Source organism: Oncorhynchus clarkii, chromosome 22, assembly GCF_045791955.1.
Source record: "Oncorhynchus clarkii lewisi isolate Uvic-CL-2024 chromosome 22, UVic_Ocla_1.0, whole genome shotgun sequence".
NCBI classification, from domain to species: domain Eukaryota; kingdom Metazoa; phylum Chordata; class Actinopteri; order Salmoniformes; family Salmonidae; genus Oncorhynchus; species Oncorhynchus clarkii.
The window spans coordinates 3,719,699-3,791,002 of NC_092168.1; the positions used below are offsets into that span (position 1 = coordinate 3,719,699).

A 71,304-nucleotide genomic window follows, 5' to 3' on the forward strand; every position below is an offset into this window, starting at 1 on the left:
GTCACCAAATAACTGATTTAAAACACTGTTTTGCAATGACTGTTAGTAGTCTCAACAACCCTTTGTAGGGTTGTTGAGGACAGTGAATTTTTGTCCTCCTCTGGGTACATTGACTTCAATACAAAACCTAGGAGGCTTACTCAGTAATTATGTATGAAGAAAGACAATGGTTGAACAGTTTAGAACAAATACATTTCTAGAATTTAGCCTTCTCAACAACCTGACTCAAACGGAGAGGAATGTATTTGTTACTAGCTGGCTAAGGCTTTCCAACACTCCAACTTTTCCAACACTCAAGGTGAGCTTTTGTTTTTATTAAATCATTGCCACCGGGGCCCGCTGGTGTAACTGCTAAACTGCTTGCTGTACACTAGTGCGTGATTGTACACATGGATTGGATTGTGGTTTTTGTAGGCTGTGTGTAGAGGTTATGGTATGAAGGTTTGGCTTGGAGAGGTTTTTTGCCTTGTCACAGGACAGCTGTTTTGCACTGAAGTCCACAAGCAAAGGGAACATGTGAGAGGAAGAGATGTGGTGATGTTGATGGTATGGCTGCTATGAAAGTGAACTGTGCTGCCCAATAATAATAACACAGAAAATTTGGCAGGCTCAGGCCCCCTATTCTTTGGGCTTGATTATATGGTTGTTGTTTTTTAGATACAGTGTACTTTGTTTCCCCACACAAAAGGCAAGATAATAGAATCCAAGGATTTGAAAAATGCTTTACTTAAAAATATAGCCAGATTTGGAAAGAGATAAAGGAATCTGGGGAGTGTAACCATTTTAATAGCGTTAACACGGTCTATCATAGATAGAGGCAACACTCTCCAGATCTCAATGTTGCGCTTCAACTTCTCTATCATGTCGAGGTAGTTACATTTCTAAATCAATGTAAGGTCCTTGGGGATGACAACACCTAAATATTTAATTTTGTCTCCAGTGATTTAAAAGGTATGTGTTTAATGAACTCTGGGTTTAAGTCACCTTTAAAGAGGCATGAATTCACTTTTATCCCAGTTTATTGTGTACCCAGAGAGTTCTCCAAATGATTCGATGAGCTCCAACAGCGGTGGAAGTGACTCTTCCGGGCGTGAGAGGAACATGTCATCCGCATCAACCTTGTTTAGCCGAGCAATGGCAGGAACTGAAGCCGTCGGGCACCCATATAGCATTTCAACCCAAGAGACAAAAATCTCGCCCAGACCAAACATTCATTCCTGTCAGAGTGTAGTTCCATTCCACTTGGTCTAATGCTTTTTGAGAGTCAAGTGCAAGAATTGCAACTTTAGAAACTTTGTCATTTTTGGAATACATGATATTCATCAGTCGCCTAACGTTGGAAAATGAGAATCTGCTTGCGATAAAACCAGTTTGGCCATTATAATCAAAAGGCATGTATTTAGTCTCTTCGCAAGTATTTTAGTAAACACCTTGAGATCGCATATTAGCTGAGTATAAAGACCCCGGGAGTCTGCGAGTTTCAATAGAGTGTTTAAACATCCTCAACATAAGAGGAGGAACCTTTTCTGAATAAGCTTTGTAAAACACAATACCAAAGCTGTCAGGGCCAGCCGCTTTACTGCAGAGACATCCTCTTCTAAAGTTATCTCTGCATTTAGCCAGCCCCTTTTGAGCAGCTCCGCATAATTTAGGTAGGGAAGGGGAATGGAGGAAATCAGAAAGTTACGTGGTATCTGCAGTGGTCTTTGAAGTGTAGAGGTCTTGATGAAACTTTGTGAAACATGCATTCATTTCTTTTGGGTTCATAGTAACAGCTCCTGTACAATATTTCATTATATGAATAGCTCTATTGGCCTGTATACCTCTCAGCTGACACGCCAGTAGTTTATCCGGTTTGTCATACAACTCTAAGTGTTTTTGTTTAATCTTTAATAGCATTGTGTTTACTTGGTTTGAGAGAAGAGTAATGTATTCATATTTTAGTTTTATTATGTAATTCAACTTGGAAGACAAGGGCACTTCCATATGGTCTCTCTCAAGCACCGGGAGCTGGGCCTCGATTTCTAATAATCTTCTCTGCCTACATTTTTTCATGGTAGCCTCATATGATATTATATGCCCACGCATAACAGCCTTAAATGCCTCCAACGAAGTGGTGTTGGATACATCAGCAGTATCATTCTGGGACATATAGTCCGTAATTAAATGGACTGTTTGTTGGTGAAATTGTTCATCAGTGAGTAATGTTGGATTAAATCGCCAGCTGAATTGAAGCTTTTTTTCTGCCGAATTCCATTTGTAATAAAACGGGACTGGGATCGGAAATTATTATATTATGGTACTTGAGGTGACGTTAGATGTCAATTTACAGTCTGTTAAAAAGTAGTCAGTTCTTGTGTATAATTTATGCACGTGAGAAGAAAGAATAATCCTTATCCGTATGGTGCTGTAATCTTCAAATATCGACAAGGTTCATTGTTCAAATTAAATTATTCAAGACAGTAGTGGAAGTGGTAGGGCGAGGAAGGAAGCCTATCCATGTAAAGGATGCCAAAATGCAGTTAAAATCTCTGCCTGTAATTAAATGTGTGGTTGATAAATGTTGTAAGAGACTGAAGACATTCTGAAAGAAAATTTGTCGAAACTCGGTGCATAAAGATAAAAAAAATTTACATGTCGTGATAGAATATGGCCTATTACTATAATAAAGCGGCCATTTGGGTCGCTTATAGTTGAACTATGTTTGAATGGGACAGTTTTAATATAGCTACACCTCTAGCCTTGGATTAAAAAGTTGATTGATACATCTGTGATACCCAAATACATTTGAATCTCCATTGCTCATTGTACTTTGAGTTTCTTGTGGAAACATTATATCTCCAGATAAAGATTTCAAATGGGATCATTTTTTTCTTCTTTTGAAATTCGTTCTCAAACCTCGTACATTCCACGAAAGATGGGTAAGTAGTAGAGTTACCAGTAACCATAATAAATAATTATTTGGTCCTCAAATACATTAACATTGTAGCAGTAGGTTTGGTGCAACAAGTAAAGAGCAAAGGACAAATGAAAAACACAAAAAAAAATTCTCCACCTCTATCCCCGTCCACTTCCCCAAACGAAGTGGAATATACATTTCCCCATAAACACTGTGGAGATGCTGGACACGACAGGGAGACATCAGCTTGCTAACCAATTTATAATGAAACTAAATTAAATTAGTGTACCTTCAGGTGGTCCGACTGGGCCCCCTCACCTTTATGTCTATAACAATTGCTCTTGGAAAATAACTGAATTGAGCTAAACAATGTAGTCAATATACATGTCCCTACCTGAACAGGGAAACTTGTCAGGTGCAGTCTTACCCACCTGTTGGACGATGACAGCACTGTCATATCTAAAAATGGCATCCGTACTACCTATCATGGTGAACAGCTACTCGGGACGGCCCTATCGGTCCTAGGCGTTGGTGGCTTTAGTAGTAATCCTGTCAATGAAAGACTTGGCATCCTGTGGTTTTTCGAACACCTTCTCTACCGTACCATAGGTAAGAATCAGCCGAGCAGGGAAGAGGAGGCCGTGTCTGATTCCCGCATCTCTGAGTTTCTTCCTAGCCCCATCAAAGGCCTGGCGCTGCTTGGTTACCTCAGCCATGTAGTCTTTGTATATGTTAACTCGAGCTCCGTTAAAGGATGGGGAATTGCTGGCAGAATCTTTTCCTTTGTGGTGCGGTGCGCTCTGTCCACTTTTAGGCCTTGGGGGAAATTGTCAATCCCTAACAGTTTTGGTATGAGTTCTGCCACAAACTGTGTTGGTCTGCCCTTCTCAATTTTTTCTTCCAAGACTGTGATTTTGATATTCAAACGCCTTGAACGTCCCTCCAGGTCAATTCGCTTGTTTAACAGCTTTGTTTTCTGTTAGTAGCTCTTCATACGGTCTCTTGATGGTGGTGATGCGTGTCTCATGGTAACCTGCCTTTCCTTCCAGATCAATAATGCGAGTTGTATGGTCAGCCAAGGGGTTTGCACTGATTGTAAGGATGAGTCGAGATTAAATCGAGCGTGTCCTCTTCCATTTTCTCGATAACTGCTAATATAATAGTTGGTGAGGGTTCCGTGTCAGGGTTAGCAATGCTTGTCATTATGGCCAGGCTAACGCAAGCTTCGCCATCCTTGTCTTGTGCTGTGGTAAGGAATTTGCCGTCTTTCTTTCCGGTTGTTTTTGGATTAATTAGTTTCCACTTGGCCGTGTTTCTCAGAGTTGCTCATTGTAGCAGTTTGGTCAAGGCAAAAGTAGAATTTAAATCAAATGTAAGCAAGGGTGAGGAGGAGGTTGTCGGACAAGCGTCTACTCCATGTGGTGCACACTAGCGCCCCCTACCAGCATCTTTGTTAATATGGCTTGTTAAAAAATTTTTTACTCTGAATACCGTATATTCAAAGACAAGTGGACGGAACAGTGTTTATTCCTTCTCCCTGCAACTAGCACAAAACCAATGTGCCAGATATGCAGTGAGTCCGTAGCTCTCGTAAAAAGTGCCAATGTTAATCACCATTATGACACCAGGCATTATCAAGGGGGGGGGGGGGACGACGACAGGTCAAGGGCAGGTAGAGGTCAGTAATCCAGAGCAGAGTCCGAATGGTACAGGCAGGTTCAGGCAGGCATAGGTCAGTAATCCAGGGTGGTGTGACAAGGTACAGAACTGTAGGCAGGCTCAGGGCAGACAGAATGGTCAAAACCAGGAAAACAGGAACTAAAGCAAGACAGGTGCATGGGAAACCCTGCTAGTAGGCTTGACGAAACAAAACAAATTGGCAACAGACAAAATGAGAACACAGATATAAATGCACCAGTGATAATGGGGAAGATGGGCGACACCTGGAAGGGGTGGAGACCAGCACAAAGACAGGTGAAACAGATCAGGGTGTGACAGGCATAGTAAATTCGATCAGACATATCCCCTGAAGAAGGAGGTGAGAACACATATTAACCAACTCAAATCCCAATATGAGAGGTCCGCCAAAGTCCTTGTCAATTCCCTGACAGCCCAACAACGCTCAATGGAGTGTTCACTGAGGATAGCTTGGGTTTTGGGAAAACACAAAAAACTATTTTCAGATGCTGAGATGGTAAAATAATGCATGTGTGAAGTTGCTGACACCTTGCTAACTGAAATATTAGCTGTAGATTTAACTTCACAACTTGATGAGGCCATTCGGGAATGCACCATGCAATTCATTTGCTGCGAATGAATCAATAGATAACACTGGTAATGGCCAGCTTCTGAAGTTTGTCAGATGTTATAATGAAACAAAGAAAGAATTCTGTGAGGAGCTGTTGGGCATAACACATCTATAGGCATGGGGAGGGGATATCCATGAGGGATAGGGATGTTGACAAAAAGGGGAATAGATCTGAAGTCAGAGGTCTCCATCACCACATATGGAGCTTCAGACATGATAGGAAGAGGGAGGGGACTGGTTGCACGTTTGAAAGAGGACCACCCTGATCCTGTGTGCCAGTCTCGGAAAATAGTATTCTGAGGTCATGACAACGATGATGACACTGATTCACTTTTTGAGAGCAACATTATCCCTAAAACACCACCTGCTACGAGGCATTCTTACAGGGGCCAATACCAGTTTTGATGACTTACTATTAAGGATGTACTGATATAGACTTTTTGGCCGATACCGATATTTTCCATACCAAAGAACCCGATACCGATAAGCGCTATTTAAAGTTTTAGCGGCCTTTTAATCATTCTAGTACAGTTAAATAGTTGAAACACACACACACACACACACACACACTGACCAAAAATGTAATTTGTTGGCATTGACGTATGTCCCCATTACCAGTAAAACATAATCAAAACCTATTTCTTTCACTTACTTGTTGTGCCGTTTCGTTGTTAATTTGTTCAGTCGTTTCATTCTCAATCAGGATTTCATCATACATGTCAAGCAGTGAAGTTTCAGCTCCGTCTGTCCGTGGCCTCTTCTGTCATGGGTCCTCTTTGGCGGTGCGCACTGACAATGTGTCCATTTCCATCCTTAGGTAACCCTGTTCCTTGTCTGCGTCGAAGTAGCGGTCCTTGTACCTAGCATCGAGCATGGTGGTGACGCAGTAAAGAGGCTCAGAGAGAATGCCACCGAACCGCTTGTTCACAGCCTCTAGTACAGTACTTTTGCAAGTGTTAACCCCACGGTATGTGTCGGCAGTTTTGTTGAGCAGGCGTTTCAATGCCATGACAGAGGGTATCACGTCTGCTGCAGACGCAGTTGATGAGCTTATTTCTCCAGTCAGTTGTTCGAATAGAGCTTGGAGTGTGTTCATGTTTACGAGTTTCAAACGTTCTCAAATGCCATTGAAATGGCAGCAGCGGTATGAGAACCAGCACATTCTTGAGCATGCAATACGACTTTCCTCAGTACGGAATCCTCGTCGACCCACTGTGCTGTCAGACTCAGCATGCTCATGGTGCTGACATCGCTGTCCAAATGTCAGTAGTGAAGCTAATAGCAGTGACGCCATGTTTCTTGGCAAGTAGCTCATGGATGTGCGTTTCAACAACGGTAGGGCAACATCTGAAAAATAACGCTTACTTGGTGTACCGGGGCTCGAGGTGCTCAACCAGTCGACGAAAGCCAATATCATCCATGACAGAGAACAGTTGATTGTCAAAGGCAATCAAATCCATTATCTTGGCGTTAATGGATTTCGCCTTTGAGTTGTCTCGCTGAAATGTTCTTACTCTTTCAACTGACTGCTTGACTTGAAATTGTTTAGTTGTTGAAAGTCAGCGCTTAGAATTTTTTTCTGCTTGTGTTCTAAGAAGTCGCTGAACATCTGGGGGATAATGCACTTTCAAATGACCAATTAGGTGGTATTGAAAGATTTCACTTTCTCCCCTAATAGCAGCACAAACGTTGAGTATGGCCTTTGTTATCTTTTGAAACTTCAAAATTGATCCACACAGCATATATTGTGGGCTAGGATGCTGTGTTGCACGCATAGCACAGTATTTTTTGTGGCATCATTACGTCATCTACCTATGTTATACAGGTATGCATAGGTAAGCTTTGACAGCGGTTTTGCACATCGGCATTAAAATAGACATCTGGCTGATGCTGATGTTGGCATTTTTAGCTAATATTGTACGATTCCGATATGCTTACCGATATATCGGGCATCCCTACTAACTATTGCACAACAATGTGAGATGGCTCAGCAAAGGCGCAGGGTTTTGGAACTCCTTTGGGCCATTCAGGAGGAAATCAAATCTTTCTTATCGAAGCAAAAGAGTTAAGGCAACTCAGTTTTCTGAGTTTTTGAAAGACGAGAAGATGGAAACAGGTGTATTTTTGACAGACATTACATCACACCTTAATCAACTGAATGTTAAGCTGCAGGGACGGGACAACACAGTGTGTGATATGATAACAGCAGTCTGGGCTTTCCAGAAGAAATTTGAGCTTTTCAAGAATAATCTCCAGGGAGAACTTGTCCACTTCCCCAATCTTCTGGTGTAAACACAGGGAAACAAAGATCTTTCCCAACCATGGTAATTTCCTCCAGAAGTTGATGGATAACTTCAAGGCTTGCTTTGATGACTTCAATGTTGGAAGAGAACTGCTGATTCTCCTCCAGACCCCCTTCTTGGTCACAAATGTGACAAAGTTGTCAGAAGAACCAAAACAGATCTTCAGATGGGTAGATGTTGCATCACTGCAAATGTAGTTGATTGTGTTGCAAGAAACTGTGGCTTTGAAGGAGCATGCTGGTGTTTGTGACCCTGTCAATTTCTGGGGAAAGATGGTACCTTCAGCTGATGTCCCTGTTCTCAAGAAACTGGCACTATACATCCTGACCATGTTTGGCTCCACATACACCTGTGAATCAGCCTTCTCCACAATTAACTTTATTAAAAACAAATACCGCACCAGGCTCACCAATAAACACCTGCACCAGTGTTTCAGAGTGGCTCTCACACCATGTGTGCCAAAGTTCAAAGCATAGACAGAAAGTGACATTTCTCTCATTAATGCAAGGCTGTGACGGCCCCTCCCTGGGTTTTGCTGTGCTTACTTCCTGCAGGAGATTGGTGGGCGGTGCTGGGAGGGTCGTCAGTGCTCATAGGGCACACCTGTGAAAGCTCAGCTTTGGGATAAAGCCACTGTTTCCCCATTCAGTAAGAGATTCCACTCTCCATGCATACCTTTGGTTGTTTCATTTTGGCTTTGGCAGTTGATACCTAATTTACTGACCTTCATGCCCCATCTGATTATTGTTGTGAGTGTTTACTTTATTTATGGAATACATTAATTTAGTTATTCCTTTACTGTGTGTGGTTTCCCATTGTTTGTTACAATCTTGAGCCAGGTTGTAACAAAGGCCCAGTGACTTATACATGAATATTGCATGACCCACAGTGACGTTCTGTGCATGAATATTTTTGTTCAACTGTCCTTTGTTCTTAAAAAAATAAAATAATTCAAGGCCCATGTACAATCGTTCACAGTGCACATGTTGCATAGACAATTATGCAACCATTTTTGTTCTTCAGCAATGTTGATGCAATTTGAAATATGTAATTAATTAAAAATTTTGGTCTCATTTAATGTACATTTTTATATAACGTTTCCTAAGTCATAGATGACTATGTTTGTTATTGCGCTGTACCACAGCGCTGATGAAGGACAATGTCTATCCGGACCTTTGCCACCTAGGAAATTTGTGTCGCTGGACCTTTGCAAATAGTGGTTGAGTACTCTTGGGCTAGATATTGTTCTAAATGTAATATCTGTGCCTTTACACATGTGTGCATGTTCAACTATTCTACCCTAATGTTGATGTTACAATAGTACAGTTCAACTGTAGTTCAAACTGTACAATAGAGTATAATTAATTATTTTGTCTTATAGACAATACTATGTGATGCCTGGGCTTCTTTCGGAAGTGGATTCTATGCTGAACAAAAATATAAACGCAACATGCAACAATTTGAATGGTTTTACTTAGTTACAGTTCAAATAAGTAAATCAGTCAATTTAAATAAACTCATTAGGACCTAATCTAGGGGTGTCACATGACTGGGCAGGGGCACAGCCACTTGGGCGCCAGGCCCAGCCAATCAGAATTTGTTTTTCCCCACAATAGCTTTATTACAGACAGAAATACTCATCAGTTTCATCAGCTGTCCAGGTCCCAGACGATCCCGCAGGTAAAGAAGCCAGATGTGGAGGTCCTGCGATGGTGTAGTTACGTGTGGTTTGTGGTTGTGAGGCCAGTTGGACATACTGCCAAAGTGTCTCAAATGACCTAGGAAGCGACGTATCTTAAAGAAATGAACATTCAATTCTCTGGCAACAGCTCTGGTGGACATTCCTGCAATCAGCATGCCAATTGAACGCTCCCTCAAAACTTGAGACATCTGTGGCATTGTCTTGTGCGACAAAACTCCACATTTTAGAGTGTACCTGTGTAATGATCATACTGTTTAATCAGCTTATTGATATGCCATACTTGTCAGGTGGATGGATTATCTTGGCAAATGAGAAATGCTCATTAACAGGGATGTAAACAAATTTGTGCACAAAATTGGAGGAAAATAAACTTTTTGTGTGTATGGAAAATTCCTGAGTTTTTTCATTTCAGTTCATGAAACATGGGACCAATACTTTACATGTTGCGTTTTATATTTTTGTTCAGTATAGATTGAGGGAAACAGAATTCATTTGCCTGTGTGTTATTATAGCTCAGCCACAAAGTCGTAGGCCACTCAAGCTCACATAACGGAACCACTGTCTGTCCTCGATTGCAACACTCATTACCGAGGTCCAAACTGCCTCTTGAAGCAATGTCAGCACAAGAACCGTTCATCTGGAGCTTGATGAAATGGGTTTCCATGGCCGAGCAGCTGCGCACAATCCTAAGATCACCATGCGCAATACCAAGCGTCGGCTCACCGCCATTGGACTCTGGAGCAGTGGAAACAAGTTCCCTAGAGTGATGAATCATGCTTCATCATCTGGCATTCCGACGGACAAATCTGGGTTTGGCGGATGCCAGGAGAACGCTACTTGCCCCAATCATAGTGCCTTCTTGCAGTAGCACTGCACCTAGTCCAGTTTGGTGGAGGAGGAACAATGGTCTGGAGCTGCTTTTCATGGTTTGGGCTAGGCCCCATAGTTCCAGTAAAGCGGAATCTTAACACTACAGCATACATTCTAAACGATTCTGTGCTTCCAACTTCATGGCAACAGTTTGGGGAAGGCCCTTTCCTGTTTAAGCATGCACAAAGCAAGGTCTATACAGAAATGGTTTGTCAAGATCAGTGTGAAATAACTTGAAATGCCTGCACAGAGCCCTGACCTCAACCCCATCGAACACCTTTAGGATGAATTGGAACACTGACTTGCAATCCAGGCCTAATCTCCCAACATCAGTTCCCGACCTCACTAATGCTCTTGTGGCTGAATGGAAGCAAGTCCTCTCAGCAATGTTCCAACATCTAGTAGAAAGCCTTCCCAGAAGAGTGGAGGCTGTTATAGCAGCAAAGGGGGGGACCAATTCCATATTAATGCCCATGATTTTGGAATGAAAAGTACGTGGAGCAGGTGTCCACATACTTTTGGTCATATGTTTGATGCTACGGAGCCCTGTACAGCTTATATTTAATATATTCTGTGAATTCATTGTCTTGTTTTGCACGCTTTGTACAAAATAATCAAATGCAGTACTACAGGATTTCTTAACGTAGCTCTTTAGTACGTAGCTACAACTTGCATGTTCACGCATCTCCAACCATGATCAACTGACCATGACCTAACCATCTGGGTGGTCTTAACCAATCATAGCACAGTATGATACGGCGGTAAAATGCATCCAATTATTATTCAGTATGTTTACACGTATGAATATTACATCCCCCTTCTTTTAAAATATATATTTTTTTTATACATATTCTAAGCGTTTCTTTTGAATACATGCTCTGTAGTTTGAACTCAAGGTAAGTAACCATTTATATTGCTTACTACACCAACTGAATCAACAGACTCTGAACAATGATCCAACATACTGTTACTTTTCGAACAAGGTATTCTCAGCAACTCCGCTTTCACCGTAGAAATTACATCTTAACATTTCAAACAAATACAATACCAAAGCATTTCAAGTGAACTTTCAATAACAAGTTTACAGTCTGGAACTCTTTTAGGGCAGCGATCCGCCTACACCCTTTGACATTTCACAAGTCTAGGACAGCTCTGGGCTTGACCTCTCTTCCTGACCTTGTGCGATATGATGCTGAGCATGCTTCTGTGTCAGTCAACAGCTGTTGTGGTGTTGCAGGTAAGTATGTTGTATGTTGTGCTGTGTGTGTGTTTAGTCCATCACGTTCTCTTTCAGGGGAACAGTTCATCTCATCAGTGTGTTGTTCTTCTGTGTTCAGTAGGTGACGACTGCGGCGGTACACCGCTCCTTCTGCGGTGCGAACGTGATATGAACGGCTGGCTGGATGACGACTGCTGGCTTTCAGAGGCCATACTCCTGGATTCTAACTGACTCTCCGTCGATCAGTGGTGGCAGTGGTCTAGCTGACCTAGTATCGCTTCTGTTGTTGTTGTCTCTGTGCACGTTTTTCATGCATTTCATGCATTTCCTGACGACCTCAGGTTGCAGCTGCTGGTTGGTTCTGGGAAGGATTGAGCGAAGTCTACGGCTCATCAACAGCTGGGCTGGTGATTTGAAGTTGTCAACTGGAGTTTTGCGGTATTCAAGGAGACTGAGGTAGGGGTCTCTCTTGTCTGCTTTTGCTTTGTCCATGAGTCATTTAACAATCTGCACAGATTTTTCAGCAAGGCCATTACTTTGAGGGTAATGTGGGCTTGTGGTGACATGTGTAAACTCCCATGCTTTTGTGAAGGATTCAAACTCATTTGATTTGTAACAGGGCCCATTGTCAGATATTAAAGTCTATACAATGCCATGCTTTCAGCTTGTGTATCACAGCTGCAGATGTGGTGCTGTGAAGCTTGTCAAGTTCGAAGTATCTGCTGTAGTAGTCCACTGTTACTGTAGTCCTCGTTGTGCCAGGTGAACAGATCGGTTGCCACGACCGGCCAGGGTCCGTCTAGGATACAGTGAGTTAACATTGTCTCTTTGGTGTTTGAGGGGCGCCGTTCAAGACAGATGGCGCATTTACCAACAATGTCCTCTATTTGTTTGCACATTCCGGGCCAAAACAAAATGTCTCTGTTTGCACTTTTCCATGCCCATGTGTCCAGCATGGATCTTTGTCAAAATCTCTTCTCTGAGACTGGTAGGAATAATGATTTTCTCTCCTTTGAAAATTATTCTGTTGATCTGTGATAGTTCATCACGATGGTTCTAGAATTCTGAGACGCTCTGAGGGCATTTTCTCCTCTCCTCAGGCCATCCATTCTGTATGACTTTCCTCAGCTGTGCGAGTTGTGAGTCTTTTTCTGTTTCTGCTTGGATCTCCTTCAGTTTTGTGTCACTAACTGGTAAGTTGCTGTACACAGTGTACACTTGCATGTCCATGCCTTCACTGAGGCTGCTGTCCTTATAGGTAAGAGACTTCCTGGAGAGTGTGTCTGCGACAGGGAAGTCTTTGCCTGGACGGTGAGTGAATGTGAAGTCGTATTTTTGTAGTTGAAGGATAATTCTCTGTAGCCTTGGCGAGGCTGCGGCTAGTGGTTTCCTCATGACTCAAGGGGCTCGTGGTCGGATTCCACAATGACTTGTCGTCCATATATGTACTGATGGAAACGTTTACATCCGAACAGAATGGCGTAGAGCTCATTTTCAATTTGAGCGTAGTTGATTTCACAGTCTGTGAGAGAATTGGAAGCGTAGCTGATGGGTTTTCCTTCTTGCAGTAGCACTGCACCTAGTCCGTACTTCGACGCATCCACTTGGAGTCTGAGCTCTTTGTAGGGGTCGTAGTAGGCAAGGATTGGTCCTGGTTCACTTGTGATCAAGTCTTTCACGTTCTTGAAAGCAATGTCGTGTTGCTTGTCCCAGAGAAACTCACTGGACTGCTTTAGCAGTTGACGCAGGGGTGCATTAGCATTGGAGAGGCTGGGTGCAAACTTGGCTAAGTTGTTGACCATGCCAAGCACTGTTTCTAGCTCTGCACGGTTCTTTGGTGGCTCCATTTATTTTATGGCTGAGATCTTCTGTGGATCTGGCTTGAATCCAGTCGCTGTGAAAATATGTCTGAAGTAGCTGACCGCTGTAGCGGCGACTGTGCTCTTCTCGGGGTTGAGCCGGACTCCTCTCTCGCGGGACCTTTGCAACATTGTGCAGAGGTTTCGGTCATGCTCCTCTTTGGTTTGACCATAGACACGGATGACGTCCACAATTGCCACAACTCCGTCGAGGCCTTCGTACACTTCGTCGATCTTTCGCTGAAACTTGTCTTGGGCTGAGATAATCCCAAAAGGCAGGCGACGGAACCTGTAGCGTCCAAACGGTGTGTTGAATGTTGTGAGCTTAGATGACTCTTCTGTGAGGTTGAGAACCCAGTAGCCTGATCTAGCGTCCATGACACTGAAGTAGTGTGCTCCCGCTAGCTTGTGTGTGATGCCATCTAGCGTCGGTAAAGGATAATGGGGGCGTTTGATAGCCTTGTTCAAGTCTCTTGGGTCGAGGCATTCTTGGAGCTTGCCTGTGCGTGGTTTCTACACCACCACTAATGCGTTTAGTCAGTCGGTTCTGTAACCTTGGTGACTATGTCAGATTGCTCCATGCTCTCCAACTATTTCTTCAGACGGGCACGGAGAGCAAAGGAAATCTTTCTCAGTGGGTAGACCACAGGGGTTGCGTCTGGGTCAAGGTGAACGGTACATTCTCCTGGGAATAATCCTATTCCTGTAAAAACATTAGCAAACTTCTCTAGTACATTTTCGGTCTCTACTGGTGCTGTCACTAATAAAACTAGCTTGATGAGGTCTATGTCTAAACATGCTTTAAACTCTCTAGGGTATGTGGCCAACATCCAGTGAGATTGCAGAGCGCCAAATTCAAATACAGAAATACTCATTATAAAAATTCAGAAAAGATACAACTATTTTACATAGGTTTAAAGATTAACTTCTGCTGAATCCAACCACGATGTCAGATTTCAAAAATGCTTTACGGCGAAAGCATACCTTACAATTATTTGAGAACATAGCCCAGCAGACAAATCTTTACAAACAGTAACCAGCCAAGTAGAAGTTACACAAGTTCAGAAAGAGATCAAATGAATCACTTACCTTTGATGATCTTCATATGTTTGCACTCTGTAGACATTCATTTAATTCATAAATGTTCCTTTTGTTCGATAAAGTCTCTCTTTTTATCTGAAACCTCTGTTTTGTTTGCTCGTTTTCTTCAGTAATCCACAGGCTCAAACGCACTCACAACAGACAGACAAAAAAAACAAATTGTATCCGTAAAGTTCATAGAAACATGTCAAACGATGTTTATATTCAATCCTCAGATTGTTTTTAGCCAAATTAATCCATAATATTTCAACCAGACAATAACGTCATCAAAATAAAAGGTAAACAAGAAAGGCACTCTCTCGGTCACGTGCATGAAAAAGCTCTGACACGGCAGGGTCCACTCATTCCGACTGCTCTTACTCCCTTATTTTTCAGAATACAAGCTTGAAACAATTTCTAAAGACTTGACATCTAGTGGAAGGCATAGGAACTGCAATTTGAGTCCTAAGTCAATGGATACTGTAACGGCATTGAATATAACTACAACAACAAAATAAATCCTACTTCCTGAATGGATTTTTCTCAGGTTTTCGCCTGCCAAATCAGTTCTGTTATATTCACAGACATTATTTTAACAGTTTTGGAAACTTTAGAGTGTTTTCTATCCAAATCTGTTAATTATGCATATCCTATCGTCTGGGCCTGAGTAGAAGGCAGTTTAATTTGGACACGCTTTTGATCCAAAATTCCAAATGCTGCCCCCTACCCTAGAGAAGTTAACCTGTTGCGTCAACCAAACCCGGATCCGGGATTCTATTTACAGACCTAAGCTCATTACCATAACGCAACGTTAACTATTCATGAAAATCGCAAATGAAATGAAATAAATATGCCATCTCTCAAGCTTAGCCTTTTGTAAACAACACTGTCATCTCAGATTTTCAAAATATGCTTCTCAACCATAGGAAAACAATAATTTGTGTAAAAGTGGCTAGCTAGCGTAGCATTTAGCGTTAGCATTAGCGTTAGCATCCAGCACGCAAGATTTCAACAAAAACATAAAAGCCTTCAAATAAAATCATTTACCTTTGAAGAACTTCGGATGTTTTCAATGAGGAGACTCTCAGTTAGATAGCAGATGCTCAGTTTTTCCAAAAAATATTCTTTGTGTATTAGAAATAGCTCCGTTTTGTACATCACATTTGGCTACCAAAAACAAAAACGAAAATTCAGTCCTCAAAACGCGAACTTTTTTCCAAATTAACTCCATAATATCGACTGAAAACATGGCAAACGTTGTTTAGAATCAATCCTCAAGGTGTTTTTCACATATCTCTTCAATGATATATCGTTCGTGGAAGCATGGTTTCTCCCCTCAATCAAATGGAAAAGTACAAGCAGCTGCCGTTTGCGCACCGAATTCCACGCAGGACACCAGGCGGACACTTGGAAAATGTAGTCTCTTATGGTCAATCTTCCAATGATATGCCTACAAATACGTCACAATGCTGCTAACACCTTGGGGGAACGACAGAAAGTGTAGGCTCATTCCTTGCGCAATCACAGCCATATAAGGAGACAATGGAAAACAGAGCTTCAGAGATTCTGCTCATTTCCTGCTTGACGCATCATCTTGGTTTCTCCTGTAGAATGAGTTCTGGGGCACTTACAGACAATATCTTTGCAGATTCTGAAACTTCAGAGTGTTTTCTTTCAAAAACTGTCAAGAATATGCATAGTCGAGCATCTTTTCGTGACAAAATATCGCGCTTAAAACGGGAACGTTTTTTATCCAAAAATGAAATAGCGCCCCTAGAGATCCAACAGGTTAAGACCTAGCACTGCAGGTGCTCTAGTGTCAACAATGTAAAAGTCCAACATGTCACTTTCCTTGTATTTGCATTTGAAAGTGCATGTGTCTTTTACTGGGAGCTGTTCACCACCATAACCAGTCAGTCTGTGCGTGGTGGGCTGTAGCTCGCACTCAGATGTCAAGCTGCGGTACTTAGTCAGAGGAATAATGTTTACTTGTGCACCAGTGTCTAGTTTGAACTTTAGCTCTGTGAATTGTGTTCCTATCTCAATGTCAGCAAAGGCTTACTCTGTCTCTGGTATTTGACTTTTCTGTGTCACTGAATCAATAAACAGTTCATCAGCATTTGACTCTTTGATTGACATTTCATCTTCACTCACTGTGTGTACTGTTTTTCCACAGTAAGCTCTGCACACTTTTGTGAAGTGATTCCATGTACCACATTTAGTACACTGTTTACCTTTAGCTGGGCAATTCCCTGTTCGCCATGCACTTTGTATCCACAATATCCACATGTTTTGGGGCGTTTTGAGTCTGTGTCGCTCTGTTTTGGAGTTATGTCTCTCTCCGTTCTAAAACTCGCTCTCTGTGCACCGGAGGTGTGCTTTGATGTCTGCCTGACTGCTGCACTGCTTGTTCATGTTATGCTGCGGGAAATGCTTTTCATCTGAGCCTGTGCTCGCTCGTGAGATCTGGCTATGTCCATAGCTTTGTCCAGCGTTACCTCAGACCCAACATTCAAAAGTTTCTCTCTCACTCGCGGTGAGTGTATTCCAAATACAATACGGTCCCTGACCATCTCATCCTTGTTTGCATAATCACAGTCTTTCACAAGCAGACTCAGCTCTGTCACAAACTGTTCAAAAGACTTGCAAGCTCCCTGTACTTTGTCATGGAATTTGTACCTAGCGAATATCATATTGGTCTTCGGCACAACATATGCTTCAAAATGTGAGGATTCTGTGTTATGCACTATAGCCCGTTACCATATATGTGATTGAATATTATCTGCTGTTGGCTTGTGTGGATGTATGTGTTATGCAACATAGGTGACTTGAGACATTGTCAACAGTTTCAGGGCCATGGGCCTTTCTCTGATGTAAAAATACAGAATAACATAAAAACAGACACATACAGAACGTAGTGTAGGGAACAAACGGTATTTTGTTAGATAACAGGAGCCAGGTGTGAGAGAACAGTATTGAGTGTGTGAGTGCATAGATATTCTACACAACTACAACGACTGACCGCTGAAGCGCCTGGAGGCTGGGACCAGCTCATTTACCATCAATCAACGATAGGCTGGGTGAGTTTAAACCACGCCCAGTCTCTACTCTGTGACAGGCCGGCTCAGAAGCAGGAACTACTTCTGTCAGAGTATATTATAATAACTTTGTCAGGAACAAGTCAGTTCTCTGTTTGCCCTGCGAGGTGTGACAGAGAGTCCGTATATACGAAAATTGCATTTACCATTTATTCCTTAGCTAATAAAAAAAACATTGTATACAATCGGTGACTCAGTGTCATACTTGTTCTGATACCAGATTCGAATTGAAGCAACCCTAACAAAAACGATCGTAGTATGTTTTCAGTACCTTTGATTCAGCCTCGGTAAGTGTCCATGTGTTGTAAAGATCTCCCTTTTTCACCGATCCAGAGGAGCAGGTAGCTGCATTTTTCCTCTTCTCCTGTGTCCTTCAGAGGGCCCGTGAACATTAGCTCCACATGCTGTTTGTACTTACGCCATGCATCGGGTAAGTTTGTAGACTCCCAGTTCATTCGAGGTGAAGGAATTCCAGAAAAATGCATCTTTTAAGACCTTTTACTCTGACACCATGTCTTGTTTTGCACACTTTGTACAAAATAATCAAATGCAGTACTACAGGTTATTTGTTAACGTAGCTCTTTATTAGCTAGCTACAACTTGCATGTTCACCTATCGCCAACCAGGATCAACTGACCATGACCTAACCATCTGGGTGGTCTTAACCAATCATAGCACAGTATGATACGGCGGTAAAATGCATCCAATTATAATTCAGTATGTTTACACATATTAATATTACATTCATAAAGTTGGACAACTTTCGAAGAGTACCATGGCATAAGTAATTGATTGACATTGTGAATCAAAAAAATATCCAGCTAGCTATATGATTTAGATGTCTTTCAGAGTTCAATACAGGACTGTACCGTTAGCTAGCTAGCTACCTTGCCTAGTCCAACTAGGCTAGCTAATGTTACGTTACCTGCAATGAAAAATCTTAGTGTCTCATCACTTCTCAGCTGTTGTCGAAATGGATGCCCCAGTTCAGCCTGAAAATCCCTCTGATTATTTTTTTGTCGGCTTAAGCATCATTCTTGATAGCTGCTACCCACTGACAGCATCGGAGTAAATATCTGGTAGGAAAAACGGTGAAAGAAAATCTCATGATAACAAACTTTTGTGAAAAACAAACTTACATTTTTTTATTTGCCTAAATTTTTAGAACTGTATGAGAACTGTGTGTTGGTCGTTCAAAGCTAACTACCTAGCGGGGCAGTATCAGCATTCGCTATGAATGCCGGACTGTGTGGGTCACTATGAGCAGCCAAATACACAGCAAGTCGAAATAAAAGCCAACTTGACAGAGCTTGAAGAATAAAAAAAAATCCAGGTGTGCAAAACGCTAAGAGACTCAGCTGTAATCGCTGCCAAAAGGGATTCTAACATGTGTTGATTCAGGGGTGTGAATACTTATGTATATGAGATATTTCTGTATTTAATTTTCAATAAATTAGCAAGAATTTCTAAAAACATTTTTTCACTTCTTCATGATAGCTATTGTGTGTAGTAAATGGGTGAGAAAATAAATATATGTAATCTATTTTGTATTTAGACTGTTACACAACATTGGAATAAGTCAAGGGGTATGAATACTTTCTGAAGGCACTGTTAACCTCTTTTGGTTAGGTTAATTTCTGGATTTATTACAGTCATTTAGCATTCTTATTTTCGGACTGAACGTTTTTTTGCAGAGTTCAAACTGCTACACTTGTGAGAAACAAGTTTTGGTTTATTTCATAACCATTATTTATGAGTTTGTCATTTGTTTGGAGTGCTCCATGTGAGCAATCAGCATGTGTTTCATTGTCCTGATAATGTCGAGGGAGTGTGCATGCACGCTTTAAAAGTAGGCCTATCCGGCTTTAGGAAAGTGCCTATTTGAGGATGTCTGATTTCCAGTTGTGACCCGTCATATCAGTTTGCAAACAATATAAAAAAATATATATACTGTGGCTTGCGAAAGTATTCACCCCCTTGGCATTTTTCCTATTTTGTTGCCTTACAACCTGGAATTAAACTAGATTTTTGGGAGGGTTGTATCATGTGATTTTCACAACATGGCTACCACTTTGAAGATGCAAAATATTTTTTCTTGTGAAGCAAACAAGAAATAAGACAAAAAAACAACAACTTGAGCGTGCATAACTATTCACCCCCCCCAAAGTCAATACTTTGTAGAGCCACCTTTTGCAGCAATTACAGCTGTAAGTCTCTGGGGTATATCTCTATAAGCTTGGCATATCTAGTCACTGGGATTTTTGCCCATTCTTTAAGGTAAAACTGCTCCAGCTCCTTCAAGTTGTATGGCTAAACAGGTCAGGGACAGTTGTGGAGAAATACAGACCAGGGTTGGGTTACAAAAATATCAGAAACTTTGAACATCCCACAGAGCACCATTAAATCCATTATTTAAAAAAAAATGGAACGAATATGGCACCACAACAAACCTGCCAAGAGAGTTCCGCCCACCAAAACTCACCGACCAGGCAAGGAGGGCATTAATCAGAGGCAACAATGAGACCAAAGTTAACCCTGAAGAAGCTGTAAAGCTCCACAGTGGAGATTTGAGTATCTGTCCATAGGACCACTTTAAGCTGTACACTCCAGAGCTGGGCTTTACGAGTGGCCAGAAAAGTGTCCAGAAAAAAACCCCATTGCTTAAAGAATAAAATAAGCAAACATGTTTGGTGTTCGCCAAAAGGCATGTGGGAGACTCCCCAAACATGTGGAAGAAGGTACTCGGGTCAGACGAGGCTAAAATGTAGCTTTTTGGCCATCAATGAAAACGCTGTCTGGCGCAAACCTAACACACCTCATCACCCCGAGAACCCAATCCCCACAGTGAAGCATGGTGGTGGCAGCATCATGCTGTGGAGATTTTTTTAATTGGCCCAGCTTCGTCTGGGTTTGGCCGGTGTAGGCTGTCATTGTAGATAAGAATTTGTTTTTAACTGACTTGCCTAGTTAAATAAATATCTACATCTTTATCTTCACAATCTTAGCTAGCAGTCATCATTGTGAATCAAGTCCACTGGCACATCATTTTTAATCCTTGTCATATCTCAACCCCATAGAAAATCTTTGGAGGGAGTTGAAAGTCCGTGTTGCCCAGCAACAGCCCCATAACATCACTGCTCTAGAGGAGATCTGCATGGAGCAATGGGCCCAAATACCAGCAACAGTGTGTGAAAACCTTCTGAAGACTTACAGAAAACATTTGACCTCTGTCATTGCCAACAAAGGGTATATAACAAAGTATTGAGATAAACTTTTGTTATTGACCAAATACTTATTTTCCACCATAATTTGCAAATAAATTCATTAAAAATCCTACAATGTGATTTTCTGGATTTTTTTTATCATTTTGTCTGTCATAGTTGAAGTGTACCTATGATGAAAATTACAGGCCTCTCATCTTTTGAAGTGGGAGAACTTGCACAATTGGTGGCTGACTAAATACTTTTTTGCCCCACTGTACGTGCTAAAATTACCACTGGGCCTATCGATTTTACTTAGGTGATGATGGAAGTTATAGGCCTACTGTTGCATTGGCCTATAGGTTGAGTTCCAGGCGCTCATTTCTTTAACTGCCAATGGATCACAGTGTATGGCGGAGGCTGGTGCTCTTGCATAAGTAGAATTTTAGCATTTTATCAATTTTTATCATTTGAATTCAGATTTTTATGATTAACGACGTAGCAGTGATTGAGAAACAAAAATGTTATTGTAGAAATGAAACTGTTCCATGAAAATACTCATTTAAAAAGAATTATAATTGACACATATGTAGATGGGTAGAAATAAGAAATTGAGCTCCAACAGATTTCCATAACAAAATGTTAAATGTTGCGTCCAACCTTATAACAACGAGACAAAAAATACTATACAGTGCCTTCGGGAAAGTATTCAGACCCCAGCCTTATTCTGGAATTGATTATAAAGATGTTTTTCCTCAACCGTCTACACACAATACGCCGTAATGCAAAATAAAAACAAGTTTTTACAAATGTTTGTTAAAATTTTATTTTAAATGGCATCACATTTACATAAGTATTCAGACCCTTTACTCTGTAGTTTGTTGAAGCACCTTTGGTAGCGATTACAGCATTGAGTGTTCTTGGGTATGACGCTACAAGCTTGGCACACCTGTATTTGGGGAGTTTCTCCCATTCTTCTCTGTAGATCCTCTCAAGCTCTGTCAGATTGGATGGGGAGTGTTGATGCACAGCTATTTTCAGGTCTCTCCAGTGATGTTCAATCGGGCTTAGGTCCGGTCTCTGGCTGGGTCATTCAAGGACATTGAGACTTGACCCGAAGCCACTCCTGCGTTGTCTTGGCTGTGTGCTTAGGGTTATTGTCCTGTTGGAAGATTAACCTTCACCCTTGTCTGAGGTCCTGAGTGCTCTGGAGGAGGATTTCATCAAGGATCTCTCTGTACTTCGCTCCTCTCTGTACTTCGCTTTGCCTCGATTTGGACTAGTCTCCCAGTCCTTGCCGCTGAGAAACATCCCCACAGCATGATGCTGCCACCACCATGCTTCATCGTAGGGATGGTGCCAGATTTCCTCCATACGTGACGCTTGGCAGTCAGCCCAAAGAGTTCAATCTTGGTTTCATCAGGCCATAGAATCTTGTTTTTCATGGTCTGAGAGTCTTTAGGTGCCTTTTGGCAAACTGCAAGTGAGCTGTCATGTGCCTTTTACTGAGGAGTGTCTTCCGTCTGGCCACTCTACTATAAAGGCCTGATTGGTGGAGTGTTGCAGAGATGGTTGTCTTTCTGGAAGTTTCTCATCTCCACAAAGGAACTCTAGAGCTCAGAGTGACCATCGGGTTCTTGGTCACCTCCCTGACCAATGCCCTTCTCCCTCGATTGCTCAGTTTGGCCGGGCGGCCAGCTCTAGGAAGAGTCTTGGTGGTTCCAAGCTTCTTCCATTTAAGAAGGATGGCGGTCACTGTGTTTTTGGGGACCTTCAACGCTGCAGACATTGTTTGGTACCCTTCCCCAGATCTGTGCCTCGTTACAATCCTGTTTCGGAGCTCTACAGACAATTCCTTCAACCTTATGGCTTGTTTTTTTTTCTCTGTCAACTGTGGGACCTTACATAGACTGGTGTGTGATTTTCCAAATCATGACCAACAATTTGAATTTACCACCGGTGGACTCCAATCAAGTTGTCAAAGATCTCAAGGATGATCAATGGAAACGGGATGCATCTAAGCTAAAAAAAAATATATTTATAAATATACATTTGCAAACATTTCTCAACTTGTTTTCGATTTGTCATTATGGGGTATTGTGTGTAGATTGCTGTTAATTTGTATTTTTAAAATCCATTTTAGAATAAGGCTGCAATGTAACAAAATGTGGAAAAAGCCAAGGGGTCTGAATACTTTCCGAAGGCACTGTACATAGCGACCTCAATTACCTTGTACCCCTGCACATCAACTTGGTACTGGTGCTGTATGTAGCCATGTTTTTTTACTTGTTATTGTTATTCGTTATTCACTGTAGCCATGTTATTTTTACTCATTTTTATCTGTTATTCACTGTATTTATTCCATGTGTCACTATTTCAATGTTTCATTTTATCTTTAACTCTGCATTTTTGGAAAGGGTACAGCTGTTGTTTACAAAGTATGTTACCAATATAATTTGATCAGCGATATTGAAAAAATATTAAAAGGTGTGTAATAATTTAACATTTCACAGGGTTGTTCCCACATGACCATATCTCCATGATACATTCATTTTGTTATATATATATTTTTTATGGAAGACATGCTTCTAACACCTATGTGTAAGCATAACTGGGGCGGAAGTGTAGTTTGTCAACTGGAGGCACACACAGCCTATGAATCTGTGTTGAATGGCTAGTGTGTCGTTTTTATTTCAAAGATTAATTCTCGCTGACATGAAAGATAAGGGACATATCAGCATATGTTTCAAAAACAGTTTCGCAAGCAATGATTATTTACTTTTCTAAACGTGTAAACACACCGTTTGAAGTGTGTGCTAAACGCTGAAATGTTCTCTGCTGTAATAAAATAAAATATTGTGGGTTTTTTTTTCTCTGAAATGACCGGAACCCTGATAAAAGGGTCGAGTTCCTTGCGGAGTATTTTAAGTGACACTCCCGCTGCAAGAAGACCGCGGACTTTTTTTTTGTTTCCTTGCGTAGCTAGTTTACGCGTTACTACTAGCGATCTTATTTTCACACGATACAGTTTTATTTGTCGCTGAATGAAAATGTTACGCTTTGATGTATAGAGGGAGCATTAGGACAATCACAATGAATCTCGACAGTCTTCGACAACGTGTACGACACTACATTGATCAGGTAAGAAACGTAGACTAGATAGGCTAAATTGGTAGTTGGCTAGCTTGCCGCTGTCTGACGTAATTTATTGTACCGGCTAGCTAGCTAAGTGAATTGTTCATAATGACAAGTCTACAGTTTCCAGATGTGTAACACACTTGCGTTAGGTAGCTCCTTAGATATCAACATGCTAACCTTAGGTAGCAGGGAAGCTAACTAGGTACTAAGTCAGTGACCTGAGCTAGTTAACGTTGTTGGCTACTACTGTAATGTTATGTACTTGGACTACGGTTGCTAGTTACCCCATTCATAGCTCTTAAACTCTAGGCGGCATTTTGCCTTCTCCCTACAGTCCTTTAACTTCGCCCACGACTGCCTTATCTGAACTACAATCCCGACGCTATGTGTTAACGTTTAGACACGTCAACCATCGCCTGCGATCTGGATTTCAAAACATATGGCCCTTAATTCATTAGTGAGGGAGAAGCATTCAATTAAGTTACACTTGCAGCAGTTTTGCACAGATCCATACAGCTATGGCTAGCCTCCATCCAACGAAACTACACTTACTGAGTTACGCTTACACTAGATGGATCATTAGCGCAGGAGGTCGCTTCTTGTTTTCCGTAAACAAGTACTGTAACACGGAGATAAGGCCATTTGGGAAAACTAGCCCTATTAAGGTGTGTAGGACTTTGTGACATCTGTTGCTGTAAAAAGGGCTTTAAATATGTGATTTATTGTATCAATTTAACTTTTATTATTTCTCGCTGATATGAAAGATGAGATCTTTATGCTTACGAAACCATTCAACTTGCCATTCATCAGCTTTTCAAGCTTAAAGTCAAAATGCGATTGGTACTTACCAAGAATGGAGTTTTGCTGATCGACTTTAGTCATTACTTGCGTCATGGCTGGTATGTACTTCCAAAAAAGGCTTAAATGAAATGTTATATGCAACTGAAAAAAGGCATTGGTATTGTTTTTCACCAGGTGTGCATGCATCAAATCCACCTCTTCTGAACCACCTACAAAATCTGTAATTAATGCCATGCACAGGTCAGCTGATCCAACAGCAGGGAAGATTTATTTTATCCAGAGAGGAAGAGGTGAAACGAGAGGTTTCACTTTGGTCAAAATCTGTCAAAAATAAGCACACTGTTTCTATGGGCTTATTTTGGACCCAAGCTTGTCGCCTACCTTCGCATCTGGGACAATGACTCCCATTGTTGGGGCAGAGATTTGAGCATCTCGTCGTTTTTATCACCTACAACAGTGGATGAATGTCATATCAATCTGTTTCACCTGTACTACACAGAATGCAATATTATTTCATACAAGTGGATTAAGTAGACAATATATGACACTGTATGTTTACAGTGATTGTATATTTAAGCAATAAGGCACGAGGAGGCGTGGTATATGACCAATATACCATGGCTAAGGGCTGTTAGGCACAACGCATAATATCCTTATTGCTATTATAAACTGGTTACCAACGTAATTAGAGCAGTAAAATAAATGTTTTATACCATATGTACTGTCAGCCAATCAGCATTCAGTGCTCAAACCACCCAGTTTATAATTATATTTTCTATATTTTAATTTCACTCCTAATATTGCAGGAGGTGCTGAAGAGGTGGCTTTGGTGCATGCGTAGTAAGTCAAAAACAATACTTAGATTATTTCCAGACAATGCATTTTTTTGGTTGCATGTAACTTTTTATTTCAAATTTTTTTTTCAAGTACATATCGGTGTGACGGCAGTAATGACGATAGTTGCTTGAAAAGCTGGTGAATGGCAAGTTGAATGGCTGCTTCCTGGGCTTAAAGGAGAATCGCCATATTCAACGTCTCCTGTAAACCCATATTCTGGTTAAATTCTTGGGCTACTTGGAGGGTGGCTAGATAACTGTTAACTTGTATCAGTGAGTATTGACAGCTCCTGACAGTATCAGTTTCATACTTCTAGTTAATAAATTCAGAATGTTTGCTTTCATGCTGCCTTTCCTGTCTGTTTTGTTTGCAGCAACAGTATCAAAGCGCTTTATTTTGGGCAGATAAGATTGCATCCCTGTCTCATGGTGAGTAATCTTCTTGATTTGATGAGATCGTCTGGCTAGTTACTATAGAAGGTAAGTTAGTAGTCTATTTAACTGAAGTTGTACCTTTCACAGAAGACCCCCAGGATATCTACTGGCTAGCACATTGCCTTTACCTCACCTCCCAGTACCACAGAGCCTCCCATGCCCTCCGCTCACGCAAACTAGATCAGGTAAGACCACCTGGTTGGCTCCCTGGGTACCTGCATATTTCTGTATGTCAGCAACTCACTGTGGTGCACTCAGGCTTGCATGCAACCTGACTAATGACATGTTAATGATATGTCGGCCCAAATAATGAGTCCGGACAGTCTACACATCGCATTCTTCTCTGTAGCTTTCAAAACTATGTGCTATCCAGATTGTGCCCTTGTTCTTTAAACAAATAAAATAATATTGTACCTGGTTAGCTCTCGAGAATCCAAGGGGGTATACAGCCATCCCTAGGGTTCTCAGTTGAACGTGTGGACTACAATCCCCACACTCCATTTTAACGGTTAGATACTTTAATAATTATCACTTGCGATATGATTTTGAAAACCTTTTGGAACTTAGATTTGTACTAAAAAATGTACTTACTATTTGCAGTTTTTTGTGTTTTGAATAATGCATGCTATCAGCCAGTGTACGGAAGTTCCTTCTGCTGCACTCAAATGTCGTACTTCGGCTGGAAGCATGAATTGTTATTCAAAACACAGCCGCGTGCAACTTAAACTGTGTACAGTAATTGTCTTTTTTGTATTTAAAAATATTTCTCGCTTATATGAAAGTAAAGTTTTAAATGTTTCCGAAACCGCATTGCAAGCGACGCGTATGAAGGTTTACACCAGGGGTATTCAACTGGGCATCCGGAGGTATTGCAGGTGTTCGGCGAAAATATTAAGTAACTTTAATGTTTTGATGAATATTGCAAGCAACAACAGAATACAAGAAATTTGAATGACATAACTTCTAGGGGTCTGACAAATGGAGAGAGTTTTTTAAATGTTTAAACTGCCAATAGTTTTCTGTTAAAAAAAAACAACATTTTATACAATTCCACATCAAATCCTCTTGTGCGGTATGGCCTCTAGGGGGCAGTGAAGTTCTACCGCAGTCATACTGGATTCTGCTTTGGGCAGGTGACATTTTTCGTGTTTTTATTATTAGACATTTGTTTTGTCAGGCAGTACCATACAGCACTGAATGAGAGCAAATTTGACATGTAAAGTTGTCTGTTGTCCAGCTATAAGCTATAAGTGATTTTACATTCATCATAAATATTCAAGTTGATATTTCCGCCTTTTGTATCTCTGTTAACAGGTCTATATTGTCAGTGCTTTCAATATTGGGTTACTTGAGTTCACTCCCCTTCCAGTGGTCCCTGCGCCTAAATGTCAATGTAACCTGTCTAAATGACCACCCGTAGCACTTCCGTCTTTACCCATGAAATGCTTTGGGGCGGCAGGTAGCCTAGTGGTTAGAGTGTTAGGCGTTGGGCCAGTAACCGAAAGGTTGCAAGATCGAATCCCCGAACTGACAAGATAAAAATCTGTCGTTCTGCTCCTGAACAAGGCAGTTAACCCACTGTTCCTAGACTGTCATTGCAAATAAGGATTTGTTCTTAACTGACTTGCCTAGTTAAATAAAGGTTAAAAAAATAAGCTGGTCATGGCTCACATCATCCCAGAAACCCTGGACCCAATTTGCATACAACCCCAACAGATCCACAGATGACACAATCTCTATTGCACTCCACACTGCCGTTTCCCACCTGTACAAAAGGAACACTTACGTCTGGATGCTGTTCATTGACTACAGCTCATTGCTCATCACTAAGCTAAGGACATGGCCTAAACTCTGCAACTGGATCCTGAACTTCCTAACGGCCAGCTTCCAGGTGGTAAGAGTAGGTAACAACACATCTGCCACACTGACCCTCAACAAGGCGGCCCCCCGGGGGTGCGTGCTCAGTCCCCTCCTGTACTCCCTGTTCACGCATGACTGCATGGCCGCGCACTACTCCAACACCATCATTAAGTTTGCAGACGATATGACGGTGGTTGGCCTGATCACCAACGATGCCTATAGGGAGGAGGTCAGAGGCATGGTAATGTGGTGCCAGGATATCAACCTCTCCCTCAATGTGAGCAATAAAAAATAATCTTGTTGTGGACTAGAGGAACTAAGGGCCAAACGTGCCCCAATTCACAGTGACTAGGCTGTGATCGGGCCATGATCCAAACACACCAACACAGTCGTGAAGAGGGCACAACAACACCTATTTCCCTTCAGGAGGCAGAAAAGATTTGTCATGGGCTCTCAGATCCTCAATGTTGTACAGATTGAGAGCAATCTTGACTGGCTGCATCATTGCTTGGTATGGAAACTGCTCGGCATCCGACCGCAAGGCGCTGCAGAGGGTATTGCTTAAGGCCCTGTACATTACTGGGGCCCAACTCCTTACCACCATCCAGGACCTCTATGCCAGGCGGTGTCAGAGGAAGGCCCCAAAAATGATCATGCTCCATTCACCCAAGCCATAGACTGTTCTCTCTGCTGCCGCGTGGCAAGCGGTACCAGAGCGCCATGTCTGTGACCAAAAGAAACCTGAACAGCTTCGACCCCCCCAAGCCATAAGACTGGTTAATCAAATGGCTACCTGGACAATTTACATTGCCCCCCCCCCCCCTACATGCGGTCACACACGCATATTGACACCACTCGCAGTGCTGCTGCTACTCTGTTATTATTATTATACAGTGCATTCTGGAAAGTATTCAGACCACGTGACCTTTTCCCCATCTTGTTACGTTACAGCTAATGATGCACTGATATGGCATTTTTGTCTGATTCCGATATTTCCCTTTCCCCCAAACAAACATCGAAAAACGATATTTAAAATATTTGCTGCCTTAAGCATTTAGTAAAGTTAAGTAGCTAACACACACACATGGACACAGCGGTCTAAGGCACTGCATCTGTGCAAGTGGCTTCACTACAGTCCCTGGTTCAAATCCAGGCTGTATCACATCCGGCTGTGATTGGTAGTCCCATAGTGCGACGCACAATTGGCCCAGGTAGGCTGTCATTGTAAATAAAAATGTGTTAACTGACTTGCCTAGTTAAATAAAGGTTACACACACCACACTGACCAAAAATATTTTGTTTGCATTTACATGTCCCCATTACTCGTCAAACATAAACAAAACCTATTTCTTTCACTTACTAGCTGTGCTGTTTCGTTGTTCATTCGTTTTATTCTCAACCAGGATTTCATCATACATGTCAAGCAGTGAAGTTTCAGCTCTCTGTCCGTGGCCTCGCTTCCTTGGTGCGCACTGTCACTGTGTCTGTTTCCATCTTGTCCAGCTGTGTCTAACATGTCACGTAAATCCTGTTTCTTATCTGCATCAAAGTAGCGGTCCTTGTACATAGCTTCGAGCATGGTGGCGACACAGTAAAGAGAGAATGCCACCGAATCGCTTGTTCACAGCCTTTGTCAGCAGTTTTGTTGAGCAGGCGTTTCAATGCCAGGACAGAGGGTATCACGTCTGCTGCAGACGCAGTTGATGAGCTTATTTCTCCAGTCAGTTGTTCAAATAGAGCTTGGAGTGTTCATGTTTACGAGTTTCAAATGTTCTCAAATGCCATTGAAATGGCAGCAGCGGTATGACAACCAGCATATTCATGAGCGTGCAATACGACTTTCCTCAATGCGAAATCCTTGACGACCCACTGTGCTGTCAGACTCAGCATGCTCATGGGGCTGATATCGCTGGTCCAAATGTCAGTCGTGAAGCTTTTTAGCAGTGACGCTATTACTGTGTAACTCCGGTAGGGCAACATCTGAAAAATAGCTCACTTGGTAGTGTGTACCGGTGCTCGACTAGTCGGCGAAGCCAACATCACCCAGGACAGAGAATGGTTGATTGTCAAGGGCAATGAATTCCATTATCTTGGCGTTTATTGGATTTTGCCTTTAAGAAAATTTCAGCGAGACAACGGTCTTTGAAATGACTACTCGACTTGTTGACTGCTCGATCCACACAGCAGACATTGTGGGCTAGTTTAGGAATGCTGTGTTGCATGTGTAGCGCAAAATTGTACGTGGCGTCATTACACCATGTACCTACGTTATATAGGTATGCACGTCAGCTTTGACATCGGTTTTGCACATCGCCGTTAAAATAGACATAGGGCCATGTTGGCATTTTTAGCTAATATAGTCGGATTCCGATATACTTACTGATATTGTGCATCCCTAGTTACAGCCTTATTCTAACATGGATTAAATGGTCCCCCCCACCTCAATCCATACACAAATCCCCATAAATAACAAAAAAAGGGTTTAGAATTTTTTAAAAATGTATTTAAAAATAAAAAACAGAACATTTTACATTAGTATTCAGACCCTTTACTCAGTACTTTGTTAAAGCACCTTTGGCAGCGATTACAGCCTTGAGTCTTCTTGGATATGACGCTACAAGCGTGGCACACCTGTATTTGGGGAGTTTCTCCCAATCTTCTCTGCAGATCCTCTCAAGCTCTTTCAGGTTGGATGGGGACCGTCGCTGCACAGCTATTTTCAGGTCTTTCCAAAGATGTTCCATCGGGTTCAAGTCCGGGCTCTGGCTGGGACACTCAAGGACATTAAGACTTGTTCAGAAGCCACTCCTGCGTTGTCTTCGCTATGTGCTTTGGGCTGTTGTCCTGTTGGAAGGTAAAACCTTCGCCCAAGTCTGAGGTCCTGAGCGCTCTGTAGCAGGCTTTCATCAAGGATCTCTCTCTACTTTAACGGCGCAAATGTTTTTCCTTGATCCTGACTAGTCTCCCAGTCTCTGTCGCGTAAAAACATCCGCCCAGCATGATGCTGCCACCATGCTTCACCGTAGAGATGGTGCCAGGTTTCTTCCAGATGTGACGCTTGGCATTCAGGCCAAAGAGTTCAATCTTGGTTTCATCAGACCAGAGAAACCTGTTTCTCATGATCTGAGCGCCCTTTGCCAAAAGGCACCCAATCGCCAAGTGGGCTGTCGTGCCTTTCACTGAGGAGTGGCTTCCGTCTGGCCACTCTACCATAAAGGCCTGATTGAGAGAGATGAGATGGCTGTCCTTCTGGAAGGTTCTCCCATCTTCAGAGGAACTCTAGAGCTCTGTCAAAGTGACCATCGGGTTCTTGGTCACCTCCCTGAACAAAGCTTTTCCCCCGATTGCTCACTTTAGCCGGGTGGCCAGCTCTAGGAAGAGTCTTGGTTGTTCCAAACTTCTTCCATTTAAGAATGATGTGTTCCTACCTTCGATGCTGCAGAAATGTTTTGGTGCCCTTCCCCAGGTCTGTGCCTCGACACAATCGTGTCTCAGAGTTCTACGGACAATTCCTTCGACCTCATGGCTTGCTTTTTGCTCTGAGATGCACTGTCAACTGTGGGGACTTATATAGACGTGTGTGTGTGTGCCTTACCAAATCATGTCCAATCTATTGAATATACCACAGGTGGACTCCAAGTTGTAAATCTCCAGGATAGGGCTGGGCGATATGGCCAAAATCTCATATCCCGATAACGATACATATCACGATATACACTTTCTGTAAATTCAATGAATAAATTGTTTATATAAAAGGACCACACGTAAAGGGGCGTCAGGGTAGCCTAGTGGTTAGAGTGTTGGACTAGTAACTGAAAGGTTGTCAGCTCAGGGATTTAAACTTGCAAGGTACAAATCTGTCGTTCTGCCCCTGAACAGGCAGTTAACCCACTGTTCCTAGGCCGTCATTGTAAATAAGAATTTGTTCTTATTAACTGACTTGCCTAGTAAAATAAAATAAAAAAAGGCCTATTTCTTATTACATTTTTGAATTACACTCAACAAATAAAAGATATTGGGTCGAGTGTTATTACCAACTCCACTTAACCCCCGTTTCTCAACCTTGTAAATTGGGGACATGTCTTTGCAGATCTAAGTTGTAATGACAGCTGTTATCTTCATGATTCTTTGCCATATGGTGGGCCGCGGGCAAAAGCCTCTTGCAACGTCTGAGTTGGGTTTGTTTTGAGCACTCGACCCTACTTTTTTGGGTTTCATCCGTAGACTCTCTCCGTACTTTTTCACATGATTCTTGCGTAGGTGGTAAGAGGTTATTGGTGTTTGAGCCTTTTGACGGGACCGGCCTGCGGCGTATTTTGCGGAGATTGATTTTCTAGTCCGTGTCAGACTTTTCATACTCAAACCACGTCCATGCTTTCGAAGTAACCCCTCTTTTAGGTACGGTCTTCGTGCTCTGTGTCGCATTCACACTGAATGTTTTTTTTTGTGGCAAATTTCCTTCCACGCAAAGCGAAGTCCAATTTGACAAATAATATTTGAGCATTTGATAGCCTTCAATAGTGGCTGTACTAGAGAATTTAAAACTTTTTTTTTTGTAGGAACACAGTATATTGGACTGATTTATTATTTTTTTTAAGAAATGTTGCTTAATTAATTTGATTAATATTATGGTGTTTAAGGCAATATTTATTTATATTCCAAGAAAAACCTAAAACCCCCTGGGTTTCCATTAGGATGGAATGGCAAATATGGCACTGTACAATGTGACGGTCAGGAGTAGGCTACACAGTACTATGTTATTTAGCTAAAGAATCACTGTCATACGCGGGAGACCAAGGTTAAATTCCTCGACGGATAGGAAGGAGTAGGCTGTCCTTGTAAATAAGACTTTGTTCTTAACTCACTTGCCTAGTTAAAGGTTACTCGTCAGCAGGAGAACTGCAAGGCAATCCCAGTGTGCGCCTCTTGGGAGCCATGATATACACAGTGCCTTGTGAAAGTATTCGGCCCCCTTGAACTTTGCGACCTTTTGCCACATTTCAGGCTTCAAACATAAAGATATAAAACTGTATTTTTTTTGTGAAGAATCAACAACAAGTGGGACACAATCATGAAGTGGAACGACATTTATTGGATATTTCAAACTTTTTTTTAACAAATCAAAAACTGAAAAATTGGGCGTGCAAAATTATTCAGCCCCTTTACTTTCAGTGCAGCAAACTCTCTCCAGAAGTTCAGTGAGGATCTCTGAATGATCCAATGTTGACCTAAATGACTAATGATGATAAATACAATCCACCTGTGTGTAATCAAGTCTCTGTATAAATGCACCTGCACTGTGATAGTCTCAGAGGTCCGTTAAAAGCGCAGAGAGCATCATGAAGAACAAGGAACACACCAGGCAGGTCCGAGATACTGTTGCGAAGAAGTTTAAAGCCGGATTTGGATACAAAAAGATTTCCCAAGCTTTAAACATCCCAAGGAGCACTGTGCAAGCGATAATATTGAAATGGAAGGAGTATCAGACCACTGCAAATCTACCAAGACCTGGCCGTCCCTCTAAACTTTCAGCTCATACAAGGAGAAGACTGATCAGAGATGCAGCCAAGAGGTCCATGATCACTCTGGATGAACTGCAGAGATCTACAGCTGAGGTGGGAGACTCTGTCCATAGGACAACAATCAGTCGTATATTGCACAAATCTGGCCTTTATGGAAGAGTGGCAAGAAAGCCATTTCTTAAAGATATCCATAAAAAGTGTTGTTTAAAGTTTGCCACAAGCCACCTGGGAGACACACCAAACATGTGGAAGAAGGTGCTCTGGTCAGATGAAACCAAAATTGAACTTTTTGGCAACAATGCAAAACGTTATGTTTGGCGTAAAAGCAACACAGCTGAACAAACCATCCCCACTGTCAAACATGGTGGTGGCAGCATCATGGTTTGGGCCTGCTTTTCTTTAGCAGGGACAGGGAAGATGGTTAAAATTGATGGGAAGATGGATGGAGCCAAATACAGGACCATTCTGGAAGAAAACCTGATGGAGTCTGCAAAAGACCTGAGACTGGGACGGAGATTTGTCTTCCAACAAGACAATGATCCAAAACAAAGCAAAATCTACAATGGAATGGTTCAAAAATAAACATATCCAGGTGTTAGAATGGCCAAGTCAAAGTCCAGACCTGAATCCAATCGAGAATCTGTGGAAAGAACTGAAAACTGCTGTTCACAAATGCTCTCCATCCAACCTCACTGAGCTCGAGCTGTTTTGCAAGGAGGAATGGGAAAAAATGTCAGTCTCTCGATGTGCAAAACTGATAGAGACATACCCCAAGCGACTTACAGCTGTAATCGCAGCAAAAGGTGGCGCTACAAAGTATTAACTTAAGGGGGCTGAATAATTTTGCACGCCCAATTTTTCAGTTTTTGATTTGTTAAATATCCAATAAATGTCGTTCCACTTCATGATTGTGTCCCACTTGTTGTTGATTCTTCACAAAAAAATACAGTTTTATATCTTTATGTTTGAAGCCTGAAATGTGGCAAAAGGTCACAAAGTTCAAGGGGGCCGAATACTTTCGCAAGGCACTGTGTGTGTGTGTGTGTGTGTGTGTGTGTGTGTGTATATATATATATATATATATATATATATATATATATATATATATATATATATATATATATATATATTTTTTTTTGTCCTGCTAATAACAGGGTTAATAATATCTGTGAGTATCCAAGTGTTTCTTTATATAATTCTAAATTAATAATAATAATTGCTTTGTTTAAAAACCTACTATTTTGGAGATCTCGTTTTCAAATAACGTAAAATGAGCGAGGGGGGGGGGCATTCTTGAACATGGGGTGAGACATTGTTACTAATTTGTAAATAAAGCTAGTTTATTATTTTAGAATTAGTTATGTTTTTAAAGGGAGAAAAACCAACAGTCATCTCATGGGTCTCCCAGTCGAGGCCAGCACAGGTATTGATTGAACCAGCATTTGTAGCAACACGGCTTGCACAGCTATGCAGTGTTTTGTACAGCGCCTAAGCGGCGCAACGATCTAATGTGACCAGTTGGGAGTGTACTTCAATAAGAGCAAAACAAAATAATAACCTTTAGTCTAACAACCAGTTTTAGTAAGTTATACTGAAGTCCATGTGAAATTATCAGTTTCTATTTCGGTTTATGTCGCCCATTCATTGTCAGTTAGAGACACAGTAGGACCCAAAAGCATAATCAGTGCTCTAACTCCCCCATGCGCTGTTCTGAAGCAATGAAGTGGTGACGCAGGGTATCGTACTAAACCACAAATGACCTCTAAGTACCGCTGCATAATCGCAAAACTTTTAGTGGAGCAACCACTATGGGAAAAATTGTGTGTTTTTGTAGTCAAATCTAGAGGAATAAGTGTTTCCAATGACCACCTCTGTGTGCATCGTGTGATTTTTGACCAATTGTGAGTAGTCATTGCCTACTAAATCTCGAATAATTGGTTAACGTCATTGGAAACCATTGTATTTCAAAACAGAAATATGCCGTTTTTGTGAAGCGGAAACGTCAAGGAGCGACAACTGCTCAGCTGGCCATGTGGTAGGCCACACAATCTCACAAAGAGACTGCCCAGTGCTGAAGCCCGTAAAAATCGCCTGTCCTCACTACCGAGTTCCAAACGGCCTCTGGAAGCAATGTCAGCACAATAGCTGTTCGTCAGGAACTTGATGAAATGGATTTCCATGGCTGAGCAGCCGCATAACAAGCCCAAGATCACCATGCGCAATGCCAAGTGTCGGCTGGAGTGGTGTAAAGCTCGCTGCCATTAGACACTGGAGCAGTGGAAACACGTTCTCTTGAGTGCTGATCATGCTTCACCATCTGGCAATCCGATGGATGAATCTGGGCTTAGCAGATGCCAGGAAAACGCAGTGCCCGACCTCATTAATGCTCGTGGCTGAATGGAAGCATATCCCTGCAGGAATGCTCCAATATCTAGTGGAAAGCCTTCTCAGACGAGTGGAGGCTGTTATAGCAGAAAAGGGGGACCAAATCCATATTAATGCCCATGATTTTGGATTGAGATGTTGGATGAGCAGGTGTCCACATACCTTTTTGGTCATGTAGTGCATGTTGATGTTGGGGCGGTGCAGGAGATTATGATTATGAAGTTTAACATTTTTGAACTGTCCCTTTTAACGTTTAGACTTTCGGCATTTCCCTCATAAATGCCAGATATTTGTAAATGGACACTCACGTGCTTGTGTTACTGTCTGAATGGGCAAATGCTGGTGCCATTGTTGAGGTGAAAAGTTGTCTGTCAGCTTGTGCTTTGGTTTTCATTTTCCCAATATGTATCTTTCATTTCACAGTTGTATGGCGCGTGTCAATATCTCGCTGCTAGATGCCACGTGAGTATAAACATTAAGCAGCTACTTGTGATGAAATCTACCTGTTCAAACTCTCCATCCTCCTATTAGTCCATGGGCCTTCTGGAAAATGTGTTCACTTTTATAGTCATTTATATATATTGATTGATTGTATGGGAAATTATGCAAAATAATCTTTTGAAGGCTGTTAAAGAACATTTGAGACGAGGTGGAATGTTCATATGCTCATTGAAAATGACGATTTAACAACAGTTGAACATTTTATTGGTTGCAGCTCATCTTAAAAACCATGGGGTTTGGGAAATGTTCTAATGACTTACCTAGACTGACTCATCTTATGAAACAGCCCATGTTAGATGTAGCAGAAATACATATTTGTTTAAGGAAAATTGGTCATGGCCTAGTGGGAAATAATACCAAGAGATCCAAATCTGGTATCATGTTGGTTTTTGTCACCTGCAATGCTAACATGAAATGTGTGCCATGTCATTTGTTGAGTTCACACAGATTTAGGTAAACATATTCTCTAAAAAAGAATATTTGTGATAATTTATCTAACCTTTAACTAACTTCTGTCCTTGACCATCATGATTTAAAACTTATGCTCTCTAACCTGCAACCTTAAGTTATTTAGTGATGTGTTACCTAATTTGGCAGCCATTAGTTCAGCAGCTGGTTGACAAATGTTATAGAAATGATGCCATAGGCTAAGGTTTTTCTAATCACCAATCTGACATATTGGTGCGGCTGGCTTCCTGGTTAAGCGAGCAGTGTCAAGAAACAGTGGTACCTCTTTGCTGGATGTAATGCATTCTAATGGGATCTCATAGTGCAATGTATGGGACAGGTTTCACATCAACATTTTATTGTATCATATTGCATATCATTTTAATGATTATGTATCAGTGAATGTTTCTAGAACATTTTCTAAGTGTTTCAGGGGCGGCAGGTAGCCTAGTGTTTAGAGCATTGTAACCGAAAGGTTGCTGGATCGAATCTTCAAGCTGACAAGGTAGAAATCTGTCATTCTGTCCCTGAACAAGGCACTGTTCCCCGTTAGGCCGTCATAGTTAAGAACAAATTGTTATTTACAAACTTGCCTAGTTAAATAAAAATAAACAATTTAATGTAATTAAAATGGCTACAAAATGTATTAACACTTTTCTGGTAATTATTTAGCAAAATACATATAACTTGCATGGGCCATCATTTTGGGTTGTCCTCATTGTAACACATTTTAAGCAATTATTGGTCTTATTACACCAATTATTTATTCAGTTATGGCCATGCAAAATCAATGCCGTTTCTTCCCATTGAAAGGAATGGCGGCCATCTTTGAAATAGGCTGCTAGGATTGATTGACAAAATCTATGATGACTATGTATACAGTGGAAGTCGGAAGTTTACATACACCTTAGCCAAATGCGTTTCAATTCAGTTTTTCACAATTCCTGACATTTAATCCTAGTAAAAAGTCTTAGGTCAGTTAGGATCACCACTATTTTAAGAATGTGAAATGTCAGAATAATAGTTGAGTGATTTCATTTCAGCTTTTATTTCTTTCATCACATACCCAGTGGGTCAGAAGTTTACATACTAATTGAGTGTATTTGGTTGCATTGCCTTTAAATTGTTTAACTTGGGTCAAGTGTTTCGGGTAGCCTTCCACAAGCTTCCCACAATAAGTTGGGTGAAATTTGTCCCATTCCTCATGACAGAGCTGGTGTTACTGAGTCAGGTTTGTAGGCCTCCTTGTTCGCACACACTTTTTTAGTTCTGCCCACAAATTTTCTATAGGATTGAGGTCAGGGCTTTACCACTCCAATACCTTTACTTTGTTGTCCTTAAGCCATTTTGCCACAACTTTGGAAGTATGCTTGGGGTCATTGTCCATTTGGAAGACACATTTGCGACCACGCTTGAACCTCTCTGGGATTTGTGGGATGCTAGCGTCAACAGCCAGTGACATTGCAGGGCGCCGAATTCAAACAACAAATCTCATAATTAAAATTCCTCAAACATACAAGTATTATATACCATTTTAAAGAAACTTCTTGTTAATCCCACCACAGTTTCCGATTTCAAAAAGGCTTTACGGCAAAAGCACACCATGCGATTATGTTAGGAGAGCGCCTAGCCACAAACCATAGACATTTTCCAGCCAAGGAGAGGGCTCCAGAAATAGCGATTAAATTAATCACTAACCTTTTGATCTTCACCTGGTCTCCCAAGATGCCATGTTACACAATAAATGTTTGTTTTGTTCAGTAAAGTCTCTATGTTCAAAAACCTCTGTTTTAAATTGCCGCGTTATGTTCAGTAATGCATTGTCTCAAATAACCGGTGAAATTGCAGAGAGCCAAATCAAATGACAGAAGTACTCATCATAAACATTGATGAAAGATACAAGTGTTATATATAGGTTTAAAGATAAACTTCTTGTTAATCCAGCTGCTGTCAGATTTCAAAAAGGCTTTACGGCAAAAGCAAACCATGCTATTATCTGACGAATAGCACCCCATTAAACGAACACAGACCATCATATTTCATCCCGCCAGACGCGACACAAAAGTCAGAAATAACAATATAATTCATGCCTGACCTTTGAAGATCTTCTTTTGTTGGCACTCCAATATGTCCCATAAACATCACAAATGGTCCTTTTGTTCGATTAATTCAGTCATTATATCTCAAATGTCCATTTATTTGGTGCGTTTGATCCAGAAAAACACCAGTTCCAACTCATGCAACATGACTACAAAATATCTAAGTTACCTGTAATCTTTGTCCAAACATATCAAACAACTTTGCTAATACAACTTTAGGTATTTTTAACGTAAATAATAGATACAATTTAAGACAGGATAAACGGCGTTCAATAGCGGATAATAACAAAGTAGAGCGAGCTTTCGGGTCACGCGCCCCAACCACAACAGTACACTTCACTCGACCCTTGTTCTGAACAGGGCTACTTCTTAATTTCTCAAAGGAAAAACATCAACCAATTTCTAAAGACTGTTGATATCCAGTGGAAGCGATAGGAACTGCAAGCAACTGCCTTAGAATTCTAGATTCCCATTGAAATCCCATTTGAGAAGAGTGACCTCAAAAAAATAAAAAATAAATCCTGGTTGGTTTGTCCTCGGGATTTCGCCTGCCAAATAAATTATTTTATACTCACATCATTCAAACAGTTTTAGAAACTTCAGTGTTTTCTATCCAAATCTACTACTAATGTGTTTTGACGTTGTATTAGTTAATGTGACTGTTGATCATCGAATGATTAAAGGTTTCTAATTGCTTGATTAACTGAATCAAGCAAGTATTACCTCATTAACCTGTGGCACCATGGGAAAATTAGTTTTATTGAGTTTCTATTTCCCAAATTAACTCAAAAGAATATCAGTATCGATTTTTACAACAGCCGCTAATTAATCAGTTACCGCTACAGTCTCGTTCTGAACGTCGCATAATCTGGGAATCTGCACGGACCCGGGTCTCACCAATGAGTTCGTACCACACCAATCTTAGTTGAGTATTTATTTACTAGAAAGCTAAAATGATGATAAAAGATATACATACACAAAAACACATTCTAGGCTATTGATTAGAACTTAGTATAACTGGCCAACCCACTATGGTGCGTGTTACCCAAAAATGGGGATTTAAAGGAGAGAGAAAAAGAGAGTACACGAGAGAAATATACATTTGGGTGAATTTGTCAGCTATGCTTATTCTAACCCTAGCCTTGCCCCAAACTGCTGCTCTTATGGGTCAGAATATAATAATGTAATTATGTGGGGGAGGTCTTCGTGGATTCTCCGTGTGGACCATTCAGGCTGCTCAATGACTTACTTCTCCCGCGCAAGTCTTTGGTTGTCCTCACGATGTCAGTGTCCTTTTGGCTTAGGAGTCTGTTCCCTCACCCTTGCTCTGGAAGGGCTCTTCTGAGGACAGACAGCTCTGTAGCTCAGAGCTCACAGCGTAGGAATGAAACAGTGTAGATACCAAGATTCGATGGGGAGTGGAGGCTAGGTGGTTCGACTTGAATTCACCCGCTTAGACATAGCTACTCATCCGTAGCTTGGATAGAAAAAGCTTTAGTTGAAGACAAACTTGTTGCGTTTTGGGTTCGTTTACTTTTTAGACCTCGGCTGCAGCTTGGTCTGATCTGTAAATTCTTCACTCACAGGTTTTATACCCTCGGGTCAGAAGTGGGCATAACCGCCTTTAGGGCAATTCTCTGGGCGTACCAAGTTAATGAGGGCAAGGTCTAGATTTGACTCAAATCCAATTTTAGACAACTAACTTCACATTTCATCTTTACCAAAACATACTCTTTGATTTGGACATTTTCCATACAACGTACAATGTATATAAACATATACTAGGTAAACTGTTGACGTTACAATGTTTTTGTAATAAAGTCATCTATTAACCTTTTTTAATAACAAAACAAATGACATACATTTTCATATTTCATCTATCGTCATGACCACCGTGGCTGATGGAAACCATTGTCCCAAAGTCCCTTTATTTCATGTTTAATGTTCTGAGGCTGGTTCTCCATAGTAACAGAACAAAAGCAATTTGTCTGTGGCCTAAGATTGACCATGGGCGTGAGGGGTCATAAAACCCCCACATCTTCAGACCCCTAGATCTCTCCTCCTCTGTTGGAGTTGAGAGATAATCTGTAGGGTTGTGCTCTCCTGTAACCTGATCAGGACAGTCATGATATATGCATATCCTAGCTTCTGGGCCTGAGTAGCAGGTAGTGTACTTTGGCCACGCTTTTCTTCCGTACGTGAAAATACCACCCCCTAGCCTAGAGGTTAACTTTCCTACCTCATGATGCCGTCTAGTTTGTGAAGTGCACCAGTCCCTCCTGCAGCAAATTACCCCCACAACATGATGGTGCCACCCCCGTGATTTACGATTGGGATGGTGTTCTTCAGCTTGCAAGCCTCCCCTTTTCCCTCCAAACATAACGATGGTCATTATGGCCAAACAGTTCAAAAACCTCGACTGATTTTTATGAGTCAGTCGATTATCATAACACGACATGGTAAAATTTGCAATCGGAAATCACATCGAATTGCAGGAAATTAACTTTAAAATTATGACCTTCTTTTCACCCCATGTCAAAATATGTAGAATTGAGGGGAATGAGCTTAAAAATAACTATGTTATTGCCTCCAACAAGTAGTGTGACTGGTTTGGGGTTGCACGAGGTGGGGGTTTGTTACGAAGACAATCATTTAAAATATCCATCCGGACCTTTGCCATCTAGGAAATGTGTGACCGAACCATCTCAAATAGTAGTTGAGTACCCCTGATCCAGGGTACCTTGTGGTAATAGAGCACATCCCAATATTGTCCAATCTGGTTCGATATAGCCCAAAATGCATATGTGTATTACCTTTGATGCCCCAAAGGTGAGCCAGTAGAGATGTCATTACCATTACAATTGTTTCATATCTTAATGTGATGTTTTATAAATTGAACATATCAAATTGCCTTCGTTTTTGAAGACTGTTCCCTGATAATACAAAATTACGTTTCATACCCTGATCCTGTTGGCTCAACTAATTGCATGGGGGTCATAAACGTAATCACATCAAATTGTAGGTGTAGACCTGAAATGCTTAGATACAAGTCCTTCACCAACAATGCAGACATTTTTGTAAAGTGTTTGCTAATAAACAAAATAATGAACTAAGGTAAGAAAAAAAGTAACATAATAAAATAACTTTGACACCATTTACAGGGTGTACCGAGTCAATGTGCTACGAGGGTACAGGTTAGTCGAGGTAATCTGTACATGTAGGTAGGGGTCAAGTGACTTTGCATAGACAATAAAAAGCAGGTAGCAGCAGCGTGTAAAAAATAAATAAAAGCCATTTGATTAACTGTTTAGCAGTCATATGGCTTTGGGGTAGAAGCTGTTAGAGGCTTTTGGACCTCGACTTTGTACTCCGGTACCGATTGCCGTGTGGTAGCAGAGAGAACGATCTATAACTAGGGTGGCTGGAGTCTTCAACAATTTTTAGGGCCTTCCTCTGATACTGCCTGTTATGGAGTTCCTGGATGGCAGGAAGCTTGGCCCCAGTGATGCACTGGGCCATACACACTACTCTCTGTAGCGCCTTGCGGTCAGATTCCGAGCAGTTGCCATACCAATCGGTGATGCAACCAGTGCTCTCGATGGTGCAGCTGTAGAACTATAATTGGTTAAGAGCCTGTAAACCGGCAGCCAATGCCCTCTGGTGCCAATATTCCTTGCGAACATATCATTCATATAATAATGCAGTGATGGCCATGTATCGGAGGTAGCTAAATGTGGCTATCATACAAAATATAATCCACAGACATGACCGTTAATGAAAATCATCATTAGACTTTGCCTCCCCAAAGTGACCCTCTGGGCCAAGGACTATGTGACCGATGTCGTGTCTATTAGACACTTTTTATTTCCCTTTTTTATTTTTTTAATGGTACAAAAGCTGTATAAACACTTGTATTTTAGCTATACCTTAATATGTTCTTTTGAACATGTTTTCTCTCACTATTTGTTTACTTTCCACTCTGTTTTACTTACACTTACAGACTAGACAGGTACAAGTTCATCGTATTTGTGCTGTTATTCCCCAATATGGTAATTTAGCAGCTTCTTCCTAGCCAAATGGTCTTACAGAACTGCCAGCATATTAATTATGTGGCCTATGCAGGAATCAAACCTACAACCCTGAGTTTACCAGCACCTTGCTCCTAACTGACCTGACCCATTGAAAGCACTAACCTATTGTTTGTTTTGTGCAGTACGCTGCCAAAGAGTTCCAGCAGGCCTTAGACATCCTGGACATGGAGGAGCCAGCCAGCAAGAAGCTGCTGGACCAGAGTGTCAAAGAGGACCACGGGATACAACAGTCGCCCAAGGACTGGGAGATGAGCCCTGCCTCTGTGAGCTCTGACACAATAGGGTCCATTTTGTTTTTGTGGCCCTGTAATTCCATGTTTGTGTTCAAGCCTCTTAGTGTGATTAAAAACATAAATAAATCCCCAGTTCCTTCACATTTATGGTGTTGTGGTTACAGGTTAACTATAGTATTTGCATACTGTATTGTGGGTGACCAATATGGCAACACCGTATTCAAAGACCCCATGGCTGCATTTTCATGAATTGTTCCTTTTGAACGCGATACATTTTCATTTTTGTAGTAATCATCGTCATATTATTAAAGGGGTCTGTCGTTCACCCAGTAGCCACATTCATACAAAATTAATGTGTGGGTCTTTATGTCAGTGGCCCCTGGAGGCTTCCCCGACTGATGCTGCTTCAGTGGTCCTGATCCCTGTGGTCTCACATCTTTCTTTAGCTCCCTCTCTCTTCCTCATTTCCCACTCACCCCCTCTCAGATCGACAGTTCTATTTGTCTGTTGCGGGGGAAGATCTATGATGCTATGGACAACCGGCCTCTGGCCACGTCCAGCTACAAAGAGGCCTTGAAACTGGACGTGTACTGCTTTGAAGCCTTCGACCTTCTAACGTCCCATCACATGCTGACCGCTCAGGAAGGTGAAACTTATGGGTTTTGCACGTGTGTAGCAGGACTAATATAGATTATTTTGTGCCATTTGTTTTTAATAACGATACTGTACTTACTGATGTTTCTGTAGGGTAAATGTAGTTGTACCATGTATGCTATGTAGGCAGATGAGTGTGTATAGTGCATTCGGAAAGTATTCAGACCCCTCGACTTTTTACACATTTTGTTACTTTACAGCCTTATTCTAAAATAATTTGTTTTTTCCCCTCATCAATCTACACACAATACACCAAAAACTATTTTTTTTTTAAATTTTAGGAAATGTATTAAATAAATGAAATATAGTGATGCACTAATATGACATTTTTGGCCGATATCTGATGTTTTCCTTGCCAAAAAATAAATGATACCGATAACCAACCTTTCGGTTACTGGCCCAACGCTCTAACCACTAGGCTACCTGCCGCCCCAAAATCTGCAGAGAAGAATGGGAGAAACTCCCCAAGTACAGGTGTGCCAAGATTCTAGCGTCATACACAAGAAGACGCAAGGCTGTAGTCGCTGTTTAAAGTGCTTTAACAAAGTACTGAATAAAGGGTCTGAATACTTCTGTGATATTTCAGTTTTTTTCTAAAAACCTCTTTTTGCTCTGTCATTATTGGGTGTTGTGTGTAGATTGAGGGAAAAAACTGATTTTTGTCAATTTTAGAATAAGGCTGTAACGTAACAAAATGTCAAAGGGTCTGAATACTTTCCAAATGCACTGTATATATTTTTTACCCAAGCCCCCATTTGAAGACCGGTCATTTTTGTGTGTAATAGAAAAGGACTTCCTGGACTCACTTCCTCTGAGCCAACAGTGCACTGAGGAGGAAGACGAATTACTTCACTTCCTGTTTGAGAATAAATTGAAGAAGGTACGTCCACTTATCCTCCATGTCAGGACATCAATTCTGTTCAGATTCCGATGTTACTTTTCCGTTTTTACACAGTCGATGTTGATCACAATGTTGTTTCTGTACTTGAATACCCAGGTCATCATAGGGCTGTGGTAAAATTATGCGTGACCATTGAGTCACGGTCATCTCCTCTTACGCACTCCAGACAAGCTTTGGTAGTACCCAACTTGCTACTTAACATCAGGCCCCGATTGTCCCTCTAACCACTCTGACATCAATGCAAAAGCAATCGGAAATCACATCCAACACATCAAAACAGAATCTTGCTTTTAAAACTCACTTAAACTGTGATGATCAATTTGAAGAAAGAAGTTCAACGGCAGGGTGAAACTGAGTGCAAAACATGGTTGTGGATTCTGTTTCAAAGCCTAACGCAAAAAAAAATGAAAACGCCTTCTAAGGTGATGATCAATTCAAAACACCCATACACATATTAGAGATTATGCATAGGGTTATGAGGCCAAGCCAGAAAACAAACCTGAATTAAAATTATGATTAAGCATTTCTACAATACATATTACACATGGCAAAAAAAATCATAATCAAACAGATTTTGGGACATAATTGGTCTTGCCTATACTCCAATTAAACACATTCGAGTAATCGCATTTGAGCGTGAATTTTTATTATTATTATTATTATTATTATCATCATTTCATTTTAATATTGACTATGTTATGTTCAAATTTATGTCCATGTCTAGGAGAGAATGTATAGCCTTTGACGACGCTGTTGGTTCATTGCTTTTGCAGGGCGGCTCAGTTAGCCTATTATTATACTGAATTTCTATTTGATTTTGAAGTAAAAGGAATTTAAAAACAAATATTTTCAAAAATAATTGGATGACACATTACCTTTTTACAGTATATATCTCCACCGTGTGTTTCCATCTCTCCTTGCGCTCCTTTATGGAGTGCACAGAGGGGTTGTCAGCAATTTAAATATTTTGTAGTGAAGAAATTTTACTGTCGACGTTCCCGAACAGATTTCACTTTCCAAATGAATCACTGGGTAGCTGCAGGAACTGGGTTGGAGAGCCCATGGCATACAGTTTGGGCGGAATATCACCTGTCACGCAGCGAACGCATGCTCCTCAAAACAGTGGTTGAGGCGTGGAGTGGAATAAGTGTGTTCACATTTTACTTCGCAGCTGTTCGTGTTATGCACATGCACCACTATAAAACCGAAGTAGCGCCATCATTGAAAAACGGACTGGCGGGAAAGGCACACGCCTCCGTTCACTATTCAGTTGCAAACAGATTACTTTTTTATTTTTTATCCTGCCCATTTGATAATGGGATGTTCTAATTTGACATATTAGTGAAGACAAGATTAAATTAAGTATAGTCTGATGAGTGAAAATATGGTAGAACAGCTGTGCAGCCTGCGGCAAGCATTTTTTGCAATATGTTAAATCATCAATAGTCGCATCATGCAGCCCATGTCTTGATTTTCTAAGACATTATCATTCACAACTGAAGTTGCCAAATAACTAAATATAGGACCTGTTTCAAAGGGTCACTTTTATGCTCAACGTAGCCACGTATGTGCACTCTCTCCAGAATGGGAAAATATCAATTTCATTCATGTTAAGTTGAGTATCATTGTTCTTACTATAAAATCATATAATATTAAATAATGGCACGGGACTTCTAAGAATATCTTGTCTGCCAAATGAACAAGCCAGATAACATACAGTAGGCAGACTCGTTTTCTGTTCTACTGAAATACATTTTCTTTGTATCATGTTTCTTTAGACCTGACTAAAATAAATCATGGATTTATTGTGATGTTGTATATTAAATTGATAAATCAGACTTTTTAAATAGTCAATATCCCAAAGGCACGCATCAGCCACTTGGTATCTGGAGGCCTGGAGGCGTGGAGGCTGGAGGCTGGAGGCCTAGAGGCCTGGAGGCCTGGAGGCCTTGAGGCTTAACTTGCTTATGTTAACGGTCATTTACCGTGAGACGAACAGTCTTTTGTGTGACAACCGGCAGAAAGAATCTCACAACCGCCACAGTAGGTCATCGCCAATCATTTTGGATTTTGCCCTATAGTTCAGAATTACAATTAATCCTATTGTCGTATTGGTCATCTACAGCTGCCCTTGTCAGTCAACCAGTAACCATGACAGCATAACCCTAAAATGTTCTCCCCCCCCCTTTTTGTCCCTCCATCCATTCCTCTTTCCTTCCCTCAGTATAACAAACCCAGTGATATGGTGGTCCCAGAGATGGTCAACGGTCTCCAGGACAACTTGGATGTGGTGGTCTCCATCGCAGAGAGGCATTATTACAACTGCGACTTCAAAATGTGCTACAAACTCACATCCATGTAAGTTTGATAACTAATCGCTGGTCCACCTTAACCTTTTAACTAGAAATACATAGACTGGCTCCTCTTGAGATTTATTGGCAGTCTGCTGGTGTTAACCTGCAAAACTAACCTTTTTTGTTTGTTTATAACCTCAGTCTAAGCACCCCCCCCCCCCCAACATATGGAATGGTTTTAAGATGGTCATACCAAGGATCATTTCTCTATTTGATTTTGAATTTTAAGAACCCTTCAGGTATAAAAACAAATATATTATTTGATGAAATATTGAATTTGGCCTAACTACTATAGCCCATAGAAGCATTGAAAAATCACAAGGTTTTGAAATGTCTGTCCTATATTTAGGAGATATGACATTTTTGGGGTACACGTATTTAATGAATTGTTGGCACAAAACTACTTCAGTTCGTTGGTATGGGTTACTTTAAGATGAGTCTGCAGGTGTTAAAACGGCCAAACCTTTTTTTTTGTTCATAAGATCTTATGATATACACTTGAGTGTACAAAACATGAGGAACACCTTCCTAATATTAAGCTGCACCCCCTTTTGCCTTAGAACGGCCTCAATTCATCGGCCATGGACTCTACAAGGTGTTGAAAGTGTTCCACTGTGATGCTGGCCCATGTTGACTCCATTGCTTCCCACAGTTGTCAAATTGGCTGGATGTCCTTTGGGTGGTGGACACATCTTGATACACACGGAAACTGTTTAGTGTGAAAAACCCAGCAGCGTTGCAGTTCTTGACACAAACGGTGCCCCTGCAACTAATACCCCCTTCAAAGGCACTTAAATCTTTTGTCTTGCCCATTCACCCTCTGAAATGCACACACACAATCCATGTCTCAATTTTCTTAAGGCTTAAAATTCCTTCTTTAACTTGTCTCCTCCCCTTCATCTACACTGATTTGAAGTGGATTTAACAAGTGACCTAAATAAGAGATCATAGCTTTCACCTGGTCAGTCTGTCATGGAAAGAACAGGAGTTCTTAATGTTTTGTACACTCAGTGCATGTCTGTTGGAATATTATTCTCTCAGCTCAGTTCTGTGAATAGGGTATAAGTTGCATACTTATAATTTGGCCCCGTCTACATATCACCTGAATGTTTTGTTTCTTCAAGGGTGATGGTGAAAGACCCATTCCATGCCAACTGTTTACCTGTTCATATAGGAACACTGGTGGAGCTCAGCAAAGCAAATGGTAATACGGTTGATGCTCTCCTTTTTTAAGTGTGTTTTATTAATACATACTCATGAAAGACAAATGTAAATCTAAAATTGTTTGGAGAGAGAAAATATGTACCGTGATTCTCTGCTCTTTATTCCCCTACAGAACTGTTTTACCTTTCACACAAGCTTGTGGACTTGTATCCCAACAACCCAGTAAGTATAACCCCCGCTTTGTTTCCCACTACTTTCCTCTGCTATGAGTATACCCGCCACAGGAGGCTGCTGAGGGGAATACTGCTCATAATAATGGCTGGAGAAAATGGAATGGCATCAAACACCTACAAACCACGTGTTTGATACCGTTCCACTCATCCTGCTACCAGCCATTACCCTCCTCCCCAATGAAGGTGCCACCAACCTCCTGTGATACCCCTCTATACTTGCATCTTGACATTGCATATGTCCAAGCTCTGATTGGTACAGTATGTTTTTTTTTTTAAATGGATTTAATATTTGACCACTAACCAAATGGTAAGCATTGTTTTCATCCAGGTCTCTTGGTTTGCTGTGGGATGCTACTATCTAATGGTCGGTCACAAAAATGAACACGCTCGTAGATATCTCAGGTACCAGATACCATGTTCTTATTACCAGGCCTATTCAGCAGTCAGATGTTGATATCCAAATATTTTGATTCATTCACTTGCTGATGAATCAAATCTACACATTGCAAAGTACTATATACAGTACCAGACTAAAGTTTGGAGACACCTACTCATTCTAGGGTTTTACTTTATTTTTACTATTTTCTACATTATACATTAATAGTGAGGACATTAAAATATGAAATTACACATATGGAATTATGTAGTAACCAAAAAAGTGTTAAACAAATCATATATTTTATATTTGAGATTATTCAAAGTAGCCACCCTTTGCCTTGACAGCTTTGCACACGCTTGGCATTCTCTCAACCAGCTTCACCTGGAATGCTTTTCCAACAGTCTTGAAGGAGTTACCACATATGCTGAGCACTTGTTGGCTGCTTTTCCTTCACTCTGCAGTCCAACTTATCTCAAACCATCTTAATTGGGTTGAGGTTGGGTGATTGTGGAGGCCAGGTCATCTGATGTAGCACTCCATCATTATCCTTCTTGGTCAAATAGCCCTTACACAGCCTGGAGGTTTGTTGGGTCATTGTCCTGTTGAAAAATAAATGATAGTCCCACTGAGCGCAAACCAGATAGGATGGCGTATGCTGGTTAAGTGTGCTTTGAATTCTAAATAAATCAGTGTCACCAGCAAAGCACCATCTCACCACCTCCATGCTACACGGTAAGAACCTCACATGCAGGGATCATCCGTTCACCTACTCTGCGTCCCACAAAGACATAGCTGTTTCAACCAAAAATCTCAAATTTGGACTCATCAGACCAAAGGACAGATTTCCACTGGTCTAATGTCCATTGCTCATGTTTCTTGGCCCAAGCAAGTCTTTTCCTCTTATTGGTGTCCTTTAGTAGGGGATTCTTTGCAGCAATTTGACCATGAAGGCCTGATTTCATGCAGTCTCCTCTGAACAGTTGATGTTGTTTGTTACTTGAACTCTGTGAAGCATTTATTTGGGCTGCAATTTCTGAGGCTGGTATCGAATTAACTTATCCTCTGCAGCAGAGGTAACTCTGGGTCTTCTTTCCTGTGTCGGTCCTCATGAGAGCCAGTTCCATAATAGAGCTTGGTTTTTGCGACTTCACTTGAAGAAACTTTCAGTTCTTGAAACGTTCCGTATTGACTGACCTTCATGTCGTAAAGTAATGCTGGACTGTCATTTCTCTTTTGCTTATTTGAGCTTTTCTTGCCATCAAATAGACTTGGTATTTTACCAAATAGGACTATCTTCTGTATACCACCCCTACCTTGTCACAGCACAACTGATTGGCTCAAACTTATTAAGAAGGAAAGAACCTCCACAAATTCACTTAACAAGGCATACCTGCTATTTGAAATGCATTCCAGGTGACTGACTACCTTATTAAGCTGGTTGAGAGAATGCCAAGTGTGCAAAGCTAAATGTGGTTACTTTTTTGGTTACTACATGATTCCATAGTTGAAATGTCGTCACTATTATTCTACAATGTAGAAAATTAAGAAAAACTCTGGCATGAGTAAGTGTCAACTTTTGACTGGTACTGTATTACTTACATATTAATAATAATATTTACTCTGCATTCGTTCCGTGACTGAGTAGAATATCTCTTATCCTAATTCTGTCTCCCGCAGCAAGGCAACAACTCTGGAGCGGACGTACGGTCCGGCATGGATCGCCTACGGTCACTCGTTTGCGGTGGAGAGTGAACACGACCAGGCCATGGCTGCTTACTTCACCGCTGCGCAACTGATGAAGGGGTATGTACTGTTATTGAACCCAGACTCCCCTTCCACACACGCACATGGACACCCAGATACCCCCACAGAACAGGATGTGAAGGAAAAAAAGTTATTTTCATTGACGGCCTAGGAACAGTGGGTTATAACTGCCTGTTCAGGGGCAGAACGACAGATTTGTACCTTGTCAGCTCGGGGATCTAACCACTAGGCTACCCTGCTGCCCCAATTGACCCCTAACCTTTGCTCTCATCTCTCCTGTCCAGGTGCCATCTCCCTCTGTTGTACATAGGGCTGGAGTATGGCCTTACTAACAACTCTAAACTGGCCGAGCGCTTCTTCAGCCAGGCCTTGAGCATCGCACCAGAAGACCCCTTTGTCATGCACGAGGTGGCCGTGGTAGCCTTCCAGAACGGAGAGTGAGTAACACGCAGAATATTGTTTTTGAATGGTCTCTATGCACACTCACAGGTCCCTGCACACTCAGGCACACTGACACTCCAACACAAACACTCACTCCATCATTTGCTCACAGTCATAATATGCACATACATTTATACTGACTCTACACACACGCATACCCATTGACATCCAATCAGCATATACGCTGCTGCTACTCTGTTTATCATACAGTTGAAGTCAGAAGTTTACATACACTTAGGTTGGAGTCATTAACTTGTTTTTCAACCACTCCACAAATTTCTTGTTAACAAACTATAGTTTTGGCAAGTCTGTTAAGTCATCTACTTTGTGCATGACACAAGTAATTTTTCCAACAATTGTTTACAGACAGATCATTCACTGTATCACAATTCCAGTGGGTCAGAAGTTTACATACACTAAATTGACTGTGCCTTTAAACAGCTTGGAAAATTACAGAAAATTATGTAATGGCTTTAGAAGCTTCTGTTAGGCTAATTGACATCATTTGAGTCAATTGGAGGTGTACCTGTAGATGTATTTCAAGGCCTACCTTCAAACTCAGTGTCTCTTTGCTTGACGTCATGGGAAAATCAAAAGAAATCAGCCAAGACCTCATAAAAAAATGTGTAGACCTCCACAAGTCTGGTTCCTTCTTGGGAGAAATTTCCAGAACGCCTGAAGGTACCACGTTCATCTGTACAAACAATAGTACGCAAGTATAAACACAATGGGACCACGCAGCTGTCATACCGCTCAAGAAGGAGACGCGTTATGTCTCCTAGAGATGAACGTACTTTGGTGTGAAAAGTGCAAATCAATCGCAGAACAACAGCAAAGGACCTTGTGAAGATACTTTTGTATCTATATCCACAGTAAAACGCGCCCTATATCGGCATAACCTGAAAGGCCGCTCAGCAACTTTTTGGAGAAATGTCCTCTGGTCTGATGAAACAAAAATGGAACTGTTTGGTCACAATGACCATCATTATATTTGGAGGAAAAAGGGGGAGGCTTGCAAGCTGAAGAACACCATCCCAACCGTGAAGCACAGGGGTGGCAGCATCATGTTTTGGGGGTGCTTTGCTGCAGGAGGGACTGGTGCACATCACAAAATAGATGGCATCATGAGGTAGGAAAATTATGTGGATATTTTCAAACAACATCTCAAGGCAAAGCTTTGTTGCAAATGGGTCTTCCAAATGGACAATGACCCCAAGCATACTTCCAAAGTTGTGGCAAAAATGGCTTAAGGACAACAAAGTCAAGGTATTGGAGTGGCCATCACAAAGCCCTGACCTAGACATTTTGTGGGCAGAACTGAAAAAGCATGTGCAAGCAAGGAGGCCTACAAACCTGACTCAGTTACACCAACTCTGTCAGGATGAATGGGCCAAAATCACCCAACTTATTCTGGGAAGCTTGTGGAAGGCTATCCAAAACGTTTGACCCAAATTAAACAATTTCAAGGCAACGCTACCGAATACTAATTGAGTTTATGTAAACTTCTGACCCACTGAGAATGTAAAAGCTGAAATAAATCATTCTCTACTATTATTCTGACATTTCACATTATTAAAATAAAGTGGTGATCCTAACTGACCTAAAATGGGAAGTTTTTACTAGGATTAAATGTCAGGAATTGTGAAAAAGTTTAAATGTATTTGGCTAAGGTGTATGTGAACTTCTGACTTCAAGTGTTTATCCTGATGCCTAGTCACCTTATGCTTACCAATATCTACCACTCTCAATCCAATATCCTTTCACATTGTAAATATGGTACTGGAACTGACTGACTGTGATGCTTGCTTTCTCATGTGATGCTTGCTTTCTCATGTGTTTTTGTTGTTTTTAGAATTACATTATTTGGCATTTCACCATACTTGTACATGGGACATTATAACTTAAGATGATACCAGTATTGCAATATTTTTTTACATGTTGAAAATGAAAACACAAAGCAGACCAATGTCTTTAGTCCTTTAAAACCCTGCTGTATGTGTAACAATGGGCTGTTTTCCTGAAGTAGAATTTGCTTCTTGTTTTTCCTTGTCACGATACTAACGAGTGTCGCGATACTGGCATCATCCTGACCTTAACACATACTGGGATAATGTGTATTTCTACTCACACACAGACACGCACGTGCACCCGAATATGATGCAGATTACCTCCACGTGCACACATTTGGCTGAGTACTTTTCCTTTTGTGAGGGTCGCGACGCGACATCTTTGCCGGAAATCTGAACTTTGAACTCTTAGACGCAGCTGACCAAATTACGTAAGATTTTACTTCTGGGTTAACAGAGATTAGGTTGTGACTAAAAACACGGGTTCTGTCTATTTAGTCGGGAATAGATTATCCAACAGCTGTTCAGGCTGACACGATGTGTGAAAGGTACTATTGCCTTATTTTTATTTATTTATTAATGTGTGGATTTTGCTGAAATGTCTTCGGTTCTTCCCTTTTCAGCTGGAAAACAGCCGAGAAGTTGTTCCTGGATGCCATGGACAAGATCAAAGCCATTGGGAACGAGGTAGCTGCTCATTTCAATCGAGTGCCACGTATCATGCTCGAATCTTTAAGTTTTGGGACTTCTTAATCATACGACCAACATATTTTTCATGCATGGATTACCAACTGGGTTCACTTTGACCCCAATAAGTTTTGGGACTTCTTACCAGAAGATAGCACAATCAGTTTTAATGTCCCATGTATGAAATGCCCAATAACAACTAGAAATAAAATTAACACGAGAAAGCAAGCATACCACACACACACACACACGGTCAGTCAGTTCCAGTACCATATTTACAATGTGAAGGGATATTGGAGTGATAGAGGTAGACATCAGGATATATGATAAACAAAGTAGCAGGTATTTGCTGATTGGGTATGTGTGTGTAGTCACTCTCCGTTCTGGAAGGCCACCACGGCCACATATTTACTGGCAGCCAGTATGGTGGAGTTGTAAGATTAATTTGAAGAGTTCTGTTCAATGCAAACATTCCTCTTTTGCCATGATTTCAGTTTTTTTATTTGTCAGGTGACCGTGGACAAGTGGGAGCCTCTCCTGAACAACCTGGGTCACGTTTGTCGAAAACTGAAGTGAGTATGCATCCTCCTGGGTTGTCCATGTGCAACATGTGGAAGGTGTTGGTTAGATATCCACATTTGTGATATGGATGAATCCTGAGCTGAAATGTGGAGCAAACTGAAGCTAGCTAGCTTTAGCTCATCCAGAATATTTATAGCTGGATCTGTGACATACATCTTTTGAGGGGATGGAACTGAACAGAAAGGAAGTTCTGACTGGCATGTCTCTGTATCTGTTGCTCTCCTATGATGCCATCGTTGTAATTTCCATGTTCTCATCACACTTATGGGATGGGTAGGCAGGCATTTATCTATTGTCTTCCAGGTACTACGTGAAAGGACAGGGATCCAAAATTAACCTGAGTGGTATTTCAGGTGGAGAGCCTGAGGTGATGATAGGACCTCTCTCTCCTCTGACTATTTTCAGAGAGACACACTTGCTCTCCTCAGTCCGTCTGTATAAGTAGGTCTCTAATTGAGTATTCATGCACAGATCTGTTCATGAATAATGCGTAGGAGCCACTCAGCAGATCTAGAGAGAGGCTTTGCGGTACAAGTGGAGGTTTTGAAAAGGTTTGGGTACTTTATGTAAAGGGCAATCTTTGGTAATCTGCACCTTGCAGTTAAGGTTTTGTTTTTATTTTAATAAAGGCTTCTTAACCGAACTGCAGTGTGTACTGACCAATTGATTGAATCAGTTTAAGTCAAACTCCTGCGAATGACATACACATGGTTCAGTATTTGATTTGTACAAAACATGATGGGCTGTTTTCCTATGTGGTGAATTTGAAAACTACTACTATTTGGACACAGGTCTGAGAGAGGAAGATGTGTTTACATCTTATTTTGGATCTCTGAACACACCACATGGGGCTTCTGAGGGGAGGAACGGCTCATAATAATGTCTGGAACGCTATCAAACACATGGTTCCACCTATTCTGCTCCAGCCATTACCAGGAGCCCATCCTCCACAATTAAGGTGCCACCAACCTCCTGTGGAACACACCCAGACCAGGCAGATCTCTAGATTGGCTCTGGGAGAACTGTCTGATTGGTTGTTTTGTTCTGTCCTCCAATAGGAAGTATGACCAGGCGTTGGAGTACCACCGCCAGGCCCTGGTTCTCATCCCTCAGCACGCCTCAACCTACTCGGTCATCGGATATGTGCACAGCCTCATGGGAGACTTCGAGAGCGCCATCGACTACTTTCACACGGTACTGGTTATTCAGTTTTTGGGTGTTTTTGTTCCTTTATTTAAATGTTAAATCCATTGACATGACCATGTGATATGTTGAATAAATATTGCTATACATTTTTTGTATGTTATTACAACAATTGAGTTTTGCTTCTTTTTGACAGGCACTCGGTCTTAAAAGAGATGACACGTTTTCTGTGACTATGCTCGGCCACTGCATTGAGATGTACATTGGAGACACGGATGCCTACATAGGTCAAACTTCCTACATGGGTAAAACTACTTTGCAACCCATGTTAGAACACCTATACAAACAAAACAAAAAATAATAGCATTTGTATTTTTAACAATGAACATCAGACTTGATACAAGGCAACTGTTGATTTTAAGTTTTCGGTTTTGCTTTTTCCTAGTCTAGTTGCTAGCGTGTGCCTTGTGGGTGAATTACATGTGTTAAAGGGGCAGTGCAGCTAAAAATTTGATATTTCCACACTATAGCTGTTTTAATATTCAATTGGCGAACAGATTTTCATGTGAATATTGTAAAATCTACATGCATTTTTCAAACCATAGATGTTTTTATAAAAGGCTGTGCGTGATGTAGTGCACATAAAATTACTTTTGTGGTGAAATACCAATGTAGTGAATGGTTTTCCATCACATTTTCTTCACAAAAAATGTTGCGTTATATAGCGAATGTGCCCAATGGTATTGGCACGTGGGATCTAGCCAACAGCTCGCAGATACTGTGCGGGTATAGCCAACATGAGATTATTATGAACAAAAGAGAGATTATTTTTGCCAAATGGCAGCCGAGCATCGATCATAATGTCACCAGAAGAAGAACCTCGATATTTATTGGAAAGGAGCATCAAGGTACTCACCGTGCACTTTCGCCACCCTGTGAATTTCATCATAGCTAATTTAATCTGTAGCCAAATACTGCATGCTTTCCTGAGTCGGAGTCCGGTGATATGGTGCTTCCCACTACAAGTTTACTTTGATATCATGGTTATTATAAACTTAGAAAAATAAACGTCCTCTCACTGTCAACTGCGTTTATTTTCAGCAAACTTAACATGTAAATATTTGTATGAACATAACAAGATTCAACAACTGAGACATAAACTGAACAAGTTCCACAGACATGTGACTGACAGAAATAGAATAATGTGTCCCTGAACAAAGGGGGGGTCAAAATCAAAAGTAAAAGTCAGTCTCTGGTGTGGCCACCAGCTGCGTTAAGTACTGCAGTGCATCTCCTCCTCATGGACTGCACCAGACTTGCCAGTTCTTGCTGTGAGATGTTATCCCACTCTTCCACCAAGGCACCTGCAAGTTCCCGGACATTTCTGGGGGGAATGGCCCTAGCCCTCACCCGCCGATCCAACAGATCCCAGACGCGCTCAATGGGATTGACATTCCTGTCTTGCAGGAAGTCACGCACAGAACAAGCAATATGGCTGGTGGCATTGTCATGCTGGAGGGTCATGTCAGGATGAGCCTCGGCGTAATGCTTATTCCTTCGACGATAAATGCGAATCCAACCATCACCCCTTGACTCGCCAGTGAAGAGCACTTTTTGCCAGTCTGGTCCAGTGATGGTGGGTTTGTGCACATAGGCAACGTTGTTGCAAGTGATGTCTGGTGAGGACCTGCCTTACAACAGGCCTACAAGCCCTCAGTGGTCTGCCACTGCGAGGATGATCAGCTGTCCGTCCTGTCTCCCTGTAGCGCTGTCTTAGGCATCTCACACTACGGACATTGCAATTTATTGCCCTGGCCACATCTGCAGTCCTCATGCCTCCTTGCAGCATGCCTAAGGCATGTTCATGCAGATGAGCACAGACCCTGGGCATCTTTCTTTTGATGTTTTTCAGAGTCAGTAGAAAGGCCTCTTTAGTGTCCAAAGTTTTCATAACTGTGACCTTAATTACCTACCGTCTGTAAGCTGTTAGTGTCTTAACGACCGTTCCACAGGTGCATGTTCATTAATTAATGTTCATTGAACAAGCATGGGAAACAGTGTTTTAAACCCTTTACAATGAAGATCTGTGAAGTTATTTGGATTTTTACTAATGATCTTAAAAAGGGACATTTTTTGCTGAGTTTATATACAGTCATTAGTAACAGCTCTTTATGGCTGACATCCATGAAGGTGCTGGAAAACGCAGAGCTAGAGGAGTACAACTTTGTAACATTTACACAATATATATATATATATATATATATAAAAGTATGGACACTCCTTCAAATTTTGGATTTGGCTATTTCGGCCACACCCGTTGCTGACAGGTGTATAAAATCGAGCACACAGCCATGATATCTCCATAGACGAACATTGTCGGTAGGTTTGAGCTCAGTGACTTTCAATGCGTTACCGTCATAGGATGCCAACTCAGTTTGTCAAATTTCTGCCTTGCTAGAGCTGCCCCGGTGTGCTGTTATTGTGATGTGGAATTGTCTAGGAGCAACAACGGCTCAGCTGCGAAGTGGTAGGCCACACAAGCTCACAGAACATGACCACCGAGTGCATAGCGTATAAAATCAAATAAAAAGTGTCTGTCCTCGGTTACAACACTCACTACTGAGTTCCAAACTGCCTCTGGAAGCAATGTCTGCACAATTACTGTTCGTTGGGAGCTTTATGGAATGGGTTTGCATGGCTGAGCAACCGCACACAAGCCTAAGATAACTATGCGCAATTCCAAGCATCGGCTGGAGTGGCGTAAAGCTTGCCGCCATTGGACTCCGGAGCAGTGGCAACGCGTTGTCTGGAGTGATTAATCATGCCTCACCATCTAGCAGTCCAATGGACGAATCTGGTTTTGGTGGATGCCCCAATGCATAGTGCCAACTAAAGTTTTTTGGGGGAGGAATAATGATTTGGGGAGGTTTTTCATGGTTCGGGCTAGGCCCCTTAGTTCCAGTGACGGGAAATCTTAACGCTACAGCATACAATGACATTATATACGATTTTGTGGCAACAGTTTGGGGAAGGCCCTTTCCTGTTTTAGCATGACAATGCCCCCGTGCTGCACAAGGCGAGGTCCATACAGAAATGGGTTGTCGAGATCGGTGTGTAAATACTTGACTGGCCTGCACAGAGCCCTGGAGGCTGTTATAGCAGCAAAGGGGGGGACCAACTCCATACTAATACACATTATTTTGGATTCAGATGTTCGACAAGCAGTTGTCTACATACTTTTGATCATATAGTGTAGCTAGAATATGGCTGACAATTATAAATGATCAAGGCAAGCTAGCACATGATGTAAGGTTGCAGGGAGTTATAACTTGGGATAACTGGTGATATATACAACCGCCATAATACGGTCCGATATTATGACATATAGAAGAAATACTCATGTTTTCATAAACACACAACTTCAAAATATAGGGAAAGAACACTGGATAATGTTTGAAAGGTGCTGTAGTGTAGCTTGGCTGGAAACTGAAGGATTGAGAGCCGTGTGTGTGTGTGCGCGTGCGCAGACTTTCACCGACGTGATGCCACAGCTCATGACTGAGGGAGCAAGGAGTTCTTCACAGACTGACTATAAGAACAAGGTAGTTCATACTTGAACACTGATGGTACATTCAGCATTTTAATGGTAATGTGTCTTTCAGGGACGGACATAAAGGACAAAGTCCGTGGAACGCTGAGCACGCCAGTGTTGATGAAGATGCTGAACATGTCAACGGAACCCAGTGACGCTCGAGCCACGCCACTTCTGGAGGAGAGCGACATCATGGTCCTAGAGACGTTGCCGTCCAATCAGGACAAGGCCTCGTTGGACACGCCCCTTCGGCGCTCGCTGCCCCTGGAGTGTGACATGTACGAGAGCGACATGATGCTTGAGACCTCGATGTCGGACACCAGCACGTAATGTCACTGATGACATGATCGTCGTAGTGACTAGTTGTGGGACCAATTCCAAACCAGACCTTTGGCACTTATCTTTAGGTTTCTTGTCGACTTCCCCTCTTTGGGATTTGAAATGACTGGATTGGTGTAGCTTAAGCGGTGTGGAACAACCTGGGTCTCGCTTAATAGAATGTAAGGCAGAGTTTTTAGCATAAATTTGAGCTCTAGTCCAACTGGTTTTCTACCGTATAGTAAAATTTATTTTTTTGCGGCTGAATTAATATCGCACCCAGTAATCCAGTCCTTTCAGATTCCCAAGGGCCCAGGGATGTGGGGTGAGTGATTGGTTTGGAATAGGGCCTCAGGTAGGTAGTTTGTTGAAGAAGTGGGGAAAGCAGAGACATTGTCCTCGGATGCTTGACTGAACGGAATTAATGCAGCCACAACACCTTTTGAGCTCCAACTGACTGTGCCCCGTATCCCTGCCTCCTACCAGGAACATGTGGGATGCTTACCTGTGGATTTTTACTTTGAATAAACAAAACTGTCTGAATGCCAGAACATTTTGATGAAAATATTGTTGGTAATTCCTACAATAAACCATGCATTTCTTTTTATACTTCTTTCTGTGATCATTGTAATCCTGGCAAGCTTTGTCTCTTGATAGTAGTACTCGAAAGCGTTGAGAGGGAGATGATCTCATGTTATCAATTGTCCCTTGAGTTTAACTGTTAAATTCCTAAACAAAAATGCTTGTGTAATAACACTCAGGTATGTCAGTCATGAAAATACAAAGCATTGAGAGGTGAAGTTTGTCAACAGACCCCAGTATTTTAATCTTCCCCTAGTGTTATTGATATGGTAATTATACAGTACATCGTGTCAACCTATTTGCGTTATCAATATTGTGTAATTATGCAACACCTACATGGCTACATCAATTTGATGGTAGAAACTCGATCTCATTTTAAGTCGACACACTACACATTATGCACAGCCCCCTTGAACTTCAGTTTCATAAATAATGGTTGATGGGAGTTCCGCAGAGATGCACAAACAACAGAAGTTAGGACCGAGACAAATGCATAATGGAATCGAATAGAAACTAAATCGATGCTTCCTGTTCCAAGTAATGATCTTGGTCGATCAACCAAGTGGGCAGTCAGATTTCCATTCATTTCAAGCAGCCAAGCCCAATGATTGTCACGAAGCGTACCATGCCCTTATTTGGTCCCTACTTAACCACTTCCTCACCATCGTCGAAAGTAATGCTCAGTGTGTTTGTTTTACATCTCAAGAGCTGTCAGGATATAGTGCTCAAGTCTACTCACACAGCCATGTAATAGAGAGAAGCACGTTTTGGGGGTCTTTGTGACGCTGTCTTTTTGAAGAACCAAGGCAAAACGTCAAACACACACTTTAAAGGTCAGATGGAAGGGAGGAGTGATGTTTCATTTCTGATATTTCTCCTTGTGCTGCTTCAAATGAGGGCTGGTTACTACTCTCGATCGCCTTCCTGACAACTAAAGCAAGGATTCTAGCTGCGCCCCTGACAACCACCAGAGTTCCCACTCACCTACTCCACTTATCCCCCTCTCATACATACACACAACACTCACCCACTGCACTCTACTAGCCTCCCTCTCTCTCTTTCACCCACTCAGTCTCTCAGCAGAACACGTGCAGTAGAGTGCTCCTTTCCTCATGGAGTATAGCAGCAACAAGCAGAAGGGTTAGTGATGGGCTGCACTCCGTCCAAGTCCTCCATCACCTACACCCAGGACAGGGTGTGTCGGGACTTGGACACCTGCTCCACCTTTGTCCCCAGTCTCAAGAGTTCCGTGTCTACCCCGAAGAGACCCTCGCCTCAGCTCTGTGTGGAGACCAGCAGCGGCAAACAGACCTTCCTCAGTGGTGAGAGGATTGTCACTCAATGACTTTATCTGAAGGTTTGGGGAAATAAAGTATATATAATGGGGCACTATACTATAAGTAGCCACCAGTAACATGTTGATTCTTCTCATGGTATCTCAAAGTACTTACAGAGCATTGTAAGGGGATAATGTAGCCTATTAAGTATTGCAGCATTGTTAATTGTAATTTAGTGGTGGCTTAAAATATATAGTGTTCAGGTTTAGGCTGATGTGTTAAGGTATTAGTAGCTCAAATAAAGTCCAGTTAAAAGGCTCGGACAGATGAATGTCAGTTAATTGCCAGTGCAGACACCTGTGAGTGGTCACTTTGCTATAGTCATTACTGTTAATCTCCTCTATGCAGTTCCGTACCGTGACAGCTATGGGCGATCTTTAAGCCAGCCTTCTAGCCCGGACGCGTGGAGCACTTTCACCACTGCAACCACCGCCAGCCCGCTCTGCCAGCCACACTCTATCCTCAAGCCAAGCTGCAGCGAGAGAGACAGCGACTCTGACGGGGATGAGACTCCCACATGCGGCTAGAGGTGACGGACAATCTGCGGAGACAGATTTGCGTCTATACTATAGGACTCTGCAAGCAAAATGAAGTGCGTGGTTGGCGCACTGAGGTCCAGATCTCAAGAAAAGTAGTTTCTGAAGAACTTTGAGAATGTTGATTTCCCTTATGAATGTCACTGACGTTATCCTTCATTGCCAAGAATGTCCCGGGAAAGGACACAGCATTTCTTAAAACACTTTATTAAAGGCCCCATGTAGCCGTTTTGACTTCAATATCAAATAATTTCTGGGTAACAATTAAGTCCCTTACTGTGTTAAACTATCAAAATGGTCTAAAAGAAACAAATAGCTTCTTAGCAAGAGCAATGTATCAAGCAATAATTTTGCTAGGACTGTCTGGGAGAGGGAAACCTGAAAACGATCTGTTATTGGCAAATAGGTTTGGAACTCTCTTATTGGTCTATTTACTAATTTTACTGCCTGGCGAGGTCAGACCGTAAACTACTGGGAGGTCAAAGCTCCATCCCCAACCTGGACTCGAGTAAATTAAATATATGTTTCGTATTGTAAATATACATTTGTTTATATCCATCCATTTCATATGATATGTTACGAATTACAATGTGTTGTGTCTAATGTTAGCTAGGTGGATAATGATAACATTAGCTAGGTGGCTAATGTTAGCTAGGTTAGGGTTTAAGGTTAGGGGAAGGGTTAGCTAACATGATAAATAGCTAAAAAAAAAGTAGTAAGTAGTTGCTAATTAGCTAAAAGTGTTCCGTGATGAGATTTGACCACGCAACATTTGGGTTGCTAGACGTTTGTGTTATACACTCACCCAGACCAACGACCCTACTTTCGTGTTTGCCTTAAGTAACCGGTTTTATGTTACATTTGGTATGGTTACATATCATATTAATTTGTGTGTCCCGGATTTACATTTACTATGTTAGGTCTAGTCTATGAAACCAGGCTGCCAACCCACCAAAACAGGCTGAAAATTTCAGATGGTCTTTTCAAATAACTCGTACACTAAAATGGCCTTATCAACAATTTCACAATTTTTGTATTTATTTTATTTCACCTTTATTTAACCAGGTAGGCAACTTGAGAACAAGTTCTCATTTACAATTGCGACCTGCCAAGATAAAGCAAAGCAGTTTGACATACAACAACACAGAGTTACACATGGAGTAAATCAAACAGTCTATAATACAGTAGAAAAATAAGTCTATATACAATGTGAACAAATGAGGTGAGGTAAGGGAGGTAAAGTTTTTTTTAAAAGGCCATGGTGGTGAAGTAAATACAATATAGCAAGTAAAACACTGGAATGGTAGATTTGCAGTGTAAGAATGTCTAAGGTAGAGAGAAATAATGGGGTGCAAAGGAGCAAAATAAATAAATACAGTAGGGAAAGAGGTAGTTGTTTGGGCTAAATTATAGGTGGGCTATGTACAGGTGCAGTAATCTATGAGCTGCTCTGACAGTTGGTGCTTAAAGCTAGTGAGGGAGATAAGTGTTTCCAGTTTCAGAGTTTTTTGTAGTTCGAGTCCAGTCATTGGCAGCAGAGAACTGGAAGAAGAGGCGGCCAAAGAAAGAATTGGTTTTGGGGGTGACCAGAAAGATATACCTGCTGGAGCGTGTGCTACAGGTGGGTGCTGCTATGGTGACCAGCGAGCTGAGATAAGGGGGGACTTTACCTAGCAGGGTCTTGTAGATGACATGGAGCCAGTGGGTTTGGCGACGAGTATGAAGCGAGGGCCAGCCAACGAGAGTGTACAGGTCGCAGTGGTGGGTAGTATATGGGGCTTTGGTGACAAAACGGATGGCACTGTGATAGACTGCATTCAATTTATTGAGTAGGGTATTGGAGGCTATTTTGTAAATTACATCGTCGAAGTCGAGGATTGGTAGGATGGTCAGTTTTACAAGGGTATGTTTGGCAGCATGAGTGAAGGATGCTTTGTTGCGAAATAGGAAGCCAATACCTAGGTATTTGTAGTTGTCTAAGTCAGAACCGTCCAGAGTAGTGATGTTGGACGGGCGGGCAGGTGCAGGCAGTGATCGGTTTCAACCTCATAGTTTGGAGATCTACATAAAACACAGGTGATCACGTTTAACTTCTGTTGTGACGGTTTTATAAGGCTCGATACACTACTCTCTCACTAATCAGCACACCACCGACCAGCCAATCAAAATAATATACGCCTATTCGCAGCTCAGACCTGTAGACTGTTTAATGATAAACTATTGTAGCCGAATTACTTTAACCAAATCATTTTTATTTTGGGACAGGTCGTCCTTATTATATGAACAAGGTGTTTTCTAATAGGCCTTTTTTTTCATGCAAAACATACGTAAATAATTTGCGTGAATGGTGTGTGATTACCGAGAAGATAGCGAAGATAGCGCACCGCATAAACACAGCAGCACCAGCTCTAGCAGAGCTCTTCAGCTTGGAACTCTCGCGAGGGGAAAATGACTTCCACAGGAGAGGGAGAAAGATGAGGTCTGAAACGGACCAAATGACCGGGGGCAGGGAGGAAAGTGTCGTCGAAATACAATTCAGAGATATTCCGAGGGGACAGGACGCCGTCTCCGTCAACTCAAAGCAGAAAGAAGAGAAGAAGGAGGTCTTTACTAAGGTAGGCAGAGCACTGATGGTGGGTTTGTTATTGCTATCGATCGCAGAAATGAGGAGCAAGATAATCAGCACCACAGACAGCGAACGCGAGAAGGATGCGTAGCCATGCAACGATCTGCATTGACAGGCGCATTCAATATACTGTATGTCAACAACAGATCTGATGTATGCATGTTTGTGCACAGCAATATAGCTGTAATTTGCCATAATACTGTCGTAGGTGTATGCATGTAAAGCTTTTTACTGTAGCTTATGCTATGTTGATAAAAAGGCAAAAGTATTCTGCACCGGTGCCCAAAGATTAAATTCAATGACCAGCGCCTGGAAACAAGCGCACACTTGTGTTTTGTTGACTGTATTTGGGGCTACCTGTCAAAGGCAACGGAAGTTGATTATTACTAGATATGAACATGTCGTCATTATGTCGTAAAACAACCTCCGAAACGCAGTGTAGAATTCAGTAATACAAATGGCCCAACTGCCGGCAGATGGCGATATTGAGTCGTACCTTAACGTCCAAATGCATTGTATATTGCCGGAAATACATTAGTATTCCTCATCGACCTGTTTGTGCTTACAACATTCTCCATTCAGGCTGCATAGACTTCGATTTTGTCCTTAACTTTATTTAATGTCGAGAAGACGGGAAAATGTGTACTTTTCCGGAGGCGGCTAACTTTAGAAAATGGCTATTTCACTGGCTCCACCCCTAACCGGGGGTCCGGGGTCCCCCTCCTATGAAAAAAAATATATTTGTTTTAAAGCTCATTTCCTGCAATTGTATATATTGTCACATGGCTTAGGCCCATGACCAGGTTGGAATAAATAAATACAAGTCACCTTTTTGGTTTTAATTTAAGGTTAGGCATAAGGTTAGCATTTTGGTTAAGGTTAGGGCTAGGTTCACATTTTAAGAACAGAAATTGTAGAAATAGCTCGGGGTTCATGTCTGTGGCTATGATAATTAGTGACAACCAGGCACAACTCCAATATAAATAGATTTTTCACAAAGTTGCTGGGTTGTCACATGTCCTACTGATTTCAGTATAATTCTAGCAACCTAATCATTCCCAAACTTCTGTTAGATCAAATAAGCCACTCGTAGCAAATAACCCATGACATTTTTTTGTTAACTAAATTCAACACTTTCTCCTTGACCTCCATACAAATATTCCTTGCTTGGTGAGTGAAAAAAAAGAATGAACGGCACCTGCTGGAGAAGACACATTTTGGGTCCAGGTATCCCTCTCGCTTGGCATATTCCTCTCTGACGCAGCACTGTATCGCTTTAGTAGAAACCAAGACTGTTCTGAGGGCAGGTCTGCCAGTTTTGACTAGCAGAAATTACTTTTCATAGCAGGTGAGGAGAACTTACGGAGCAGGCTAGGAGAATTTACATGGCAAGCTAGTAGAATTAGGTTAAGATTAGGAAAAGGGTTCGAATTAGCTAAAATGCTACGCTTTCTTTGACACGACTCAAACAGGTGGTGAAGGTAGGCAACATTACCACCTCTCCCTGCTTCCATCACTCAGACGTGGAACACTAGTCACTTTAATGTTTACGTAGTGCTGTACTCATCTCATATACTATATTCTATTCTACTGTATTTTAGTCAATGCCACTCCAATATTTCTCCTAATATAGATATATTTCTTAATTCCATTCTTTTACTTTTAGATGTGTATATTGTTATGAATTGTTAGATACTACTGCACTGTTAGATAGTTTCTGCCCCAGACCATCAGGCTGCTGAAAAGCCACCACTAGACAGCTACCTACCGCCCCCTCCATTGGCATTTACCCTGCCCCCACAATCGACAAACAAAAGTTTGGACACACCTACTCATTTACTATTTTCTACATTGTAGAATAATAGTGAAGACATCAAAACTATGAAATAACACACATAGAATCATGTAATAAACAAAAAAGTGGTAAACAAATTAAAATAGTCACCCTTTGCCTTGATGACAGCTTTGCACACTTGGCTTTCTCTCAACTAGCTTCATGAGGTAGTCACCTGGAATTCATTTCAATTAACAGTTGTGCCTTGTTAAAACTAGAAAAAATTAAATTCAATTCACGTGGGAACCCCAAACTGTTTGATGAGGCTTGGGCTCCATTCCGGTCTTACTTTAAACAGTCCATCCTCTGATGGCATTCCAATTAATACTAAAATAAGTCTGTGACTTAAGGGTTGGAGGAGCTTCTCTCTGTGTTTTTGCAGGGGGGGCATTAAGATCCATGTGCTTATTGATTGTGGTCCGCAGATGCCTTGTTCATCTTGCCCAGGCAGAGACTGAAGTGTGAGCTTGTTTTTCCCAGTTATTTTTACATTTTGTTCACGCCTACATGAATAATCATTTTATTTTTTTTATTTTAAAGCATTGTAAACTTTTTTTTTGTCCAGTGGCCATGACTCTCTGTGAGTGGTTGCATTTCTCCACCCTTATCCCTTGACTGTTTACAGGAACAATGGTGAGGTGTTTGCCCTGTCCCTGTACTATAGATTGCCCTTTAACCTCTGTAGCCTTCTGCCCGGTGTGTTTAACTTGTCTAAAGTATGGTATCTTTAAAGCTATTTTTTTATTTGTATTTTTATTTGTATTATTATTTTTTTTTCTAGTTGAGTATATTACTTATAATGCTTTGTCTTGTCTGTGTGTGTGTGTATGTTCAAAACTTAATAAACAGAGTTAAAAAAAAAATAAAAAATTAATTTGTGGAATTTCTTTCCTTCTTAATGCGTTTGAGCCAATCAGTTGTTGTGGTAAAATACCAAGTCCATTTGATGACAAGAACAGCTCAAATAAGCAAAGAGAAACGACAGTCCATCATTACTTTACGATATGGTCAGGAACTGAAATGTCGTAAAGAACTGAAAGTTTCTTTAAGTGCATTCGCAAAAACCATCAAGCGCTATGATGAAACTGGTTCTCATGAGGACCACCACAGGAAAGGAAGACCCAGAGCTACCTCTGCTGCAGAGGATAAGTTCAATAGAGTTACCAGCCTCAGATTGCAGCCCACATAATTGCTTCGCAGAGTTCAAGTAACAGACACATCGCAACATCAACTGTTCAGAGGAGACTGCGTGAATCAGTTCTTCATGGTCAATTTGCTGCAAAGAAACCATTACTAAAGGACACCAATAATAAGAAGAGACTTGCTTGGGCCAAGAAACACGAGCAATGGACATTTAGACCGGTGGAAATCAGAGTTCAAATTTGAGATTTTTGGTTCCAATCCCCGTGTCTTTGTGAGACACAGAGTAGGTGAACAGATGATCTCTGCATGTGTGGTTCCCACCGTGAAGCATGGGGGAGGAGGTGTGGGGGTGCTTTGCTGGTGACACTGATTTATTTCAAATTCAAGGCACACTTAACCAGCATGGCTACCACAGCCTTCTGCAGCAGTACACCATCCCATCTGGTTTGTGCTTAGTGGGACTAACTTTTGTTTTTCATCAGGATAATGACCCAACACACCTCCAGGCTATGTAAGGGCTATTTGACCAAGGAGGAGAGTGGAGTACTGCATCAGATGACCTGGCGTCCACAATCACCCGACCTCAACCCAATTGAGATGGTTTGGGATGAGTTGGATGCTGAGTGAAGGGAAAGCAGCCAACAAGTGCTCAGAATATGTGGGAACTACTTCAAGACTGTTGAATCTTTCCTCATGAAGCTGGTTGAGAGAATGCCAAGAATGTGCAAAGCTGTTGTTGTTCAAAGACTACTTTGAAGAATCTCAAATATTTGCTTAACACTTTTGGTTGCTACATGATTCCATATGTGTTATTTCATAGTTGTAGTGAAAATCAAGAAAAACCCTTGAATGACAATTTTTTTTTAACCTTTATTTAACCAGGCAAGTCAGTTAAGAACAAATTCTTATTTTCAATGACGGCCTAGGAACAGTGGGTTAACTGCCTGTTCAGGGGCAGAACGACAGATTTGTACCTTGTCAGCTCGGGGATTTGAACTGTAGTCACCCTTGGTTAGTAACCTTCCGGTTACTAGCCCAACGCTCTAACCACTAGGCTACACTGCCACCCCAGTGTTACCAATATTTATATTTTAAATCATTGTTTCATTCACTTCTCTTTTGGGCCTGTGCTGTTGGAGCTCGTAGTTTACGAATAGCACTGTACTCTGCAAATACATCTAATCTAATATAAAAATATATAGCTACAACCAGGTCTGCCCTGAGTACAGTCGTGGCCAAAAGTTTTGAGAATGACACAAATATTAATTATCACAAAGTCTGCTGCCTCAGTTTGTATGATGGCAATTTGCATATACTCCAATGTTATGAAGAGTGATCAGATGAATTGCAATTAATTGCAAAGTCCCTCTTTGACATGCAAATGAACTGAATCCCCAAAAACATTTCCACTGTATTTCGGCCCTGCCACAAAAAGGACCAGCTGACATCATGTCAGTGATTCTCTCGTTAACACAGGTGTGAGTGTTGACGAGGACAAGGCTGGAGATCACTCTGTCATGCTGATTGAGTTCGAATAACAGCCTGGAAGCTTCAAAAGGAGGATGGTGTTTGGAATCATTGTTCTTCCTCTGTCAATCATGGTTACCTGTAAGGAAACACGTGCCGTCATCATTGCTTTGCACAAATAGGGCTTCAAAGGCAAAGATATTGCTGCCAAAAATTGCACCTAAATCATTGCACCTAAATCAACTATTTATCGGATCATCAAGGGGCACCACCAGTACAGAGCTTGCTCAGGAATGGCAGCAGGCAGGTGTGATTGCATCTACACGCACAGTGAGGCAAAGACTTTTGGAGGATGGCCTGGTGTCAATAAGGGCAGCAAAGAAGCCACTTCTCTCCAGGAAAAACATCAGGGACAGACTGATATTCTGCAAAAGGTAGAGCGATTGGACTGCTGAGGACTGGGCTAAAGTCATTTTCTCTGAATCCCCTTTCTGATTGTTTGGTGCATCCGGAAAATAGCTTATCCTGGAGAATACAAGGTGAGCTCTACCATCAGTCCTGTGTCATGCCAACAGTAACGCATCATGTGACCATTCATGTGTGGGGTTGCTTCTCAGCCAAGGGAGTGGGCGCACTCACAATTTTGCCTAAGAACACAGCCATGAATAAAGAATGGTACCTACACACAGTTTGGTGACAAAACAATGCCTTTTCCAGCATGATGGAGCACCTTGCCATAAGGAAAAAGTGATAACTAAGTGGCTTGGGGAACAAAACATCGATATTTTGCATCCATGGCCAGGAAACTCCCCAGACCTTAATCCCATTGAGAACTTCTAGTCAATCCTCAAGAGGCGAGTGGACAAACAAAACCCCACAAATTCTGACAAACTCTAAGCATTGATTATGCAAGAATGGGCTGCCATCATCACCAGAAGTTAATTGACAGCATGCCAGGGCAGATTGCAGAGGTCTTGAAAAAGAAGGGTCAACACTGCAAATATTGACTCTTTGCATCAACTTCATGTAATTTTCAAAAGCCTTTGACACTTATGAAATGCTTGTAATTATACTTCAGTATTCCAAAGTAACATCAAAAATATCTAAAGACACTGAAGCAGTGAAGCAGCAAACTTTGTGGAAATTAATATTTGTGTCATTCTCAAAACTTTTGGCCACGACCGTACAGTCTTGATTTACATTTATGTGACGCTGCTAACGCAGCGGGCTTAAAAGAAACATAACCCCTGTTCTGATAGTTTTAACCTGATTGGCTGATTGTGATACACAATATCCAGGATTAGTATTTAGCCTCTATCATGGTGGTGGAAAATGGTGTGTCATAAGGAAAGTGCACATATTTTCCCCGTTTTCTTTCTGGTTTATTGCCATTAAGTTGAGGAAATCAAAGCCTATGCAGCCTAAATGTATACATATCTTTTTAGGTACGAACGATCCAATAGGGATACAAATGTATTGCCGACCTGCATACAATGCATTTGGATGGTAAGATGACTAAACTCAATATTGCTGTCTGCCGGCCTTTGGGCTATGATAAAGAAGACATTCCAACTTTGCTCATGACCTTGAATGTCTTTGATGTCTTGGCAATTGTTGTGTAATTTCAACCCACTATTCTGTGTTTGTGCATTTATGTCCTTCTCGGTTCCAGGTAGTAATAAGGCGACTTCCACCCAACCTGTCCAAGGACCAGCTGGAAGAACAGCTCAGTCCTCTTCCATCCTATGACTACTTTGAGTTTTTCCCTGCTGATCAAAGGTGAATATTTAGAACATTTAATGCAATGACACCATGTGTTGGGACAGAGTGCCTACCAGGGGCAGATTGGGACCCCACACCGGTCCATTTCTTTCTTCGAGGCCTCTGCATAGAGGGTGTTCTTTAATGGAAGCCTCTCCAACAAAATCCAGGTAGAATCAGGAAATCCCCAGGGCAGCTGTCTAGGCCCCTTACTTTTTTTGAGTAGCTTTGAGTAGCTGCTGCCTTGGCAATGGGGAGCCATAATAAATATAAAATACACCTGCCCATTTTTGTCCCCCTTTGAGGCCCGTCATTAACCGGCTAATTATCAAAAAACCCAAGTTAGACGGGCCCACTAAGCTAAAATGGACCAGCCCATCTGGCATTTGCCCGAAATGCCAGATTGGCAGCACAGATCAGTGTTTTTCTCAGATTCATGCTGCATTGTGATATTGACATTCCCAACCTATCAAACAATTGACTTCACCTAACCTCTGCTGTTGAAACCTATTCAGCTTGAGTGGATAAATTCAAAATTATCTGGCCAAAACAAAGAAAGGATGCTAGCACAGCCATCTAATTATTAGGCTACCACCTAAAAGCAGGGACTGGAGAAGAGAATGTCATCATCATTCCTATGGAGTCACCCTATTATGCCCACACTCTAGATAGGCTCCTCTCGTGGAATGAGTTTCTAAGATAACCTGCTCATTTCCCGCAGCCTCTATCCACACCTGTTCTCCAGAGTTTACATTAACTTCAGAAACCCCGAAGACATCCTGCTCTTCAGAGACCGCTTTGATGGCTATGTTTTCATTGATAACAAAGGTACCTTTTTCACATAGACCTATAATATAAACGTCATGGGGCAGTTTCCCAGACACACCAGTCTAGTCTTGGACTAAAATGCATTTTTTTATGGAGATTCTATATTGGGCTTGCTTTTTAGTACAGGACTAGGCTTAATATGTGTCCTGGAAACCTCTCCTAAATATTCCTTATTACCAATGTGTTAGTGCTTAGCAGTTAGTGTTTACACAATGTTAGAATGTTTTTCAGCACATGAAAGTAGG

At 41.5% G+C, this 71,304-nt stretch overlaps 2 protein-coding genes across 3 annotated transcripts in view; both read left to right on the plus strand.

The window, feature by feature from the left end:
• Positions 1-23,464: 23,464 nt before the first annotated feature.
• Positions 23,465-59,552, plus strand: LOC139380353 (cell division cycle protein 16 homolog). 2 transcript variants are annotated; one of them, XM_071122968.1, is made up of 18 exons: positions 23,465-23,679; positions 25,688-25,742; positions 25,836-25,933; positions 35,939-35,977; positions 42,776-42,916; positions 43,373-43,532; positions 44,326-44,420; positions 46,666-46,799; positions 47,920-47,999; positions 48,132-48,181; positions 48,521-48,594; positions 50,249-50,374; positions 50,620-50,772; positions 53,247-53,310; positions 53,821-53,882; positions 54,951-55,086; positions 55,232-55,340; positions 58,698-59,552. In XM_071122968.1, the coding sequence occupies exons 1-18, from the start codon at positions 23,602-23,604 to the stop codon at positions 58,955-58,957; spliced, it is 1,914 nt and encodes a 637-aa protein (XP_070979069.1). In that variant the 5' UTR covers positions 23,465-23,601; the 3' UTR covers positions 58,958-59,552. The 2 variants fall into 2 exon arrangements, with proteins under 2 accessions (XP_070979069.1, XP_070979071.1); XM_071122970.1 differs by lacking the exon at positions 35,939-35,977 and having other exon boundaries at positions 23,466-23,679.
• A 4,322-nt stretch (positions 59,553-63,874) lies between these two features.
• The window catches only part of LOC139381027 (regulator of nonsense transcripts 3A-like), a 9,442-nt gene continuing 2,012 nt past the window's right edge, over positions 63,875-71,304 (plus strand). The window contains exons 1-3 of the mRNA XM_071124263.1: positions 63,875-64,015; positions 70,143-70,249; positions 70,953-71,059. Coding sequence (XP_070980364.1) covers positions 63,875-64,015; positions 70,143-70,249; positions 70,953-71,059 — 355 coding nt within the window. The remainder of the gene's footprint in view (positions 64,016-70,142; positions 70,250-70,952; positions 71,060-71,304) is intronic.

Excerpts from the sequence above, each read along its gene's own strand:
- LOC139380353 (XM_071122968.1), top strand. The coding sequence starts at position 23,602 with ATGTATAGAGGGAGCATTAGGACAATCACAATGAATCTCGACAGTCTT. Across the intron at positions 35,978-42,775 it reads ATCTCGCTGCTAGATGCCAC|TACGCTGCCAAAGAGTTCCA; the intron begins GTGAGTATAAAC and ends TGTTTTGTGCAG. Across the intron at positions 48,000-48,131 it reads GGAGCTCAGCAAAGCAAATG|AACTGTTTTACCTTTCACAC; the intron begins GTAATACGGTTG and ends ATTCCCCTACAG.